The sequence below is a fragment of the Papaver somniferum genome, chromosome 8, assembly GCF_003573695.1.
Source record: "Papaver somniferum cultivar HN1 chromosome 8, ASM357369v1, whole genome shotgun sequence".
Taxonomy (NCBI): Eukaryota; Viridiplantae; Streptophyta; class Magnoliopsida; order Ranunculales; family Papaveraceae; genus Papaver; species Papaver somniferum.
Window position 1 is genome coordinate 91,264,949 of NC_039365.1, and position 72,089 is coordinate 91,337,037.

The window sequence follows — 72,089 nt, forward strand, 5'->3', positions numbered from 1 at the left end:
ATAATTGCGGTTTATATTTTGTTTTCATTGATTTGATTGAATAACGATGGTTGAACTTTGATTGCACCTAGTTTGTTTATGCTTGAGAATCTTCTCTTCTGATATAAGATTCACTCAAACGAGTTCAGAGTTTCGACGGGGATCTTTAGACTGTTGTTAGTTCTAAATACGAGCTTGTGATAATCCATTGTTAACAAACTCCGTTCTGTGCGTGATTGATCAGAAGAGATTCAAGTTATTGTGTGCAGGTTAATATTGAAGATCTAAGAAGATTTGAAGACGAAGAAGATATTGAAGATTTCTGATTTGTGGGTTCATAATCTTTGGTGTGCATAATACTTGTTTCGGTAAAAGAGGATCAAATTAATAATCGTTTATCCTTGTGATAGATTGGATTGATTAATTGAGTAGATCGGCATCAACACAATTCTTTGGGTTAATAGTGTTGTTGGCTTAATCTTAAACGATTACTTCGGTAATTTAACATAAGATAGATCTAAGGACCTGACGAAGGAGCTTATGTTAAGATAAACAGAAGAGCCTTTGTCCGACTCATATCACTTGGTTGAATAGAGTTGATACCAAACAGATTTGTTGTTCCTTTACTGTTTGGAATACGAACCAAAGGAATTTTTCCAAGTACGTGACTTATTTATAAGTTGGAGGCGTGGGAATACATACGTAACTAGGTGAACTATAGGTTTAGTTGCTTGGTCTCAACTATACGAAGTTAGATGTAATTTTGTGTAGCGGCTTAATCCTGAGAGTATTCAATTCTGGACAAGGTCCCAGGGTTTTTTGCATTTGCGGTTTCCTCGTTAACAAAATCTTGCTGTGTCATTTACTTTTATTTTCCGCATTATAATTGTTTTATTATAATTAAAGTAAATTACACAAACGTTAATTCCTATTTACTTTATAAGTGAATCCTATTGTGTTTGGTTAAGTCCGAACCTTTTTATCAAGTAACATACTTCGTTGTTGTATTGTGTCGATCTCGTATCCATAGACGATCACATGAAGTGTGAACCGATTTTTTGTATTGTCTCGACTCGATCCATAGACAATCACTTTCGGAGAAAGGACTTATAGGTAGGAAAAGTTTTATATTGAGGTATATTTGGGTACCCTCACCTTTTCAGATATCCTATTACATTACACACATTGATAATTCGAGCCGAGTTTATCTCGCTTATCTATTTCTCGAAATATGTGTTTGAAGATTTTTGCTTTAGCTATGTTCATCAATTCTTGACGAGTTTAGTTAGAAATAATTTATTTGTTGGAAACTAAATATAATGTCAAAAGATGATCATGTGAAAATTACATTGAACATCTTATATGATTTGTGTGAGACAGTCATTTGATGTTAAATTGGAAAGTTTCGTATTGATCATTCGATCACTTGAAAATTACTTGAAGCTAATGGTATGTATGAGACAAACATTGTTGTCTTCCAAGGATGTTTCAATGATTGAAATGAGAGTTTAGAATGATTATCCATTGTCGTCTTCCAAAGAAATCCTTCTTTTTCTTGTAAAAGTAAGGTCGCTCATGATGTTCCTTGGAAATGACATCAAATGGGGGAGAGTTATTAATTGAACTTGTGATTAATCGTCATATTTTTGTAAGGAGTGTGGCTGTGGAATATTGTAGGATTTATATTGTATATTTATAAAATCCTTGATTAATACACTAAGTTTCGATTATGTGAAATCATCGAAACAAGGTTGATATGTTCTCTTTTAGTCATGAGGTATCTTTTTGAAAATTTCATTATGATCCCTTATTTTTCGTACCTTTGCCAATTTATATTGACAAAAAGGGGAGAATTATTTGGTAGGTCACACTACATGCATATGGTTTACGGATCATTATGTAAGGGGGAGTGGTTTTCATTGTAGGATGAAGTATTGACTAAGCGGGAGTGATACATATCACCATAGTATTATTTAAAATTTGTGATACAATTGAACTTTGATTATATATAATAATATTATGACACTGTATAACAATTACTGAGAACATATGTTTTCATATTGTTATGGCTACGGATCTTCAACAACAATGATGCTGATTTGAACACGTTCAGAATCGCTGAAGTACTTGGAGTAGCGAAGAATTCAAGGAATGTTGAAGAGCCAAGGAAATCAAGCATGATGGATGAGAAGCTACAATGTTTATTTAATTTTTAATCCATATGTATTGATAGTTTTGTCAATAAAATTGACAGAGATTGTTAGAGCACTGCTCGGTCAAACTCACAAGTGTTGGTATCTCAAGCTTGTTTGTCAAGTTTAGTTGATCAAAACTATATACTTGATTTCTAGTCTACTTATATCTATGTCTCGGATTAGGCTAGAATGTGTAGTTGAGCTTTAGACTTCACGGCGTTCACCAATTGAAGACGAAGATCTACTGAGGAGCTTGGAGGAACTTCATCTACAAAAGGTATGTGGAGGCTAAAGCTTACTGAGGAGCTTGGAGTAATATCATCAACAAAAGGTATGTGGAGACTAAAACTTATCTATCACTCAGAAGTTTATTTTATTCTATCTTCTAATGAGACTAAGTCGTATAGCTAGATATCCTATTACATTACACACATTTGATATTTTCAGCCGAGTTTATCTCGCTTATCTATTTCTCGAAATATGTGTTTGAAGCTTTTTGCTTTAGCTATGTTCATCAATTTTTGACGAGTTTAGTTAGAAAAAATTTATTTGTTGGAAACTAAATATAATGTCAAAAGATGATCATGTGAAAATTACATTGAACATCTTATATGATTTGTGTGAGACAGTCATTTGATTTAAATTGGGAAGTTTCATGTTGATCATTCGATCACTTGAAAATTACTCGAAGCTAATGGTATGTGTGAGACAACCATTGTCGTCTTCCAAGGATGTTGCAATGATTTAAATGAGAGTTTAGAACGATTACCCATTGTCGTCTTCCAAATAAATCCTTCTTTTCTTGTAAAAGTAAGGTCTCTCGTGTTGTTCTCTTGGGAATGACATAAAATGGGGGGGAGTTCTTAATTGAACTAGTGCTTAATTGCCATATCTTTGTGGGGAGTGCGGATGTGGAATATTGTAGGAGTTATCTTGTATATTTATAAACTCCTTGATGAATACACTAAGTTTCGACTATGTGAAATCATCGAAACTGATCGCTGTCGTATGCGTCAAAAATAATTTTACTTTCTCACTCAACTAAATTTAAATGAAGTATGTGGTAAGAAAGAGTTCGTTCCCACAGAGAGGCTTTCGTTGTTATAAAATTTCAGTTTCTTAGTAACCAATGGGGGGATTTTGAATTTTATCTAAGCAATAAAATAAATCAAAGAAAATAAAATAGTTGGAATAATCAATAAGGAGAAGATATTGATCAAGGGATAGTATCATTCACAAACATGTATTTTCATCAATGACTAGAATTAATATTTTAATCTCTCATTTATTAAAAGTCCTAGGATACCTTGGTCGCAAGAATATCCCGCTAATTCCCTGATTTCATCACAACCACATTAAAAGATGCATATGTGAATTCTTCCTAGAAAGCAACTTAAAGTGTAAAAGCACAATTAAGTTTAACTCCCTAAAAGCACTAAGTTCTATGGAATAAGACTAATCAATGCAAACGAACGTGTAAAAGCACTAATCCATTTTAACGAAGGTTATGATTCATATGCAATTATAAAGATGTATCCCTACAAGTAATAACCACACTATGCTACTTGCAATCAGGAATTTGCAACTTTTTCGTATTGAAAATCCTAATCTAGCAATAAAGATGAATGCAAATCCAATTGATTCTGGACTCAATCAAACAAGCAATCAAATCATATGACAATATTAATAATGAATCATAAACAATAAAGTTGAGACAAAACTAATGCATTGAATCAAATATCATGTTGAGAAATCAACTTTATCCCATAACCAATAATATGTGTTTAGCTACTCATAGCTTTTGAGTTCATCATAATCATAATCAATAATGAAATGAAGAAGATGAAAAATAAATGAAAGCAAACCCTAGTAGCCGCTCTCCCAAAATTCCAAGTAGAAAATCGAATACGTCCCAAAAGAGAAGAACTTTTCCTTTTTGTAGGTTTTCTCCAACTTCTAAGATTAGGTCCAATCTCAAAAGTTCAATAACAAGATGTCCATTAAGCCCATATGTGAGGAGTACCCAAGTGAAAATATGTCCCAAAAGAGGTCACCGGAAAACTGGTAAAGTTGCCGGAACTTGGACGGAAATGTCACCGGGAAACATAAGTCACCGGTCAATAGTCAAACGACCGAGTCAATCAAGCTCACTGAGTCAAGGCGAGTCATCTGGGTTAAGACAGAGTCATACTCAGCTGGGCTTAGTGGTCTTGGCCTAGGCCATTGCAATGGCTATGACCAGTGTTGCGCCATCTTGGCACTTCATGAGCATAGTGTCGCACTCCTCTGCAATCCTCGGCATGCATCTAACTTCTCAATACTCATTCAACACCATAATCTTTGCATTTCATTCACACATTCATACTCCAGCCTTCTTTGTAGCTATCAACATCTGTTCATTCTTCCATGTATAGCAGCAGTACAAACTTTCAATTATCACAACTGCCATGCTAGCTCACCCCATTAACAGCTTCATCTCCTTGTACCTTCTGCATTGCCCACCAACTTCAGCTTCCATTGCTAAGCATACATTTAAAGCCATTCAAACCATCAGTGCCTTCTTATCCTCCACTGCAAGCAGCACAAGCTCTGAGTAGCAGCACCAGAATCCTTGCAATCTCCATCTCAGTCACAGATTCAACAACTCCAGCTGCATCTACATTCCAACTGCAACATCACCTATGCAATATCACGTCCACCAGGAAGATTACCACCAATTCCATCTGAACTGCAATCTCGATTCTAGATTCAGCTCAGCCACGGCTTTAACAACATACAAACTTCCATTCAAGTTCATTCTGCAGTCACACAAACTCCTCTTCCAGTTGTTACACTAGCATCTCCATCTCAGCTGCTCCATTGCACCAACTGCAATCAACACAAGCCATCAGTAACAACATCGCTGCCATTCTCTGCCTGCATATGCTCTTGTAAGTTCCTCCTCAGGCCCATGTTTTCTCTACCATCATAGCTTCCCCATCTGATGAGAAACACACAGCACCTGCAGCTCACTCAACACCATAAGATCAGTGAACATCAAACCCATTTCTTCTCCTGCATCTTTTCATGACTTCAACTGAGTCATACCCATTCATTCATTACCACGAACACCAGTATCGCACCTAATAGTTCCCTGCCAACATCAACAGCTGACTCCATTACAACAGCTGCACCTTAGTCCCTGCAACTGCTTCAGTTCTCAGCTGCAACCAACCACAAATTTTAACCATTCTCAGCTTTAGCCATACACCAGAACTGATTCATTCCATTGTCTGCAATGCACAAATTCAACACGTACACCAAACCAAACACTGATTCATTCTCATCTCACAGATTCATCATTGCATTCTCAGCACCATCATCTGCCATTCAACAAGTGTCTGAAACTGCAACCCATCATACCCATGACAATCACCAAACTCGAGCTATCACAGCAATTCATCACCTGCAGTTCAAGATCAACCTTAGTTTCTGTCTCAAACATTATTCCTTCGATTTTATTCCCAACAGCAGCAACTGTTTCAACTTCTCATCTTCAATTACCAACCAAAATCAATCCAAACTCAAATATGAGTTTAACCCATCTGTAATTTAGCCGCAACCCGTCTTTTAAACTCTGAATCAGCTTCGAAATCTTCATCTCCATTAAACCCTAGATATCACCAGCAGCAACTTGTTCTTGCCTGACTTCTCTTCCATTTAAACTGAACATCAACAGATCTATCTTCTCGATTTCTCCGTCGACCCATTAATCATCTCCTCCAACAAATTCATGGCTTGATTTCTTGTTTCAACTCAAAACCCTGTAATCTTTCTTCTCATATTTCAACCAACAACTGCACCTCCTAACTGCTTCAGAATCAAATTCCACCTCAAACCCCATCTGCAGAATCATTAATCAATCATCATATGAACATTCCCTCTCTGATCTTCTCAAGTTCTCTCTTCTTCTCTGCAATGGAGCCTCCACACTTTACAGGAAAAGAAAACGAAATAGAGGCTAATGATGAGAGAAATGATTATTCTCTGAAATTTAGGCCTCCTATAGGAAATAGAATTTGATACATCCACCCTGGTGAAATATATAAGGGTTGTTCAGATTTCATTTGGCCTCTTATTCGCTTTCTTGCTTAACTGCGACCCGAAGTTCCTCCTTTGCGGCATAACTTTAGCTGGCTCCCTTGTGAATCGACCTTTTCGTCTTTTACGCTCTAAATGGACGATTTCTCGTTCTTTTACTCCAAATGACTCCAAAGTATCTAAACACTCAAAAGTAAACATAAGATACATATTTTATAAAAGAAATAGCAAAGAAAGCAGAAACAATATATATAAAATCGAGGTTTTTACAACACCTATCAAAAGTTGATATGTTCTCTTTTAGTCATGAGGTATCTTTTTCAAAATTTCATTATGATCCCGTAGTTTTGGTACCTTTGCCAATTTATATTGACAAAAAGGGGGAGAATTATTTGGTAGTTCACACTAAATACATATGGTTTATGGATCATTATGTAAGAGGGAGTGGTTTTCAGTATAAGATGAAGTATTGACTAAGGGGGAGTGATACATATCACCATAGTATTCTTTCAAAGTTGTGATACAATTGAACTTTGATTATCTATGATAATACTATGACAATGTATAACAATGATTAAGAACATCTGTTTTTTATTGTTATGGCCACGGATCTTATTGTTATGGCCACGGATCTTCAACAACAATGATGCTGAGTTGAACATGTTTAGAATCGCTAAAGTACTTGGAGTAGCGAAGATTTCAAGGAATGTTGAAGAGCCAAGAAACTCAAGCATGATAAGAATCTACAAAGTTTATTTATTTTGTAGTCCATATGTATTGATAGTTTTGTTAAAATTGACAAAGGGGGGGATTGTTATAGCACTGCTCGGTCGAACTCGCAACCGTTGCTATCTCAAGCTTGTTTGTCAAGTTTAGTTGATCAAAACTAGCTATATACTTGATTTCTAGTATACTTATAGCTATGTCTCGGATTAGGATAGAACCAATTGAAGACGAAGATTTACTGAGGAGCTTGGAGTAATATCATCAACAAAAGGTATGTGAAGACTAAAACTTATCTATCACTCAGAAGTTTATTTTATTTTATCTTCTAATGAGACTAAGTCGTATAGCTAGATATCCTATTACATTACACACATTTGATATTTTCAGCCGAGTTTATCTCGCTTATCTATTTCTCGAAATATGTGTTTGAAGCTTTTTGCTTTAGCTATGTTCATCAATTTTTGACGAGTTTAGTTAGAAAAAATTTATTTGTTGGAAACTAAATATAATGTCAAAAGATGATCATGTGAAAATTACATTGAACATCTTATATGATTTGTGTGAGACAGTCATTTGATTTAAATTGGGAAGTTTCATGTTGATCATTCGATCACTTGAAAATTACTCGAAGCTAATGGTATGTGTGAGACAACCATTGTCATCTTCCAAGGATGTTGCAATGATTTAAATGAGAGTTTAGAACGATTGCCCATTGTCGTCTTCCAAATAAATCCTTATTTTCTTGTAAAAGTAAGGTCTCTCGTGTTGTTCTCTTGGGAATTACATAAAATGGAGGAGAGTTCTTAATTGAACTAGTGCTTAATTTCCATATCTTTGTGGGGAGTGCGGCTGTGGAATATTGTAGGAGTTATCTTGTATATATTTATAAACTCCTTGATGAATACACTAAGTTTCGACTATGTGAAATCATCGAAACTGATCACTGTCGTATGCATCAAAAATAATTTCACTTTCTAACTCAACTAAATTTAAATGAAGTATGTGGTAAGAAAGAGTTCGTTCCCATAGAGAGACTTTCGTTGTTATAAAATTTCAGTTTCTTAGTAACCAAGGGGGGATTTTGAATTTTATCTAAGCAATAAAATAAAGCAAAGAAAATAAAATAGTTGGAATAATCAATAAGGAGAAGATACTGATCAAGGGACAGTATCATTCACAAACATGTATTTTCATCAATGACTAGAATCGATATTTTAATCTCTCATTTATTAAAATTCCTAGGATACCTTGGTCGCAAGAATATCCCGCTAATTCCCTGATTTCATCACAACCACATTAAAAGATGCATATGTGAATTCTTCCTAGAAATCAACCTAAAGTGTAAAAGCACAATTAAGTTTAACTCCCTAAAAGCACTAAGTTTTATGGAATAAGACTAATCAATGTGAACGAACGTGTAAAAGCACTAATCCGTTTTAACAAAGGTTATGATTCATATGCAATTATAAAGATGTATCACTACAAGTAATAACCACACTATGCTACTTGTAATCAGGAATTGACAACTTTTTCGTATTGAAAATCCTAATCTAGCAATAGAGATGAATGCAAATCCAATTGATTCCGGTCTCAATCAAACAAGCAATCAAATCATATGACAATATTAATAATGAATAATAAACAATAAAGTTGAGACAAAACTAATGCATTGAATCAAATATCACGTTGAGAAATCAACTTTATCCCATAACCAATAATATGTATTTAGCTACTCATAGCTTTTGAGTTCATCATAATCATAATCAATAATGAAATGAAGAAGATGAAAAATAAATGAAAGCAAACCCTAGTCGCCGCTCTCCCAAAACTCCAAGTATAAAATCGAATACGTCCCAAAAGAGAAGAGCTTTTCCTTTTTGTAGGTTTTCTCCAACTTCTATGATTAGGTCCAATTTCCATAGTCCAATAACAAGATGTCCATTAAGCACATATGTGAGGAGTACCCAAGTGAAAATATGTCCCAAAAGAGGTCACCGGAAAACTGGTAAAGTTTCCAGAACTTGGACGGAAATGTAACCGGGAAACATACCAGGTGACCTGAACTGTCACCGGTCAATAGTCAAACGACCGAGTCAATACGGTCAAGCTCACTGAGTCAAGGCGAGTCATATGGGTTAAGACAGAGTCATACTCAGCTGGGCTTAGTGGTCTTGGCCTAGGCCATTGCAGTGGCTATGACCAGTGTTGCGCTATCTTGGCACTTCATGAGCATAGTGTCGCACTCCTCTTCTGCAATCCTGGGCATGCATCTAACTTCTCAATACTCATTCAACACCACAATCTTTGCATTTCATTCACACATTCATACTCCAGCCTTCTTTGTAGCTATCAACATCTGTTCATTCTTCCATGTATAGCAGCAGTACAAACTTCCAATTATCACAACTGCCAAGCTAGCTCACCCCATTAACAGCTTCATCTCCTTGTACCTTCTGCATTGCCCACCAACTTCAGCTTCCATTGCTAAGCATACATTTAAAGCCATTCAAACCATCAGTGCCTTCTTATCCTCCACTACAACCAGCACAAGCTCTGAGTAGCAGCACCAGAATCCTTGAAATCTCCATCTCAGTCACATATTCAACAACTCCAGCTGCATATGCATTTCCAACTGCAACATCACCTATGTAATATCACGTCTACCAGTAAGAATACCACCAATTCCATCTGAACTGCAATCTCGATTCTAGCTTCAGCTCAGCCGCGGTTTTAACAACATACAAACTTCCATTCAAGTTCATTCTACAGTCACACAAACTCCTCTTCCAGTTGTTACACTAGCATCTCCATCTCAGCTGCTCCATTGCACCAACTGCAATCAACACAAGCCATCAGTAACAACATCAGTACCATTCTCTGCCTGCATATGCTCTTGTAAGTTCCTCCTAGTCCCATGTTTTCTCTACCATCATAGCTTCCCCATCTGTTGAGCAACACATAGCACCTGTAGCTCACTCAACACCATAAGATCAGTGAACATCAAACACATTTCTTCTCCTGCATCTGTTCATGACTTCAACTGAGTCATACCCATTCATTCATTACCACGAACACCAGTATCGCACCTAACAGTTCCCTGCAAACATCAACAGCTGACTCCATTACAACAGCTGCATCTTAGTCCCTGCAACTGCTTCAGTTCTCAGCTGCAACCAACCATAAATTTTAACCATTCTCAGCTTCAGCTATACACCAGAACTGATTCATTCCATTGTCTGCAATGCACAAATTCAACACGTACACCAAACCAAACCCTGATTCATTCTCATCTGACAGATTCATCATTGCATTCTCAGCACCATCATCTGCCATTCAACAAGTGTCTGCAACTGCAACCCATCATACCCATGACAATCACCAAACTCGAGCTATCACAGCAATTCATCACCTGCAGTTCGAGATCAACCCTAGTTTCTGTCTCAACCATTATTCCTTCGATTTTATTCCCAACAGCAGCAACTGTTTCAACTTCCCATCTTCAATTACTAACCAAAATCAATCCAGACTCAGGCCCATATGTAATTTAGCCGCAACTCGTCTTTTAAAGTCTGAATCAGCTTCCAAATCTCCATCTCCATTAAACCCTAGATATCACCAGCAACAACTTGTTCCTGCCTCACTTCTCTTCGATTTAAACTGAACATCAACAGATTTATCTTCTCGATTTCTCCATCGACCCATTAATCATCTCCTCCTACAAATTCATGGCTTGATTTCTTGTTTCAACTCAAAACCCTGTAATCTTTCTTCTCAAATTTCAACCAACAACTACACATCCTAACTGCTTCAGAATCAAATTCCACCTCAAACCCTATCTGCAGAATCATTAATCAATCATCATATGAACATTCCCTCTCTGATCTTATCAAGTCTTCTCTTCTTCTCTGCAATGGAGCCTCCACACTTTACAGGAAAAGAAAACGAAATAGAGGCTAATGATGAGAGAAATGATTATTCTCTGAAATTTAGGCCTCCTGTAGGAAATAGAATTTGATACATCCACCCTGGTGAAATATATAAGGGTTGTTCAGATTTCATTTGGCCTCGTATTCGCTTTCTTGCTCAACTGCCGGTTATGGAGACCCGAAAGTTCATTCTTCACCTCCTTTGTTGCATAACTTTAACTGGCTCCATTGTGAATCGACCTTTTTGCCTTTTACGTTTTAAATGGACGATTTCTCGTTCTTTTGTTCCGAATGACTCCAAAGTACCTAAACACTCAAAAGTAAACATAAGATATATATTTTATAAAAGAAATAGCAAAGAACGCAGAAACAATAGATATAAAATCAAGGTTTTTACAACACCTATCAGAAACAAAGTTGATATGTTCTCTTTTAGTCATGAGGTATCTTTTTGAAAATTTCATTATGATCCCGTAGTTTTGGTACCTTTGCCAATTTATATTGACAAAAAGGGGGAGAATTATTTGGTAGTTCACACTAAATACATATGGTTTATGGATCATTATGTAAGGGGGAGTGGTTTTCAGTGTAAGATGAAGTATTGACTAAGGGGGAGTGATACATATCACCATAGTATTATTTCAAAGTTGTGATACAATTGAACTTTGATTATCTATAATAATACTATGACAATGTATAACAATGATTAAGAATATCTGTTTTCTTATTGTTATGGCCACGGATCTTATTGTTATGGCCACGAATCTTCAACAACAATGATGCTGAGTTGAACACGTTTAGAATCGCTAAAGTACTTGGAGTAGCGAAGATTTCAAGGAATGTTGAAGAGCCAAGAAAGTCAAGCATGATAAGAATCTACAAAGTTTATTTATTTTGTAATCCATATGTATTGATAGTTTTGTCACTAAAATTGACAAAGGAGGAGATTGTTATAGCACTGCTCGGTCGAACTCGCAATCGTTGCTATCTCAAGCTTGTTTGTCCAGTTTAGTTGATCAAAACTAGCTATATACTTGATTTCTAGTCTACTTATAGCTATGTCTCGGATTATGATAGAACCAATTGAAGACGAAGATTTACTGAGGAGCTTGGAGTAATATCATCAACAAAAGGTATGTGGAGACTAAAACTTATCTATCACTCAGAAGTTTATTCTATTCTATCTTCTAATGAGACTAAGTCGTATAGCTAGATATCCTATTACATTACACACATTTGATATTTCGAGCCGAGTTTATCTCGCTTATCTATTTCTCGAAATATGTGTTTGAAGCTTTTTGCTTTAGCTATGTTCATCAATTTTTGACGAGTTTAGTTGGAAAAAAATTATTTGTTGGAAACTAAATATAATGTCAAAAGATGGTCATGTGAAAATTACATTGAACATCTTATATGATTTGTGTGAGACAGTCATTTGATGTTAAATTGGGAAGTTTCGTATTGATCATTCAATCACTTGAAAATTACTTGAAGTTAATGGTATGTGTGAGACAACCATTGTCGTCTTCCAAGGATGTTTCAATGATTTAAATGAGATTTTAGTATGATTACCCATGTTTGGATAAAACATGGTATAATACCTAGTATGTGAACTGTATTGTGATGATTCAGGTTCGGAACTCTTGTTTGCGTACCTAGTATACGGACGGATTTACCTGAGAAGGTTCAGAACTCTTGTTTGTGTACGTAGTATGCCAATGGGTTTACCAGAGTTGGTTCTGGAACGGTTATTCGCGAACCGCTTGACTGGGCCAAGGTCCGGATCTGTTGTTCGCGTAATTGGTTGGCGAACACAGTGGTGAAGTTCTATAATCGGTCATGTATGATTATCATACTCATGAACTAAAACATTTATGATCTAAGGAATAAAATCTTTGCAAAACTAATGTTCATGAATTGATTCTTGTATAAGTACTTTGTACGATTACGAGTCGAACCGATTTCGATTCAATTTGTTCATATATATTTCTGTGAGATAGTGAACAATTGAACAACTCTATTTGAAACATAATTTGATTCTTTTGATTATCTTTCATCATTGATTGATCTTCATATTTGATCTATAAGTGTTAGATGAATATGGTTAAGACAAAAGTGTTCATATGGATAACTTCGGTTGATTGTTATTGAGACAACTCAATTTACATGTCTAAATGAAAGTATATTTCATTTGTGTATAACAAGCTAATAACATCTAACAGTGGAGATTGATTGCTTTATTTTTAAGCAGACTTAGCGTGAATCTTAAATCAGGTTTTCATCTAACGATGGATACTGAATGCTTTATTACTAAGCTATCTTAGCTTTGATTGAAAGCAATCTTGATTTGAAAGACTATCTAAGGGAGAACTCAAGCAACTTGAAAACTTAATCCTCACACTTTTGTGTGTTCCTAGTTGCGTACTAGAGTCGATCTCCTTTAACCTAGGTTTTTCCAAAACCATTATAGGTTAACGACTTGAAGACTTCATTAGGATTCGTGAAGCCAGATCCAACTATTTCTCTGTAATTACGTATTTTGATCTTACTTGTTCTATCATATTGAGTTTTATATTCTCTAAGATTTACTCGAGATTTATCTCCAATAGGTAAGATATAAAGTAATCACAACAGTTCTTCGTCTCAGACTCTTGTGATTCCACAATAACTTTTCCTGTTAATCAGTTGGGTTATTGTGAGGTGAATAATATTTCTAGGATGCTCTTCAGAAGTATAAGACCGGATTATTAGCTGGTTCCTGTTCACCTTGATTTATCAAAAGACGGAACAAAAACCGAATAGAGAAAGACATATTTGTGCGAGACAGATTTGTTTATAAGTCTTCGACTTTGGTTCGTAGAAACTCTTAGTTGTGGGTGAGATCATCTAAGGGAATCAAGTGCACAGAATCCTACGTGGTTCTAGAGGCGTAAGGAACGCGACTGTACCTTAATCGGTGTGATACTTGGTTAGGGCTTAACTACATTCCAGTCCGAAGTTAACTTGTAATAGGCTAGAGTCTGTAGCGGCTTAATACAATATGGTGTTCAAATATGGACTAAGTCCATGGGTTTTTCTGCATTTACGGTTTCCTCGTTAACAAAACTTCTGGTGTATGTGTTATTTCATTTTCACATTATATTTTTACATAATTGAAATATCACAGGTTGTGCATAGTTCAATCAGTTGATAAATCCGACCTTATTTGTTGGATAGAACTTGATTGACACTTGGGCATTGGTATTTGGTACCTTCCAAGTTATTTTTCATATCAATCAAGCTCGAAAATTTCTATCTGTTTGATTTACTGATTGTAGTATTGAGAAAGAGATAAATGACTCTTTGATATAATTCTTGATTGAGTCTCGCTTTTAAGTTGGTGCTCTCGGAATTACGTTGGAGTTTAGTCCATATATATTTCCGAACGAATTATTGGGTGTGGTTGTTATACCCTTTCAAATTTAATATGTAAGGATGGCATAAAGATAAGTCAAGAAAAAGGATAATTCAACTAATTTGAGCACTGATCGGTCGAACTCGTAAGCGTTGCTATCTCAATCTTGTTTGTCAAGTTTAGTTTCCAAAACTATAAGTCTTGATTTCTAGTCTACTAATAGCTAAGTCTCGGACTAGGATAGAAAGTGTAGTTGATCTCTAGACTCCACGGTGTTCATCATGCAAAGACTAAGAACTACTCAAGGAACTGGTGGAACTTCATCGACAAAAAGGTATGTGGACACTTGAACTTATCTATCACTCAAAAGTCTACTTTATCTCCTATCTTGAGACAAAAGTCGTATTGCTATATAGACTATGATTATACACATGTACTATTTCGAGCTGAGTTCATCTCTCTTATCTATTTCTCGAAATATGTGTTGGTAAGCTTTCGCTTTGGCCAACTTCATCTTTACTAGTGACGAAAGTCATATTAGTTTCAATCACTTGAAAATCGCTTTGACGAAAAATAGTTTGTGAACACCAACTATATAACGTTCTCTAAGAATGTTTAAATGATTGAAATGAGAGTTTAGAATACATAACTATGGTTAGATATAAACATTATGAGAAAAATCATATGTGTGTATGTCCAATATCCTTGAACCAAAGTATGCGTAGTTTGCTGCTCAGGATAACCTGAACTAAAGTCCGCGTACCAGTACGCATACTATCGGAAGTTCACATCCCGTGAATTTCTGCTGGAGTTTGTGAACTGAAAACAAACTTATTTCGGGTACTTAAGTTCGTGTACCAGTATGCGTACTTAAGTAGGTTATTTTCTAAAAAAAGTTTAATTCGTGAACTAAAACATTTATTTTTTAAGGAATGCAATCTTTGCAAACCGTGGCTATAATGTTCATGAATCGATTCGAGTGAATCAAAACTGTTTTTTGTTTCGATTGTGTCTTGTATACTTCTATAATATCTAAGCAATCGAATAAATCTCTAACTAGTTAATTTGAACTAGTTGTGGTAAAGAAGAATAAGGTTGATATGAAAGTGCTCATATGGCTAACCTATGGTTAACTACCGCTGAACCAACGACTTGTACACGTTTAGGTAAGGTTACTCAAACCTAAATGAAGTTACATTTCATGTGTGTATAACAAGCTAAGATTCGATCTAATGGTTGAAAGATATTAGTTGAATCTAATCAGGTTTTCATCTAACGGTGAGTATTGAATGCTTTGTTACCAAGGTAGCATTGATTGCAAACCCTAATTTGAAGAATATATAAAGGAAAACTTTAGCAACTGGGAAACCTAATCCCCACACCTCCTGTGTGATACTAGTTGCATAAGCTAGAGTCGATTCTACTTTAACCTTAGGTTTCTATCGAGACCCTGTAGGTTAACGACTTGAAGACTTCATTGGGATTGTGAAGCCAGACCCAACTATTTTCTTTGTAGTTGTGTGATCTGATCTTGGTGTTTCTATCGTAGTTGAGTACAATCATAAGATAGACTTGAGATTAATTTCTCCAATAGGAAAGACATAAAAGTAGTCACAAACATCTTCGTCTCATCGTTTGTGATTCCACAATATCTAGTTTTCCATCATACGATTAAGATTATTGTGAGGTGATTGATAATTCTAGGATGTTCTTCGGGAATATAAGTCCGGGTTATCGATTGGTTCATGTTCACCTTCATTTATCAAAATACGGAACAAAACTCGTAGGTATTTCTGTGGGAGACAGATTCATCTATTCTTGTAGACTTTTATGTATTACATATTTTTTTATTAAAGTCTTCGACTTTAGGTCGTAGCAACTCTTAGTTGCGGGTGAGATCAGCTAAAGGAATCAAGTGCGTAGTATCCTGCTGGGATCAAAGACGTAAGGAGCGCAAATGTACCTTGGATCAGTGTGAGATTGATTGGGGTTCAACTACAGTCCAGACCGAAGTTAGTTTGTAGTAGGCTAGTGTCCGTAGAGGCTTAATACAATGTGTGTTCAATCTGGACTGGGTCTCGGGGTTTTTCTGCATTTGCAGTTTCCTCGTTAACAAAACTTCTGGTGTCTGTGTTATTTCTTTTCCGCATTATATTTTTTTATATAATTGAAATATCACAGGTTGTGGGTTGAATCGATCAATTTGTAAATCCAACCTTCGGTTGTTGATTGAAATTGATTGATACTTGAACATTGGTCTTTGGTACTGTTCAAGTGATTTCTCTTGTATTCAATTTGACTCGCAGATTTCTATTTGCTTGAGTAAGTATTGAATCGAGAAATTGAGATATAACTCCTTGATATACTTTTTATTAAGATTGAGTCTGACTGTCTAGTTGATTCTCTTAAAAGTATATTGGAGTTAGTCCATACAAATTGTTAAGCGAAATATTGGGTGTGGTTGTTAGACCCCCGCTTTTTCAGTAAGCAAACCTTATGTACCTAGATACTGCTTGACATAGACACCAGCTATAACGGGATGAGTCACCCATAGTGTAACCTTAAGTTTCATACCAATGTTTTCAGGTGAAACATGTAACTGGTGAGGTAGGCACCACCATCAAAGACTAACATAAATTCATAGCACATGATTTAACTTAATGTATCTCGAACCTACCTTATATTTTCAAGTGTTAGTTCGCGCATGAAAGATGAACTTTGCTTAAGCTGCTGCAAGTTTGTTTGGATGGTTAACACACCTACTACATCTGCACACAACAATAAGAAAATATTAGTTGATTCATTTACGTTGTTGGAAGCAACATATGTAATATTCACGATAGTCACCAGCAAGGTAGGTATTGGGGTAGCAGCTGCAAGTTCTTCAAGCCCTGTGAAATAGAAATTGTAGCAATGAATAGACGCAGTGGTGATGCGTGTGTTAATCATTCTGGGTTGGTTGGAACATTTTTTTATCTGGGGAAAATTTCAAAATGTTAAGACCCAACACATCCCCTCTTTTAGTAGTGATTCAAATTTCCTGATGAATTTTTTCTGAACAATTGCGTGCAGTAGGTCACCCTGAGGTACCATAAGGTAATAATATAATTAGTTACAAAACACACCAAAAAGATAAAAGGACTTGACTGTTGAGGTTGTAGAAATTTACAATCATGTTTAATCCACACATGGTAATTTTATAACTAACTATAACTTCATACATAATTACAAGCATTTTTAGGTATAAAACATTTAAAATTGCAAGACTTAATTATGCTGTTTATATCCTATATAGTGCTCATGCATTGGAGCCTGATCTGGAATCATATCGACTTTATACCTTCATACTTAATTGCAGGCATTTTTAGGTATACAACATCTAAAATAGCAAGACTTAATTATGTTGTTCATGTTATAATATCCTATGTAGTGCTCATATCTAAGAACCTGATACGGAATCATAGTTACTTTGTTACTTACGGGGTCATCCAGCAGGAGCAAATCTAGGCTGGTAACATCGTTAGTTCTCATGAAGTCCCACTCATGCCAAATTCGGGCGATGCGAATTTGAGTCATCCATGGTCCATTACTATTTTTTTGCTGAAAGTCTTTCAGTGTGACTATTGTTGGAGTCTGTACAGCCTCGCGGGGGTTTGCAGTACTGTATAAGCTATTCTGACAATCTACATGATTTTCAAAAGGTACAAAGAAGGTTAAAAACTAAATAAAAATGTGATAATATGAAGAATTCATATGGAATTTTGGTTTCTTAGGCACTGCAAACTTTACACACCTGAAATTACTGCGGCGGAGAAGTTCAATAGAAGGAAGATGGGTACTGCCTGGGAAATGTGGTGGTCGAGTGGGATTTGTCTTTGAAAATCAAGTGACTTTTATATAGGCTACACCTTTTCATTCTTTTGATGCCAGGACAATTAATGGATGGAAAATAAGACAGTTGTTATTAATCGTATAAAACATGAATGGGGATTGAAAACAATAAATTTATAACACAAAGGAAGACGTAAGGCTAAAAGAACCCCATCGTTCATTTGGTTAAAATTAAGAAGATTGTAACTATATATTTGAAAAGGAAATTAAATATATATTTTTTAATAGGAAAAGATATTTATTCACTTTATCAAGAATCTATGTATAATTTCTCTCTGACGAGAGTTTTCAACCAGAGAAGAGAATCCTGTCCCCAATAAATAGAACTACTTCTTAGCTTAGCTTTTTTTAACCGAACAATGGGCTACCTCATTCATATCCCTTGGTACATAGATACAGACCCAACTTCTAAAATTACTTATTTAAGTCCTTACAGCCCATAATGATGGAATTATTGGTCATCTAATAGACAGTCTCCTTCAAAATGCAACTTTTGGAATTTATGCTATGTTGCACGACACGATACGGTTACGGGGACACGTCAAATCTCAAAAAACCTGGTTACGGGGACACGTCATATGTATTACATACACTATTAAAATGAGATTCTACAACAATCTACTCAACGTAATAATTAATTTTATTTTTAAAACTCTTGATTACTAATAAAATAAAATTAATAATGATGAAATTATGATCAAGTTTTTCATAAATCATGTTTGAATTTGACTCAAAGGTGAATAAATTAGCTTCACATTTAGTTTAGTTTGACTTTTCAAACCAAAATTAATCATTTATGGCGTGTCCAAAATTGTCCAATTAGTGTCCGCAAAGTGTCAGATGTCTATTTTTACGGGACACGTGAGATGGTGTGTCTGTCGCGTGTCCGATCGTGTGTCCGACACGATTATGGCATCTTTCTAGGCGCATCCGTGCAACTTAGCTTTTATGTCTTATATCCCATTGGATTGCCTCCCAGGCTGCTATCGCCTCAGCCTGCTCCTCATCATCATCTACTCCCGGAATATACCATGCTCCCCCAAAATTTCCTTCATGCATACTGATGCGTCTCATGATGATGATCCTAATCCCAAGACAATTAAATATAAAGAACCTGAAACATCTCATGATGAAACATTGATGCGTGAGGAAGTAATAAGGTTTAAATTTAGGAGCACCATCGCATAAACTCAAAAACCAATTCTTAGCTCGAAAACGGACCTTCTTTAAATTTGTACATACAAAATTAATCAAAATTTCATCGAAATTCTGATCTTTAGGGAATTATTGAAGTAAATAAGACTGACAGTCCTTTTCATAATCTGAACATCTGGATGCACCGACCTTTTCTAAATAAAAATTATTCAAAATTTGGTACAAATAACGAACCAATATTTGATTCTTATGGAATCATTGAACTAAGACTCACAAAATCATACCTGTAATTTAATTTTTGTTCCTAGAAATTTGTGATTGATCTTCCTCGGGAACCAAAGCAAATTTCAAAATCATGGAAAACATCCCAAAATTAACATGATGAACAAAATAATCCTCAACTTTTAACGATGAAAGGCAAGAAGACTAAGTGAGAACATCGGGTTTTAGCAGTGGCGGTAGATTTTGGATCTGATACACCGAAAGAGATAGACGGGGCGTATTCTCGATTTCTCATTCCTCAACCTAGAAGCTACGCCACACGTGCGATATAAGGGTTTGATTTGGACAACCACATCCATGGATTTATCATTGCCAATGATAAATCTGAACCGCCATTTACTTTGCCTTCGTTCGTATTCCTGAAAATTTTGTTACAAAATTATTCATATAGAGAACAACAATCCCAAACAGAGCTTAGATCGCCCTAAAAGCCTGAGGAAGCCGTTTCTAGTCCGGAAAAAAGAAACGAAAAGAACCCCGCGAGTCCATGACGAAACCACCATTTCCTCTTTTCCCTCCCGCCCCTTCCTTGGCTCCAATTCTCTCTTCCACACATTCTTTCTCTCCTCTCTCTCTGTTATCTCTTTCAAATCCCATTTCAACAAAACAGATTCTCTGCTAAGAAAGCCTCAGTTTTGCAACAAAACCCAAAAAAAAAACCAAATCTTTTTTCATCTGGTAAGTATTCTTTATTACACTTCCTTTTTCTCATGTTTATTTGTTTTTTGAATCATTTTTCTGATGTTTGTATTGCTAAACAATAATTATAATGGTCATATTATACTAATTTCTTAACAAAAATAGTTCATTTTGATCCATTTTCCACGTATACATTGTCTTCTTTGCAATATACATGCAATCTTCAATTTACCTAGATCCTTATAAAGACCATTGAATCCTTGTTGTTTTAAACCATGACTTGAATTTGTTGCGTTGAATTTAAGAATTCAGCGGAAACTGTGATGTCGTTCACCAACTGCACGCCATTTCTAAAGGGGGCGAGGAAAACCACAAATAAGTGTAGAATGTGATGATAAATGATCAAGCGTCACTATCCTAAATCTAACACCTTTATATTTACAACAAGATCAGAAATTGAGATGAGAATGGTCTTTGCAGTACGCGATTGAGAAACTTATTTCCCTCTTATTGATTTGATAAGCATACATTTTCCCATAGAAAGCATATCCATGCCATGTTTGGACCTGCGTTGACAAGTATACCTTAGCTTGGTAAAGTGCTATTTGAAGAGCTGATCCAATCGGGCACAAATAGAATTGTTGAAAATAGTTAGACCCTTTACTGCATTTGCATAACTTTCAAGGTCAGAACTTTGATAGTTGGGAATTGGTTAGTGATAGTTGCGATCTTGAAACCAGTAGGTGCGTGTGATATGTTAGACTTGACTGGCTTAATTGCTTATTTACTTACTTTTTATTGAACGTATTCATATTTGTGATTAATATTTTTTCGTGGGTAATTAGTAATATTGGTAAATCAGTTACTTGAAACATTTTTCAATTGTTCTTGATCCTTGCTTGTATCTTCCTTTGCAATCACACTTCTTGCATTCATGTTTCGAGTTTAGCATTGAGTTTTTATTTGTGTCCGTAAGTTGTTCTGAAACGTTTATACCAACAACAATTTCTTTACAGAACCGATTCAAAATATCAGAGAAAGTCTGTTGTACATAGTGGATTGATTACGTTATGGGGTAAGTAAGAAGTGTTGTCTAGTGTACAAGTTCAATACACCAATGTGTAACATCATTCACGTCGCATGCAATGTGTCCAACTGTTTTCTAGTAATTAGCTATGCTCGTATGACCTTAGGGCTAAGAGTGATTACCAATAAGCAGTTAGGAAGTTTTAAAAAGCCATCTTGCTAGAGGTGGCCATGATAATCCTTTTGAATGTTTGTCACTGAAATCATCTGGGCATCATCAAGCTCTCTAGCAATTTCATTTTTCCAAGAGCACAAGATTTATCATAAAACAAAAAAGATCTTTTTATTTCTTGTTGTTATTTCAGGATAATCCATGTATTAGCTACTCATGGTAATGAGTGAAAACTACAGATCCGTCGTAACGTTTAGAAATGATGATATGGTTACACAATAATGGCGAAAAGATGTGATAGAAGTTTTATCAATACAGAAGTACACCGTCTTAAGAATAGAGTGAGACAACAAAGGTACAGAGCTCGTAAGCGTGAAGAAAAAGCTAAAAGAGAGGGACAGACTGTATTGCCCTCATGTTTGTTCATCACAGATTCCGCTGGTGCGAATAATGGGTTGGATGTGATTCACTCAAATGCCGAATGTGTAGGAGCCAGAAGTGTGACTAGTGTTGAACATAGATTTACTTCTGAAACCAGTGAAGGTAAATCTGCTTACTTATTGAAATTGTCACTGTATAATAAAAAGTTTTCTGATACAATGCTGCTTGGTTTCTATGGAGACTGGCGTATCTCAAATTAGACCTGCAGTGAAATCGCATTATGAACAGCCCTGCACCGTTGAACTTGCTGCGACTGTTGCAGAGGAAAATTTAAATACTTCTTCAGAGCCTTGTCAGGCATTTCATGCACACATGGTAACCAAAATTATCCTTATTTCATTTTCAGAACCAAATTGGTGTGAAATTTTATTACTAAATTGTCTACTTTCATTTTAATTACCTGCCGGGTTTCGGGTTCTGGTTATTGTTTCCCTATTATTGTTAGTAATGGAAACTATATAGTAACAAATTTCTGGTTTCTGGTTATTGTTTCCCTATTATTGTTAGTATTGGAAACTATATAGTTCTGGTTTTGAACCCAAATAGCTGTAGTCAGAAATGGGTAGTGAGACCAAGTGGTCCAAGTCTATGTTTCTAGTTCTTTGATACTTAACTTTCACATCCAAAAACGTTTATTGGGGGGGGAAATGTCGCTATTTCGACCTCCATGTGCAAGGGTAACAGAGTACAAATAACTGAACATAATAATAAGAGTACATTTATGTGTATTATTAATATAAGTCGTAGCAAAAATTGGGAGGGTTGTCTGATTCTACAAATGATCGTTGTCTCTATTTATGCAGATTCAAGATTTGCCTCAAACGGAAACTGTTCATGGTATTAATATTCTAAAAGCGCAAGATAATTCTTCAATGAAGCTTCCTTATCAGAGAGAGGTTAGGAGAAGCCATGAAGACATTTTAGCTCGTCGTGCTAAAAACAGAGAACGGCAGCGCAGATATAGAGCTCGAAAGCGTCTTGAAACAGACATGAAAAAAGTTTTTTCTACCAACCAACCAAATCTATTGTCACTACAGATTCCAAACCAGAGTGGGTCCATAAATCACGTTCTTTGTCACCGGGATTGGAAAGAAGAAGCAAGACAGGTTCATGTTTCTGAGGAGCCCAAAATATCACAAGCTGAACCACCACTAGCTTCTCTCAACTCTCCAGATAACGAAAATCTCAGCACTTTACCATCAGAAAACAAGGAACACCTCGAGGAGGAGAAGGAACTAAAGCCTGAGCATCAAGTAGTAGATGGTAGTGTCACGGGAGCTACACATAATCGAAGAGATTGGAAAATGGCTGCAAGAAACAAAGTTCATTGACGACTAACTCAAGATTATTGTAAATGGAAATATTGAAGTAAAAAAATGTCAATCACCTATGACTGTTTGCCAATAGACGTTCAAACAACAATTCTAACTATACAGAAATCTGAACTTTGTGAGTTCAACGTGATATTATAACTTACTTGCTGCCTCCTCATGAACTCTAGTCTCTAGCTAGCTTGTGCATTACTCTTTACCTTTCATAAATGCATATATATATACCACTTGTGTTAGAATAAGTCTTATATGGTGGAATCAAGTCTAATGGCTTACCCACTATTGGAAGCCATTAGACTTGAAACTCCACACTTTTTCCGTGATATTGAAAGTATTGATACATCTGGACTCTCTAGCTCATCTAAATTTAGTAATCCAATCTACCCACTGGGTTTTGAGCCGATACTAGAAGATTTAACAGATGATGCATGCTCAACCTTATGTGATGACACCTGACATGTCACACCCTTTTTTTTTCTTTCTTTTTTTGTAAGTTAAGTGCATTTCAAAAGAACTAACTTGGGAGCTAGTAACCCTTACAATTCCGAGAGTAGAGCCATCTAATGTTGAGTTATTGGAAATCACTCTAACATTTGATTTATCTACTTCTAAAGCTAATTTAATACAAGGAGGAGGAACATTCTCCCAGTTAAGAGCATTGCTAAAGGATATTGCTTCCTTTGCTAGAGTATCTGCCACATTGTTTATTGTTCTTGGTGCAAAATGAAAACCCAAATTTTTTTGACATGAATTAAAAATGTTTTTTACTTCTTCCAGGATAGATTGATTCTGCCATTCCAATTGAGATTCTCTTCCATTCAAGTAATCGAAGAGGTTTTTGCAGTCGCCTTCTACAGAAAAGTTTGATAGCCCTGCCCCAGCTGCCCATTGTGCTCCTTGCAGTAATCCTAAGGCTTCCGCTTCTTCAGGGGTAGAAGCTGAGAAAGGTCCTGCTCTGCCAGACTTGAAATCCCCGGCATCATTCCTAAGGATTAAAGAGAAATCTGCAGGCAAATTTAAAGAGTCCAAGCTGCATCTATATTGAGTTTAAGTTGATCTTTCCTTGGGGGTATCCACCCAAGATTCTTAGATTTAGTACTAGTTGAGGGATTTAATTGGATATCATCCTTATACCATTAGTCAAGGTATCTCTGTATTTCCAGACCTAATTGGGTACTAGTTTGTTGTTTTTGTTCAAAAACTCTATTACATCTTTCTTTCCAAATAAACCAAGCTTTAGTCAAAATGATTTCTACAGGTACATTAGGGTCTTTGTTTCCTATCCAAGCCTTACAAACATCTAAGAAGGATAAAGAACTATGTATATCGTGAGCTACTGGGGATGGTTCAACAGCCCATACAGACTTAGCATAAGGACAAGATATGAGCATGTGTTCTACAGATTCTACCATATTACAATCAAAAGAGAAATTAAGTTGAATGTCTTCCATAAAGGAAGAAAGCTTTAGATTAGTTGAGAGAGCATCCTGCAGACATTTCCAAATAAAGATTTTGATTCTTTGGGAAACTTTAAGGTCCCATAAACTTTTCCAGAAGGAATCTGGTTGACCTAAGTTGTAGTGATTTACTGTCTTTTCAGTGAGATTTTTGTACATGGATTTCACTGTATAAACCCCAGATTTTGTGAGCATCCATCTAAGGGTATCAGTCTTATCCTTTGCTATTCTAATACTGCAAATTTTCCTAGCAATAGGTTCAGGAAACATTTCAAAGATTAAGTTTGAGTTCCACTTCTTAGTGAGAGGATCAATCAGGTCCTTCACAAGTGTTAAGTGAGAGTTACTAGTAGTTCTAAAAATGCTGAGATTATATTCCAACTTCAATATCCATCTATCAGTCCATATATTGGTACTAATTCCATCTCCAATTTCTCAAATGTTGTTTTGATCAATAATATGTATGCCTTTGCTGATACATTTCCAAATCCAAGAGCTAGTAGTGGGGTGTTTGGCTTTGAAGACTGAGGTATTTCCGAAATATCTAGGATTTAATTGGGTTACCCATAAAGCATTTGGTTTTGTCAGCATTCTCCAAGCTATCTTAATTATCAAAGCTAAGTTAAAAATATGAGCATTTCTAAAACCTAGACCTCCTTTATTTTTGGGTTTAAAGAGACAAGAATAAGACTTGGGATAGTAACCCTTGTAATCTGTTTCCTTGCCCCACCAAAAATATTTTTGATGAGAATCAATTTTGTTGGTGATTTCTTTGGTAAGATGAAACAACTCATTTGATAGCTGGCCATACTTGCCAGAGAAGACTTATTAAGAATTAGTGTACTAGTTTGTGGTAAAATCTTACCCATCCAAACTTGGATTTTGTGCTCTATTTTCTCTACCAAACTCTGAAAGAGTTTGATTTTAGCTTTACTTATAAAAAGAGGAGTTCCTAAATAAGAATCCTTAGGATTAATTTTCTTAATTTTTAAGATTTTACTAATCATTCTCTGATGCTTAGGTTGTACTTTTTTACTAAAGAAAACCCCAGATTTTTCAAATTTTATTAACTGCCCAGAGGCTTTACCAAAAGAATCAAGCAGAGATAAAATATTGCGACATTCTCTAAAGCCAGCTCTTATGAAGAGGAGACAATCATCAACAAAAAATAAATGTGATATGTGGCTATTCTTAGGAGTAATTTTAACACCATTTATGAGATTTTCTTCCTCACTCGCCAGAAGTAATCTAGAAAATATTTCCATACAAATGATAAATAAGTAAGGATACAAAGGGTCTACTTGTCTAAGACCCCTAGAAGGCTTGAAAGACTCTCCAGGACTACCATTAAGTAAGACTGCAATGGAAGAGGTAGAAACACATTGATAAATAAGATTACAAAAGTTGGTATTAAAGCCGAATGCTTGCATGGCTGAAATTAAGAAGTTCCAGTCCACTCTGTCAAAAGCCTTTGACATATCAATCTTAATTCCCATCCCAGCATGTTTCACTTTCTTTTTCTTAAAAGATTGAATTATCTCTTGAGAAATTATGATATTGTCAGAGATTTGTCTTTTAGAGAGGAAAGCTGCTTGGAATGGAGATATGATAGAGTTAAGAAGGGGCTTAATCCTATTAGTTAAAAAAATTTCTATAATTTTGTGAGTTGTATTACAAAGGCCAATAGGTCTAAAGCCACTAGGGTCAATCGGATGCCTACTCTTAGGAATGAGAAAGAGGAAAGTTCTGTTGAATTCAGGATGCAAAACACCTGATTCAAAAAAGTGTTGTATAGAAGACACTAATTGTTCACCCACTGTCTCCCAGTTTAATTTAAAAAAACTAGCAGGGAACCCATCTGGTCCAGGGGATTTGTTAGGCTTCAATTTCTTGATGACTAGCCAAATTTCATCAACAGTAGGAATGGAGTTTAATAACAGGTTATCTTCTATGGAGACACAAGGAGATATGTTATTAAATAAACTAGGATTAGGGGCAGGGAGAGGAGATGGAGCAAAAGAGAGATTTTGGATTAAATCTAAAAGAGATTTTTGCATTTCATCTTTCTTAAAGTAATTTCATTGTCAATTCTTCTACGGCATTCAATGTTGTTCCATTTTCTTCTCTTCATTGTCTTTGTATGGAAGTATTTGGTACTTTTCTTTCCTAGGTGAACCATATTATCTCTGGATTGTTGTTTGGTTATGGATTCTTGGGTAGCATAGAGCTTCTCTAACAAAGAAAGTTTATCTCTAAGTTTTTCTTCCTTCTTATAAACAGAAGAGGAGTTATTCAAGTTACTAATTTGAGCTAGAGTTTGTTTAATTTGTTTAGAAGGAAGTCCAAAAATATTTTTTTTCCAAAAATATAAATTGAGATGTAGAGTTTGAAGGTTTTGAATTAAAGACTGAGTAGGGTTTTATCTAATGATATGATCCCAGGTTCCTTAATGGTTTGAACACATGAGCTTTCTTTCTGCCGTGTGTCATAAAACTTAAAGGTATAAGAAGATTTAATACCAGCAGTGTTAAGGTTTAGAGAAATTGGACAGTGATCAGATCCAGCTGCCACTAGATGAGTGAGCTCAACATTACTGAAATTTGAACTCCATTCTACATTAGCTACAACTCTGTCTAGTCTTTCTTGAATATTAGCATTGTCTTCCCTCTGGTTATTCCAGGTAAAATCATAACCTTTGAATCCTAAATCTAGGAGACCAGCATTGGACAAAACATTATGAAAAAAAGTACTATCAGAGTTCTTAAAGGGTAAGCCTCCTAATTTGTCTTCATGACTAAAAATTACATTCAGGTCTCATAAAAGCATCCATGGCATGGAATTGTTATCAATTTGTTTAGATATATCAGAGAAAAATTCCATGCCTCTTTATTATTATGAGGGTATGGACTTCTATAGAAGCAAGTAAGAAGCCATTTTTTTGACTCCGGATTGGTTTGAGATAGAATGTTAATCATATTTAAGTTCCAATGAACAATTCAAAAGAAAATCCATCTACCCAAGATAGTGCTAAACCTCCAGATGAACCTATTGGGTCTACAATGTGAATATTAGGATAATCTTTAAGCAAGGTCTTGACTAGATGTTTCTTACATTTAGTTTCAGAGAGGAATAAAATTTCCGGTTTATCCCCACTAATCAGTTGATTGAGATGATTTTGTGTAAAAGGGTTTCCACATCCCTGAGTGTTCCAAGCAATAGTTTTCATGATGAGTTTAGAAACAAAGCTAAAGGACAATTAAGAGGATTACCGGGCTATCTAGAAGCAAGCAAAATTGAAGCAAATACTAGATTCAGTTTGAGATTAAAGCAATTAAGAAATTAAAGCAAAGTTAGGGATTTAGGGTTACCTGGATTTCGCCATTTTGCTCAGATGGAGAATTAAGGAAAAAAGGAATCGGTGAGAACCCATTTGTTGCTTGATTCTGTTCTTTAAGATAAGAGCCATATTGATTAATTTTAAGTTTATCATCAGAATCAGATACCAGGATTTGAATCCCTTCAGAAGAGGAAGAGGATGTAAAATTCGGTACTGAGAGTTTAAAAGCCGATTTATACAATGATTTAGGAAGAGCAGGACAATTACGTGGAGTTTGCTGACTTGAGATATCTTCAATATCATGAGATGCAAATGATGAAGATGCAAAAGACTCAGAATAAATTGGTGAGACAAGATTCTCATGAGCATCTTCAAAGGATGAAGATGAGAAAGAGAGTCTCCTATTGACTAACTCTAGTTTTGGTTCTACTTCTAGACTTGGAAAAACTAACTCATGTTCCGGTTCTATTTCTAATCTTGGATCGGCAGGGACAGGATAAGAAGGTTCTAGTTCGGTACCGGAAATAGGTTCCTCAATTGCCTGAGCCATAGTAGCTAGAACTCGTCGAGCCTCCAAGTTACCCGAGTTGCCGGTGTCCACCGATTACGATTCATCACCATGAATAGGGATAAAATTTTACGGTAAGTTAAAGGGATAAGTTCTCTTTCCTAGGATGGAGTTGGAGGCTTCCGGCATGTCTTCATCATAGAAAACAGGACCCAGAACCTCATAGCTACGATCCACTTGACCCGGTAAAGCACTTGTTAACTCACCTAAAGGGTGCACTTCCCCGAAAATATTAGAAAGAGTCTCTCTATTCCTGGAATATTGACATGTCACACCTGTCAAGCTGAGAAACGAGGGTAAACGTCTTGGTATTAACTCATCAGCTTCCAAGACAAAAAGAACGGCTTCTATCAGGGGAATCATGTTTCTAAATGACTCTCAAAGTTCTCACTTAGAGTGGAAGCCATTAAATCATCAACTTCCAAGACAAAAAGAGCGGCTACTATCAGGCGAAATTATACATGTTTCTAATTGACTCTCAAAGTTCTCACTTGGAATGTAAGGGAAATTCCTATGGCAAACGCCAAATGAAATTTTTTGTTGAGCCAGGTGGATGGCCAAACTGGTTTTTCTACTATGGTAAAGCACTCAGCGGTTGATAATCAAGCGCCCGAATTTCAGACACACGCTAGGGTTGGCAGAATGACGCTGGCGACGCGGGCGTTAGACACAACACGCCAACGGTCGGTTCTCTAACGCCCATATTTTCAACGGTATTATTTTCAAAACTATAAATTGCTTCAACTGAATTCATTTTCAGTCACACCACTACTATTTCCTTCTTCTAAATCAAATTTTTTTGATATAATATGAGCGGCATTTTAAGAAAAACGGTCAATAGTGTAAAAAAGAGAAAATGTCGAAGAAATGAACCGGTACTATGGTTTGCCACAAAGGTAGATTTTTCTCAAAATCGGGAAGCAGAGTTTGCTTTGTCGAGTGTCGTTGTTTCTCCATCATTAGTCCAAGGTCATGTGTCGGGGCATCAAGATCGGTCTGAGGATTATTTTAGAATGATAGGTGGATTTTCAGACTTAAAGGCGTGTTTATGAACTTTTACCCCCTCAAGTCCGAGAAAGGGTTGACAGATATCCCTGGCGTGCACTTTATAGTGTGAAGCCTAGAAGACACAACAACAGATTCCGAAAACAGTGGTAGAAAGGTGGTGGGCGACAACGCACGCATTCCATTTTTTGGATTTTGAAATTGGTAAGCTTGTTTAACTAACTTAACTTATATTTTTTAAATAATTATTAAATAATCAAAAAAATTAATCATAGTTGATATTATACTTGTAATAGGAATTACGCCCCTTGATTTGTATTTAATTTGTGGGATCCCAAGTGGAATGGGAGAGCCGCCACCATTCAACCAAGATGAATGGATATCAAATAGTAAATGGGAGACGTTTTTTCCCTCGTTTATAGATTCATAAATACGTGAAAATTATAAACAATTGAAAGGAGGTGGGATTAAATGTTCAGCGTTGAAGTATTTCCTTACCCAACCCATAACATGTAGATGACTATCCTGAACTCGAAAGGATGTTTATCTTATGGGTACTGGGTCAGACATTCTTTCCAAACTCAATTTTTTTTGCTCGTGTTGGTTGGCTTCAAGGGTTAGAAGATCTTGACAAAGCACCAAATTATGACCGGGGATCTGCAATTTTAGCAGAATTGTACTGCGGGCTGGATCAAGCGTCCATGGGCGGAGATAACTTCACTGGTTTCTGGGGCATCATAGAGGTAAATATCAAAATTATTATTTTAAAATTTAAATATTTTTTATGAGCAAATGTAGATTAAGTCAAAATACTAAAATTATGGAGTAATTTGCAGTATTGGTGGTATACCTACTTCCATGTTAGTAAACCAATCCTTAAAGACGATACCCAAAGATTTCCAAGTTGGATATGTACATCTCGACCAACTTAGCGAAGGACACTGGCAGCGACATCTCGAGTTCCAGTTTTGTTCAGAGGTTTCATCAGATGACTTGGAGCCACGACAACATCGTTGTTCACCCTTACATTGATTTTTCTCAGTATGGTGCTATTGTTGGACAATGTATTCTTGATTATTCTCTGCGTAGAGTTGTTTTTTACACTCCAGAATTAGAAAGAGGGGTTTGGTACCTGGGAGAAAGACTGCAGTACAAAATGCAAGGTATATATGCAATTGAAATTAACCCACCAAAACAGATGCAAACCTCTGGATTATATTTTGATCGGCTGAGAAGAACCAATTGGGAGAGGTATGAACTAAATACACAGAGGGATATTAGTGAAGCGAAGTATGTCACCTAGTACAAGTCGATTGCGAAGCCTGTAATTGGGACAAACAACATGCACATCTATGGGTTTGATTTCCCAGGGTTATCACGCCTATCTCATGATGAAAATATCGTTCCTAGCCAGCCACCTCCAAAAGATCCATGCTTTATGACTTACCCCACCACGGGTTCAAGTTCTTCATCATCTTCGTCAAATATGCCCGAAATTCATTGGGAGATGACAAGTATTACTTCACAAGGTGAGAAAACCACGATCCCCATCGTTTCCCAATCTATGGAACGTGAATATCCTTACTATAATGTTACTGCCAGTAAGGAAGAGTTGTGGAACCAACTGAACGATTTGTGTTGGATGAATCGGCAAATGGAGGCTATACACTTGAATGTGTGTCGGAAATGGCATGAGAGCACAATGTTTGGACTGAGTCCAACTGTAAATGATGATGGGCTGCAGTCATAGTCTTCCGATTCCACCAGGAGCAACAGATCATGGAACGATATTGATGAAACAGTGGTGGGAGAAACACAAGTACGACATAGTTCTTCTTCACCACACATACGACACAATACTTCACCACAAATTGTGCCTCTATCTCAACCTCAAGTATTTCGGATAGATCCTAGGCACATTTCATCATCATTCTCACCCTACAACCCAAATGATTGCTACAATGTTACACCACCACAACAACAACAACAAACATCTTATATGCTTGGAGGACCGAGTGCACCGAGTGCTTTCCAACAATCGCCAAGTGCTTTCCAATCTCCTAATGTTGTTCAACCACCTTTATCTCCTTATGGAAATTTACTTAATATGTTGGCAATTGGGGATATCCCAGGTCTATCCCCAGGTCTTGGAGAATTCTTGACTCCAGAAGATAACAATGGGAGAGCTAGCAATGAGCGATGGTAGAGAGATTCTTTGTAATTTTTAATTCTGCTGTATTTGTAATTTTAATTTTAAAAGTACGACGGTCTGAATTAAATGAAACTACATATGTTTAAAATTAAGCATTTTACATTATCTTCACTAAATTACAGCGGACTACATTAGCTTCAAAGAAGGGGTTGAAACTGTTCAACACCTTTAGGATTTCAAAACATTTTTCGAAAGGAAAAACCACATTTTTGCATCTTCGCCATTCATCCAAAGATCTTGTTACCATCTCAGCATCAGTTTCACCTCTCAGTCTATATCGATTGGCTTGTATGGTTAAGTCAACAAACTCACTTACTTCTTTCTTAATTGTACGAAAACGATTTTCTATGTCGTATATAGCACGGTGACTCGGATTACGGGTGTCACTGCAGAACCCGTCGTGAATAACCACCCAGAAATTCACTCATGGATAGTTTGCTGAAGCGAGCCGAGTAAATTAAAAAAACATAGTTTCTGCAAATAGATTCATCTTATTCTTTAGTATACGAAGTGCATCGAACTAACAAGCGCCGAGACATGTTCAAGAATTGAAAAATTTGTTGAAGTTGAAGAATTTTTTTAAGCTCATAGAAGAGTAAAGAAGACTAGATGTGTGAATGTGAATTTGGAGTTGAAATGGAGAGTATTTATAGAACTCAAAAATTATAGCCGTTAGATCACAAGAGTTGTAAGTCGTCCAGATTCAACAGTTAGCGCTTCTATGAAAAGCTCGGCGCTTTCAGGAACGACGTTAGCGTGTGGAGTAACAGCGGGCGTTAGTAATACAAGCGCCATCGTTGGTGCCAACTCGCCCGGCCTTCCATCATGCCCGCGCTACATTTTCCATCTCACTTCATTTCTCATGTTTGTTGAGTCCATAGTGGGAGAAAAATCAACAAACTTGAAGTTTGTTGAGTCCATAGGAACTGCTCTTAGAGGCCTAAATTCCAGCTTGAGAATAACGGTAGTACACGAAATGATACAACTGATTAGATCCCCGTCATAATTTTACAAGAAACTAAAATTATGCATTGTATTTCATGGGATATCATGAAGATTTTTGGGTACAAAAATGTTGGGTGGGCATCACAACAGTCGGTTGGGAGATCATGTGGCATGTTAATCTCTGAGATAAAGATTTTATCGATGTAAGTGTTTCTCTTGTTGACGAATATACCCTCTCCATACTCTGCCACAAACAAGATTGATAATTTTCAGTGGGTTCTTACAAATGTTTGTGATCCAATTAGATCAATGGAGAGAACTGAGTTTGGATTGAGCTTGATAATATTTGTAGATAATGGATGAATATATTGTGGTGTTTTGGTGGTGACTTCAATACAATTACCAAGTGTTACAAGAAAAATAATGAATTGTAGGAAGATCACAAGAAGTATGTAAAATTTTAATAAGTTCATTATGAAGCATGATATTATTGATTCACCTCTTTAGAGTGCTAGATACACTTGGTCAAATGGTCAAGCAAACCCTGTCATGTGCAGATTAGACAACTTTCTCATATCACCAGCTTTTGAACAACATTTCCATTTTGTATCCCAATAAGCCAAATCCAGAGCTACCACTTATCATATCCCCCTCCTTTTATATATTTTTGACCCTACATGGGGACCTAGTCCTTTTAGGTTTGAAGTTCTGTGGTTATGGAGCAAGGTTTCTTACAATTATTGAAAAATTGTTGGATTTCTTTTTGTTAGAGCACTGCTCGGTCGAACTCGCAAGCGTCACTATCTCAAGCTTGTTTGTCAAGTTTAGTTGCCAAAACTATAAGTCTCGATTTCTAGTCTACTTATAGCTAAGTCTCGGATTAGGATAGTAAGTGTAGTTGAGCTCTAGACTTCACGGCGTTCATCGAATGAAGACGAAGAATTACTCAAGGGAACTTGTGGAACTTCATCAACAAAAGGTATGTGGAGACTTGAACTCATCTATCACTCAAAAGTTTATATACTCTATTTCCTATTTGATACAAAAATTCGTATTGTTATATAGACTTCAAGTATACACATTTGGTATTTCGAGTCGAGTTTATCTCGCTTATTTATTTCTCGAAATGTGCATCCGTAAGCTTTCACTTTAACCAAGTTCAGCTTTTAATCTTGACGAAAGTCAAAAGATGATAATGTGAAAATCACCTTGTAACATCTTACATGATTTGTGTGAGACAGTCATTTTATGTAGACGCAGAATATTTCGTATTGGTCATTCGATCACTTGAAAATTGCTTTGAAGTTAATAGTTTGTGCGAGACAGCTATTGTCGTCTTCCAAGAATGTTTCAATGATTGAAATAAGGGTTTAGAACACATAACCATGATTGGATATAAACATAGTGTGTATATTCACATTTGTGTAAAGTCCAAAATCCGTGAACCTCGGTATACGTACCTGTATGCGTACTGGATGGTTATGGAAGTCCGAGAACCAAGTATGCATACCCGTACGCATACTGGCGGAAGTTCATGTTCCGTGAATATCTGCTGGATTTTGGAAAAATAAATAGTTTGCGTACCTGTACGTGTACTGGCGTAACCAAACTCAGTCCGGCTACTTAGGTATGCGTACCTGTTTGCATACTTAAGTAGGTTATGTTCTAAAATCGATTTTTTTCATGAAATAATACATTTATATAATAATGAATGCAATCTTTTGCAAACCGTGGCTATAATTTTCATGAAACGATTCGAGTGAATCAAAATCAATTTTGCTTCAATTGTGTCTTGTATACTTCTATGAGAATATAAAAAATTAAACAACTCTCTAACTAGTTTCATTTGAGTCATTTGAAATAGTTATGATAAAGATGAATAGGGTTGATATGAAAGTGCTCATATGGCTAACCATTGGTTAACTATTGTTGAACAAACTAATTAAGTGTACATGTTTAGGTACGGTTACGCTTATCTAAATGACGGTACATTTCATTTGTGTATAACAAGCTAAGTTTGATCTAACGGTTGAAAGATATTAGCTTGAATCTAATCAGGTTTTTATCTAACAGTGAATATTGAATGCTTTGTTACCAAGGTAACATTGATTGCAAACTCTGATTTGGAGACTATATAAAGGAGAACTCTAGCAACATGGAAACCTAATCCTCACACCTCCTGTGTGATACTAGTTGCGATTAGAGTCGATTCTCCTTTAACCTTAGGTTTTTCACGAAACCCTGTAGGTTAACGACTTGAAGACTTCATCGGGATTGTGAAGCCATACCCAACTATTTTCTATGTAGTTGCGTGTTCTGATCTTGTTGTTTTCTATCGTGATTGAGTACTATCTTCTTTAATATTTGCTCGAGATTTATTCTCCTATATGCAAGATTGAAAAGTAGTCACAAACATCTTCGTCTCATCGTTTGTGATTCCAAAATATCTTGTTTTGTTAATAGATTAAGATTATTGTGAGGTGATTGATAATACTAGGTTGTTGTTCGGGAATATAAGTCCGGATTATCAATTGGTTCCTGTTCACCTTGATTTATCAAAAGACGGAACAAAACTCATAGGTATATCTGTGGGAGACAGATTTATCTATACAATAGACTTTTCTGTGTGATACAGATTTGTTTATCAAGTCTTCGACTTTGGGTCGTAGCAAATCCTAGTTGTGGGTGAGATCAGCTAAGGGAATCAAGTGCTTAGAGTCCTGCTGGGATTCATAGACGTAAGGAAGGCAACTGTACCTTGATCAGTGTGAGATTGATTAGGGCTTAACTACATTCCAGTCCGAAGTTAACTTGGAGTAGGCTAATGTCTGTAGCGTCTTAATACAATGTGGTGTTCAAATCTGGACTAGGTCCCGGGGTTTTTCTGCATTTGAAGTTTCCTCGTTAACAAAACTTCTGGTGTCTGTGTATTTCTTTTCCGCATTATATTTTGTTATATAATAGAAATATCACAGGTTGTGCGTTGAATCGATCAATTGGTAAATCCAACTTTTGGTTGTTGATTGAAATTGATTGATCCTTAAACATTGGTCTTTGGTACCGTTCAAGTTATTTCTCTTATATTCAATCGGGCTCGCAAATTCCTATTTGTTTGATAGTGGATTTAATTGAGAATTTGAGATACAAATGTTGGATATATTTTTCTTGAGATTGAGTCTGACTGTCTAGTTGATTCTCTCGAAAGTATATTGGAGTTTTTTCATACAGATTGCTAAGAGAAATATTGGGTGTGGTTATTAGACCCCCGTTTTTTCACTTTTTATTTTGCAGGTTCCCCTAGCACTATGTTATGGATGAAATTGAATACGCTCAAAGAAAAGTTGAAAGTCTGGAACAGGGAAGTATTTGGCCAAACAAATGCACAACTGAATTATATTCTCTCTGAAATACGCAGACTTGATGTATTATGTGAAGACAACATCCCTACCTGAAGAGGAGTTGCAAGCACAACTTCAAAACAAAGCTGATTTTGAGAAGATTTCAAATATGAAAGAAATTGTATGGATAATCAGATCAAACACTAAGCGGCTACAATAAGGGATAAGAATACATCTTTTTTACATCAGTAGTGCTTCTGCAAGGAGAAGATATCAAAGAATTAGACAACTTTATATTGGGGGTGAGTTGGTGTCAGACGGATAAAAATTACAGGAGCATATAGTGGATTATTCCAAGACATTATTTACTGAATAAGAGATTATAAGACCTAGTTTATAGGGTATTTTATTCAACGACATTATTTCTATGGAGTCTCAAATTTTGGATGCTGACTTTCCATAAAAAGAAGTATTAGTGGCCATAAGAGGTTTAGGCAACAATAAAGTACCAGGATCAGATGGTTTTCCGATCATGTTCTTTCAGAAATGGTTGTATTTCATCGAGGAAGATATCATGAGTACCGTGAATGAATTCTGCACCTCATGTACAATTGGTTCTAAACCCAACTCAACTCTCATCATTCTTGTACCTAAAAGGATCATATTGAGATTCTGAAGGATTGTAGACCTATTTGTCTTCTAACTAGAGTCTATAAAATAATGGCAATATTTTTTTCATCACGGCTTAAACTTGTTATGGACAAGCTGATTTCACCTATACAATGTACATATATTGAGGTAGACAGATTATTGATAGTACCTTAATTGCCAACGAACTGGTAGATTCGAGACTAAGGTATGGGGACGGTAGCACTGTGTGTAAAATTGATCTCGAGAAGGCTTTTGACAGGATTAATTGGAAATACCTGGAATTTCTCATCAACTAAATTCTTTTCAGATATTAGTGGAGAAAATAAGTTTCCAAAATGAATATAATTAATTATGGCTATATATATATATAAATTCTTACTGATGTTTTCTTTTTTTTTACATAAGAAAAGAAAATTCGGATACAAAAAAATTCTCATTTAAATTTTAGTGTCTAGGTTTTGGTTTTCATGTAGGCTTTGTTTTATAGAATTTATGATTATCAATTTAATAGATAAGTGATTTTAACAAAATCAGTTGTGTTATTAATTTTTACACCATTTTTAATAACTAATTATTTTAGAAAATCGCTCGCAAAGAGGAGTGAGAAAAACGAGGACCTAGAATAATCCGCTTTTTTTTTCTTTCTATTGATAGTTTAGAAAAAATAAGAAGGAAAACTCAAGTTAATTTGGTTGAAAAAAATAATTGATAATAATAATTAAAAACAATTTTTTTCTATTTATGATTATAATGGGTTTTTTTCAATTATGATTAAAATAACTAATTATTATTAATTTTAACAAACATTCTTATAATGGATTATGGACCGTTAATTGATTATATGCTCATAACAAATTATTGGGCCGACCGACCGAAGGACCTGAAGGGAGGAAGTCCCTTTTATGGTCACTTTTTTATAAAATGGAATCTAACACAAATGTGCAATTTGATAAAAAGATTGGAAATGTTTTGGTAGTATGCACTTGACCCTTTTAGTCCTATTACTATTATAGCAAGCAAACTAGAATATAACATATCTAAAAATCCGTGCATTGGAATTTTACAAATTTATCTCGTCGGAAAGATTTTAAACAGATCTACGCAATGATTACAAACATCAATATCAAATTTAAAGTTTTTACGAAAAATTCGGAGTTGCTTATCGTTTTAGGCACAAACGAAAAATTTGGAGTTGTTTATCATTTTCAGCATAATTTTCGGAAATTGAATGCATAGTCATTACGCAAACCACCACAAAAGATACACATAACACGTTATGTAGCCATATTTTGGTTTATCCATCAACTGATTTTCCATTGCAACTAATAAAGATGTACTCCCTCCGTTTCAGGAAAAGTGATACTTTCACTTAAGGCCTAATTTTCGAAAATTGGGCAAACCACCACAAAGGATGCATAACACATTATGCAGTCATATTTTGGTTTATGCATACGACTAATTTTTCGTTTCAGGAAAAGTGACACTTTCACTCCGTTTCAGGAAAAGTGATAATTTCACCTTTTCAATTTGGCCTATTTTTAGGCAAAAATGAAACTGTGAAAGTATCTTTTTTTCTGAAACGGAGGTAGTACATGCCTAAGAATATCATTCCAAAAAAAAGAAAGATGCATAACGAATTATGGAGTCACCACAAAGGATGCATAACAATTTATACAGTCATATTTTGGTTCGTGTATCCATCAATTTCGTTTCGCAACCACTAAAACGATATATATACCTCAAAAATTGTTTTCCAACAAAAAGAAAAGGATAGGGTACATAACACGTTATGAAATCAGCGTTGTTTCGATTTTCTTCGATCGGCCCTCCCTGTCATGACAGCGGTGTTCTAGTAATAATGATTACCAAACCCCCGGCATTACGTTAAGTCAATATTCAGTTAAGTTTTATACCAAACAGTTCATTTTTGTAAACACACCTTTAAAGAGTGTTAATTTGACATTTAATTGGTTATTAAGTTAACAAACAATCAATTACCACGCATGCTAAAATCTCGTCCTCTTGTTACATAACTACTAAAATCGAATCAAGAGAAACCGATGGAAATGCATCTCAACCACCATATGAACAACAGTCAATTTGTAATTTAGATGATAATAGGAGGTTAAACGAATGCAGAGTATAAACTAATGAACATAAAGCCACTGTTGTCATTTCACCAGTGAAAGAAAAAAATTAAGACATGTTACTTTATTAATTCGAAACCCCAGTTACCCTAAGCTAGATCTTGTCACCTCATATGCCAAGAAGCAAGCTGCGTTGGCAGGAATACTTCGACCCATGGCAGGTCCGAAACCTTTGTAAAGTCCTCCAACTCCCTCAACTTTCATTATCTTCTTCAATGCATCAATTGAACCTTTGTATTTCGGGTTCTTGTAGTCGTCTACCTGAAGTGCGCTTTTAACGACATCCGTGGGGTACACTGAAGCCCAAAATGCAGCTCCAGCTAAGCCTCCTGCCATCATCAATGAACCCCTCCCCAATTTTGAAGTATCTTGGCCACCAGCAAGGAACCGCTTAAAAATCTCATATACGCCAAACATTGCAGCATTTCCAGGGACTTCACGTGCTAAAGTGGGAACCAAACCTTTGAAGAGACCTCTCGCACCACCTTCTGATCTTAGGACTTGCTTAGCAACATCCATCGGTCCACCATACTTCGGAGCTCCACCAGTCAAACTCGAATCAGCTAACGCACTCTGCGCTTGCAGCCTGTAAATTTTTGCTCCCATGAGTGTGGAAAAGTTGTAAATTGTGTGTGTGTGTGTGTGTGTGTGTGTGCAAGCATGCAAAAGCAGCAAAACCAAATAAATTCTGGTTGCATTAAAACACATCATGCATTTTCAGATATAGGCTTCATAATGAAAAACTGGAAGGAAATGCCAGCAACTGCCAACAAATAGACTAAGCTCTATGATAGACTGTACCACGATAAATGATAAATACAAATAATTGCTGACCTGCATTTAACCAACTCTGTTGGGCAAGCAAGAAAAGAAACTGCAAGTCCAGCTCCGGCACCACAGAAGAACTGTTGATTGATTGTAAGTGGAACGCCAGGTTCTGACCTAACCAATGACTCCATCTGCCCTCTCACGGTAAAGAGGACAGCATTAAAAGCTGCAACAGTTGCAAGTGGGGCCCCCATGCCTTTGTATAGCCCACCCACACCTTCAGCCTTTATAGTTTTCTTGACAGCATCTATTGCTCCAGAATACTTGGCTACTTGGCCAGGGAGGGGAACCGGCTGGCTTTGGAGTTTTACCTTTATGGTGTCAAAGGGATGTCCAACTACTAACTGTGCAGCCCCACCAACAGTCCCTGCAGCTAAATCCTTGGCAACATCCCCCATCTGCTATATTAAAACATCAATGGAAATAAAATAAGAAAAGAATCATTTTTTGCCAAAGCAATTCACATCACACAAATAATTATTAATTCAACAAGATATACCTCAATCGTATTAAATTAAACAAGATACATCTCAATTAAGTTAAAACATAAGTCTAAAACAGTCTCTTACGAAAGGTGTTTGATTTCAGTAGAATATTTATAGGTGGAAAAGTAAGTACCGACCACGTTCATGTAATTTAGAGTACCTAGTTACAGTAGTGCTGAAAGATTAGGTAAGAATAAGAAACCAAATGACTAAGGTTCAACGAGTAAACTATAGACCATTAAAATGTATCATTGAAGACCCTAATAGATGAAGAAAAAAAATCATTGAAATCTTAATTTAGAAGGAGACAAAAAACACTGCATAAATTTAACCACGGTGATACAATAATATACAAATGGGCATCCTGCTCATTGACATGCCATCAACATGATTACCCCAAAAAGCATTGCTGAATATCGAGTGTTTGTTTGTCTAAATTACTGATTGTATCAGCGAAATTGTTAACAAGCACTAAAACGTAAGATACAAGCATTCATTGAACCACAATATTTCTCTTTAAGATCCCCATCCAATACCAAATTTATAAACTCAAACCACCTGGTGGGATATTAGCAAATTATCTATGATTATCTGAAGACCTAATTAGCATCCAATTATAGCATTGAAGGTAAACTACTTAAAGCTCATCCGCTCTATTTGCTAATATTTTCAGAGATCAGCCAGCCCCACTCTCACAGATATTTCTCCCAGAGTATGTCCACTAAACAGACGCCACAAAGAACAAGGTTTATCATTATAACTTGTACTGTTATACAAACTCTACTAGTGCTCAAGTGTAATCAAATCCATAAGAAAGATGACATGTTTCAAGCTTGTTCCAGAAAAGATTGGAATTATAGGATCTAACATCCTTCCATGGACTGAACGGAGACAACTGATAAGAGGAGCTAAGACTTGTCTACCTGGCCTTAGTTGTTACATTCAAGCTTTAGAAACTTTTGGTTTCAGAATAAACTTCCATGGTTCTACCTTGGCCACCCGGCATTTAGGTTGCGTGCAGATTCCATGGAGATGCAGGTACTTCTGCTGAGTACAGCTATATGAGGTGAGATGAGCAAAAAAGGCACTCTTCACAGTTTAACAAAAAGATTTATTTCGTTTGGATATATTCAGCAAAAGACTAACACCCCTTAAATGCCATACGGACATAACTCCATAGACAAAACACATATGTGAACAGTTATACTCCATAGGTAGGAAGATCCAACTTACTATGACAACCCATAATCCCTTATTAAGAACTGAAAATGGCGCTACTCACAGTTTTGACTTCATTGAGATGTAGGCGACAAAAGAACGAACACTCCTTCAATATCAGGCACACATAACTCCGGACACGGAATAGGTAAAGGTGGACGGTTAGGTTCCATAGGTAGGAAGGTCGGGGACTCGGGCTACGGTATTTCGTACTAAGGACTGAAAATGGCAAATTTACAGTTTTGAATTCGTTCAGATGTACACCTCTTGATATACTTTCCCAGTTAGACCCCTAGGTAATTGAAATTACTACGGCATCCCATACCAAGGGCTGAAAATTGAGCAATTTACAGTATTAAAATCATTCAGATGCATTCAGCAAAGGAACAAATACCCCATATATGTCTAGTACACTCAACTGATAACTTCACAACAGAAATACATATACATACATGTACAGGTTTATGTTCCATAGCCACGCAGAGTGAACTTATTACTAAGGAGTGAATAGGTAAATCAAACAAAAAGATATGGACATGGCATACATAAGTATGAGTTAATTCTTTATTGATCAAAAAAAAAAGTATGAGCTAATATCAAAAGTGAAATTATACTGCGGGCATTGATCAATGACTTCATGTTAATAGGGAAAATCCTTCTGAAACCAGTATCACATAGTATTGACCCCATCTAAGAAGAGAACATAATGTAAGTGTAGAAAAACTTAGCAAAACTGAAGCATACAAATCTAATTTAACTTCGGAATTGTTCTTTTTGGGAAAAGTCCTACACTTGGATGAATCTAGATTTTAGAATGCGATGGACCCAAAATCCTGTATACAGATAGATAACCAATCCGATACAAAATGAACAATATGATATGACAATTTCACTACCCTCCTCCCAATGAGTTGGAATATACTACCATTATGGATAACAGTTTTATGGTTTTCCCGTGAGCATTCATATCATATGAATCGCGAACAAGATTATTGTCCTTTAGGGATGTAAAATGAAAAGGCTTAGTTTTAGTCTTGATGGATATCCATATCAAACCAAAACCTTCAGGAAAACTTCCATTTCATAGCTTACATCTACCGATCTACATCAACCCTAGATTGTTGAATACAACAAATTCCTCAAAAATCAAATACCATCTACTACACAAAAGAAAAAGGCAATGTAACTAAAAAAGACTATAACAGGATCAGAAAAACCTTGCCTCTCTAGATGAATTAGATCACCAAAAGGCTCCAAAGGCAGCAAGCACAAATCCTTAGTAATCTGAAATGAACAATGAGATGTCAAACAAAGTATGAAATATGAGTTAAATACAGAGTAACCTGTGATCAAATAGTTTCCAATTAGGTACCCTTATATTCTGGGCATAACGGTAATCCGTAGAGAGAGAAAGCGAAAGGAAACTTACCAAAATCAACCACTCTCCGCACTAGTAGTAGCAGTGGAGATGGAAAAGAATGAATCAGATTAAAGACAAAAGATTTTATAAAAATTAATCTAAATCTCTCTCCATAATTATCAGTGGAAAAATAAATTTGAGAGACAGTGAAGGGCAGCCATTTTCAGTAGATTCTGTTGGTGGCTGAGGATGATGATAAGGAGATTCTGGTTGTTAAAAAGTTGATACATCGTACAACTAAAAGAACGCCACGTTTTACTTATAATTATCTACAAGATCTACTTTAAATTTAGATCCCTTGTATATCGTGGGAAGATCTGAACTGTTATAACTATCAGCTCATGAGAAGCATGATGGACACGGAGTCCGATTTTGTGCGTGTGCACGTATCATTTTAGTCTCATCTCCACAGTGATTTAGTTTGGGAGTCATGCAGCGAGGTGATTGAGATTAAGGGTGCACACGGTACGGTTTGGTTCGGTTCTCACCGAGGCCGAATACCTGTACCTCCCTAGGGTCGGTTCCAAGATTTTGGACCGGTACCGTGTATCTCGGTTTCGGTACCATTCGTTACACGTACGGTTTCGGTACGGTTCCGGTACCGGTCGGTTCCCTTTAGGATTTTCATTCTCTCGAGGTTTCGTTATATTTTTGGTGCTTGTTAGCCTCAAAGCACCGTCTCACTGCTTCCTATGTCTAACTATTTTGTCATTGCTATTGTTTTTTAACCTGTAAATGACATGACTACGAGTATCTTAAGCTGTGTACAATTGTATGCTTTGTATTTCAATCAAATTGTCGACAGTTACTAGAAAACATCATACTAAAATTGCCGTTACCCGTTTTACCTGAACATCACTTACAGCTGTGCAATCTTGCTTGTAAAAGCTCACCGTTTGTGATGGTGGACTCATGGGAGGCGAAACAAACTAGTTATCAACGAACTTTAACGGTTTTGGGTAGAATCCAGAGGTGTTTGTGAGAAAGTGGATTGATAAGAAGAGAGTCACTCAAGGTGATGCTTGTTTGTGGTTCTGATTTACTTGAACCATTTACGATTCTCGGAGTGTGGATCCCTGAGCAGATCGAGGCTTTATGTAGCGATTAAGGAGTTGTCTGCATTCACAGAGATGGCACAGACATGGAGAAGATTATTTTGGGGATGAAATTTTGAAAGCATATAAAAGCAACATCAGAGTTGTCGATGAAATGATACCAAACCATATTAGCTCTACAAGAATAAGGGAATGTGTTTCGAAAGGATTATCGATAAAGTATCTGACTGTTGATGAAGTGATTGATTATATCATACAAAAACACCTGTACTTAGATTCAAATCCACATGAAAAAAAAAATCCTTGAAATAGGGGATGGGTGAACGGACCATATATGATGCCAAAAGGGTAACAAATATCAGCTGCAAGTTCTAGCTCGTTTGTGTCGAATTCATCATCACTTTGATGAAAATCCTTGTATGCGAGATGAGCATTGGAAGTTCCTGTTCGGTATTTTCGGTCCGGACGGTACTGTACCTGTATTGGACTGTGTACCTGTACCTCCCAGACCTCGGTTCCTATTTTTGGGACCGGTACCTGTACCTTGTACCTCGGTTCGGTCCAAAATCAGGTACGGTTCCGCCGATTCCGGGACGGTACCTCGGTCCGGCTCGGTTCCTGTGCACCCTTAATTGAGATTCAAAACATGGATGATAATGGGTCATCTGTTAACTTAATCAACCAACTAAATTGACATATCGGCTTTACACTATTTAGAGGAGTGAACATATAAATGGGTTCATGGACACGCCAGTTGGTGAGCTTGGAATCTGCATCCAAGTTGACTGAACATATGAATTTTAGGTGCTTTCATCGGCGGGAACATCATAGATACTCACCCGTTTTGAATTTGAGAAACTCCACATTTTCATTTTGATTTTTTATTAATGGGAGAGCAAAAAACATATTTGAGGAGTGCGAAAAAATCGTTGTCGATTCGCTAACTGGGATCTAATCGACGTAATTTCTTAACTCAAACCAAATCATCTCAAACATCTTAATTTAGCTTTACTCGCTAAAATTGCTTGGAAACTAATATACTCTCAGCATGATCTTTGTTTTAAGATTTTGAAATGTAAATACTTCAAAAACTACTCTCATTTTCATTACACATTAAATAGTGACTGTTTTTGGGCATGGAAAAGCATTTGCAAAGGCTTGGATTTTATCCTGCAATATGTTGTTTGGGATCTCAGGGATGGTGATGTGATTTTTAATTGTTGTTGTAGTAATATAAGATTCGAACTCTAAGATTTGTGAAGACTAAATTTAAAAGTTTAACGAAAATAATAAAAGAGAGCTACTGGGACTAGGATCCACCGAATTCATATCATAAGGCTCAATTATTCATTCTCAACAATTATCGCTCAATAAAAATAACATCGATTCTTATTTTGCCAAAGTAGATTCTCAAAATATTAGTTATAAATCATAAGCATGGGACATCAAACATTTAAGCAAGCATGACCCATCAAATAAAATAATAACTAATTAATTCAAATCATAATTCTATTTTAATTAGTGCAAAAGTCATATAGAGAATAAAATAAATTTACCCATGTATGAAATTCGGCTTCCTCCGTCGTCCTAGTGTTGAGGTTTAGCTCATTAGGTTGGAAACACGCTCAAAAATATAATTCATAGCTCAAAAGGTGTTTTTATTGATGAAGAGTAATAATATAATGAATCTGCAACGCTGTATTGGCGTTACAGAGGTCGCCGTTACAAGAAACTGTGGCAAATTCAAAACAAGTGTGCCAAACTGACTGTTACGAGTACTGTTAATAAACGACAGTTCTCTGCGACAGTCTGTAGGCGTCAAATGTTCTTCTTCTTCTCTGCAGCAGCAGAGAAATCTGCTCTGCAACCCTCTGTTCTTCTCCCCAACTCTCGATACCTATCTATGACTCCAGTAAACTCATTATATAGTCTCAGCAGCACCCAATATCTCTTGTTCAATGCGCAAATATTCTCTCTTTACTCCATTATTCTCCACGAGAATATTTTCCATTATTATCACGCTATTCTAAGTTGTTTGATTCATCCCAAAACCCCTCATTAGACATCCGCAAATATTAAAAGAATATCCTACGTAACTTCCTACTATAACTCAGAGAATCAAATCACTTAAACCCGAAAATATATTCTTTTGACTTCTCTGCCAAATCATGGAGACTTTATTCTCCTTCTCTTTTCTGTTACGTGTATATGAGCTGTTGAACTATCTTCAGGATAATAACAAATCAAAACAGATGCATAATATACTCCCACGACAAATCTTCCTCAAATCAGCATGTAATAACACAAACAATATCTTCACCTCTATTTTCTTCAAACCGAGAATATATCCTTCCTTTTAAAAATCAAAGGAAATCACCGCTCCTCCCCTTATCCAATCTGGGAGTGTGAATAGCAATTAGGATGCCCCTTAGTAATTGGGTACCCCTTATCCAAAACTGATAGTCCGAATAACATGTGTCCTCCGGGGTACAAAAACCACTTTTCGAGCAACTTTCTCCATAAGAGCTTATTTCATAAAAACACATACAAACAAGTTTATTAGTGATAAAATGAGTTCCATCTAATGTATTTATGGGTGAAAATGCTTCGCACTTTGGTGCTCATCAGATGGCAATAGCATTTAGGCTTTTAGAGACAATTGGATACCCAATGGTGTTCAACTTCTATCTATTTCCTACCCAAACCCTAACTTTTTAGTCTCAGATTTGATTGATAAAGATACAAATAGCTGGAACTTTGATTCAGTAATACTTTTTCTACTATTCAAAATGCACAACTCATCCAGAGTACCAGAATTCCCCTTTCAGGCCATGACAACTAATCTGGCCATTCTCCAAAAATGGTCAATTTTCTGTTAAAACTACGTATAAAGTTTTGTTTGGTCAATTCGAGTACATTCATAATCCTCAAAATGCTAACCCTTTCTATAAGTCTATTTGTAAGTTGCCAATGATTCCTAAAGTTCAGATATTTATTTGAAATGTTATGAGAATATCTTGCTTGTGAAATCAATTATTTGTAGATTTAACTAACACCTCTCATGATGTGAATTGCAATTTGTTTGGGACTTTGATACCGGAAACTCCTGAGCATCTAATTTTATATTATCATTTTGCTCAGAAAGTTGGGTCTTTGACACCTTATTGAGTCTCACAGGTTAGAGACTTAACTTTGAACTTAAAAGAATGGGTTGTGAAAAAGCGGGGGTCTGACAACCACACCCAATATTTCACTTAGCAATATGTATGGAAAAACTCCAATATACTTTTAAGAGAATCAACTAGACAGTCAGACTCAATCTTAGTAAAAGTATATCAAAGAGTTATATCTCACTTTCTCGATTCAAAACTTACTCAAGCAAATAGAAATCTGTGAGTCTAATTGAATACAAGAGAAATCACTTGAACGGTACCAAAGATCAATGTTCAAGGATCAATCAATTCCAATCAACAACCAAAGGTTGGATTTCCCAATTGATCGATTCTACGCATAGCCTGTGATATTTCAATTATATAACAAAATATAATGCAGAAAAGAAATAAAACAGACACCAGAAGTTTTGTTAACGAGGAAATCGCAAATACAAAAAAACCCCGGGACCTAGTCCAGATTGAACACACACTGTATTAAGCCGCTACAGACACTAGCCTACTACACACTAACTTCGGTCTGGACTGTAGTTGAACCCCAATCAATCTCACACTGATCCAAAGTATAGTTGCGCTCCTTACATCTCTGATCCCAGCAGAATACTATGCACTTGATTCCCTTAGATGATTTCACCCACAACTAAGAGTTGCTACGACCCAAAGTCGAAGACTTTAATAAAAAAATATGTATCACACATAAAAGTATACGGTAATACATAAATCTGTCTCCCACAGAAATACCTACGAGTTTTTGTTCAGTCTTTTGATAAATCAAGGTGAACATGAACCAATTGATAACCCGGATTTATATTCCCGAAGAACAGCCTAGAATTATCAATCACCTCACAATATTCTTAATCGACTAGCGAAAGAAGATATTGCGGAATCACAAACGATAAGACGAAGCTGTTTGTGACTTCTTTTATATCTTTTCTATCGGAGAAATCAATCTCAAGCCAATCTTACGATTGTACTCAAACACGATAGAAAAAGGAAGATCAGATCACGCAACTACAGAGAAAATAGTTGGGTCTGGCTTCACAATCCCAATGAAGTCTTCAAGTCGTTAACCTACAGGGTCTCGATAGAAACCTAAGGTTAAAGGAGAATCGACTCTAGCTAATACAGCTAGTATCACATAGAAGGTGTGGGGATTAGGTTTCCCAGTTGCTAGAGTTCTCCTTTATATAGTCTTTCAGATCAGGGTTTGCAATCTAAGTTACCTTGGTAACAAAGCATTCAATATTCACCGTTAGATGGAAAACCTGATTGGATTCAAGCTAATATCTTTCAACCGTTAGATCGAACTTAGCTTGTTACACACAAATGAAATGCACGTTTATTTAGGTTTGTGTAATCGTACCTAAACATGTACACTTAGTTGGTTCAACAGTAGTTAACCAAATGGTTAGCCATATGAGCACTTTCATATCAACCATATTCATCTTAACCATAACTAGTTCAAATGACTCAAGAGAACTAGTTAGAGAGTCGTTCAATTGCTTAGATCTCATAGAAGTATATAAGACACAATCGAACCAAAAACGATTTGATTCACTCGAATCAATTCATGAACGTTATAGCCACGGTTTGCAAGTATGCATTCCTTAGTTTATATAAGTTTAAGTTCACGAATAATCGTTTTTAGAAACTAACCCACTTACGTATGCATAATGGTACGCGGACTTATGTACCCGGAATAAGTTTGTTTTCAGTTCACAAACTCCAGCAGAAATTCACGGGATGTGAACTTCCGACAGTGCGTGTACTGGTACGCGGACTTCAGTTCCAGTTTTCCTGAGCAGGAAAGTACGCATACTTTGGTTCAAGGAATAAGGACTTACACAAGTATGTGTTATCACACAATGTTTATATCCTTTCAAGTTATATTCTAAACTCTCATTTCAATCATTCAAACATTCTTAGAGGACGTTATATAGTTGTTGTTCACAAGCTATTTTTCGTCAAAGCGATTTTCAAGTAATTAAAACTAATATGACTTTCGTCACTAATAAATATGAACTTGGCCAAAGCGAAATCTTACCAACACATATTTTGAGAAATAGATAGGCGAGATAAACTCGGTTTGAAATACCAAATGTGTATAATCATAGTCTATATACCAATACGACTTTTGTCTCAAGATAGGAGATAGAGTAGATAGACTTTTGAGTGATAGATAAGTTCAAGTCTCCACATACCTTTTAGTCGGTGAAGTTCCACCAGTTCCTTGAGTAGTTCTTCGTCTTTGTATGATGATCGTCATGGAGTCTAGAGCTCAACTACACTTTCTATCCTAGTCCGAGACTTAGCTATGAGTATACTAAAAATCAAGACTTATAGTTTTGGCAACTAAACTTGACAACAAGCTTGAGATAGCAACGCTTGCGAGTTCGACCAAGCAGTGCTCTAACAGATTAGGCAGTGTCTATCTTCTAATACCCTAAAAGATAAAGTTGTTGTTGTTTTCTCCATAGCTTGAAGCATTTGGAAGGATAGGTGCTTCTTCATTTTTTAGGGAAAAAAAATTAAATCATAACACTACTGCGAGATTAGCTCTTAAGCTTGTGAATAATATTGATGCTTACCTTAAATCTGATCCTACTATAAATATTCCTGCCAACCTATCCAAAGATGAAAATGATTTAAATTATATAGTATCTTCACTGCCAGAAGACTGTAATATTGTTTACAGTGACACATATTTTAATATTAATACTAATCTGTCGGGAATTAGTTTGATTATGAATGATACATCATGTAACTATATTTGCTGCAAAGTCATTCCAGGAGTAGCGAGGAACACCAAAGAATCTGAATGCTCGGCCTTGTTGGAAGCTCACATTTGGACGAAAAAAGGAGCAAAACCAACGTTTGATTCATTGGCGATGCTCAATTAGTAGTAGGATGTTTCAATTCTAATAATAACCAGTTGTTATGGTATAACAATTCTTTAGTGGATAATTGCAAGTTGATTCAATTTTTTTTTTTTTACATTTTCGAGAGTATTGTTTTTAAGAAGAAATTGCAATACCCTTGCTGACATTGTGCTAAGCATTGTAACAATTTGGGGAACGGGGATTTATAGTTTCCTTGGTTTAATGGTAATCATTTTTTGACCACACCCACTTAACAAACAATTTTTTTTCGCCACCACCGATACCGGTCACAATCTAAATAATATCATGAGACGTGGAAGACGCGAGTTATAAATCAAGAAGAGTGTTAGAGCATTGCTCGGTCGAACTCGCATGCGTTGCTATCTCAAGCATGTTTTTCAAGTTTAGTTGCAAAAACTATATGTCTTGATATCTAGACTACTTATAGCTAAGTCTCGGTTTAAGACAATTTAGTGTAGTTGAGCTCCAGACTCCATGGCGATTATCTTACGAAGACGAAGAACTACTCAAGGAACCAGTGGAACTTCATCCGACTAAAAGGTATGTGGAAACTTGAACTTATTTATCACTCAAAAGTCTATCTACTCTATCTCCTACTCTTGACAAAGTCGTATAAGTATGATAGTTTTCATACATACACATTTGCTATTTCGAGCCGAGTTTACTCGCCTATCTTTTTCTCGAAATATGTGTTGGTAAACTTTTGCTTTAACCACTTTTCATCTTAACTCGTGACGGAAGTCATGATGACGTTTCAATCTTGAAAATAACTTTGATGACAATAGTTCTGAATAACGACTGTTATAACATTATAGAAGAATGTTTCAATGATTGGAATGTAGAGTTGAGATTACGTAACCAACTACGGATATAAGCATATATAGTGTGTTCGCACATTAGTGTATAAATCCATGTGTCGGAAACCAAGTGTATGCATATGTATGCATACGGTATTGGTGAAGGAGACAGGTTGGGTACGCGTACCAGCGGAAGTTTTCGAACCGAAAATTTCTGCTGAGTTTGTAAGTTTGCAAACTGTTAAATCAGTCACCTTAGGTACGCATACCCGGACGCGTACCCATGGAATTTTTCGTCCGAAATTTTTTGCTGAGTTTCTAAACTCAAATACGGTAGCTATGGTACACGTACCCGTACGCGTGCCCAAGCTGGCACTACACCAAATTCCCGGATTCGTAACAGGAATTCGTAAAGGTTTTGTGGACGTTACAAAATTCCCGTTACAAAAATTTCGTAACGACCTATATTCGTTACTAATTTTTTTTAAAATTCGTAACAGGGTTAAGCCTTTACGATTGTTTTTATAGGCGTACCAGTCGCACGCTTGGTCACACTTGGGTCGTAATACCTTTAGAATGTGCGTGTGCCATTCACATGCGTGGAATTATGTTTCCACCCAAGATGAGTTATACCAGAGGATATTTCCTCCCATGCGTGTGCGATTCACATGGGTTCTTTTGAGGATATCTCAGCAGTTCGACAGATCGAGATTCATTTTCAGTTCTTTCTTTTCTCTCTTCTGCTGCTGCTCTTCTCTCCTCTCCACTCAGGCGATGAAACCCTAGTTTCATCACAGAAATCGTTGATTGGTTATTGTTGATGAATGAATCTGTATAGATGATGAGGGTGATGGTGTAATTGTTGATGTACGAAGGAGAAACAGTATGAGTTTTAGGTTATTTGTGTGAGGTGATGAATCAGGGAGAGAGTTAGGGTTTATTCTTGAGGTGAAGAAATCATGGGAAGATGATGGATCTGTTGAGAACCCAGGTGATTCATGGTGGTGCTGTTAAATCAAGTGTTGATTCAACTCAGCAGAAATGGTAGGTTGGTTTAGGGTTTCTCAAATGAAAAGTTTATTTAGGATGATTTAGAATTTAATTTTTCTAGGTATTCTTATTCTTATCTATTTTTTTGTATTTCGATTCTCAAATTCGTATTTTAAAGATCTGATGAATATAATCGTGTTTTATTTTTCATTTTTCAGTATATAATCGTAGTCCTATCAAGTTGAATTTGGGTGTTGGTGCTTATAGAACTGGGGTTTGTCTAGGGTTTTGATTCCTTGTCATTTTTTTTTCTGATGAAAACTGCTCTTGTTGGGTTGTTCTTGTTTTTATCATTATAGGAAAGGAAACCCCTTGTTCTGAATGTAGTGAGGAAAGCAGAATAACTGCTTGTAATTGTACTATCTCCTGTGAAATTTACTTTATGAAGGAGTAAGAAGGAAGGATGATTTTACAGCTTTGTAGGATAAATTGAATTGTGCACATCAAGTTTCTCTTGAATGTCCTGTTATTGGTAAACTGTTTGCAGCTGAAGAAATGTCTGTTCAGGTTTGTCCGTTTAACCCTTCTCTTTTAGGGATTTTTGTTTTGCTTACATATGTATTGAATTTGCCAACTAATAAGCTAAATTCACTGGGATCATATTGGTCTTAAGAAGTATGACCCTTAAAAGGACAAGCGTTTCAGTGGTTCAGTGAAGTTGTCACATATTCCCCGCCTGAAGATGAAATTTTGCAGGCTTGGGATGCTCAGCAAGTTAAGGAGGTGAGCTTTGATCCTTATAGCAGTACTTGTCCATCGATGTAACTAGTTTGTGATAGAGATTTGGGAGAATGAATTGTGTAAGTTTATTTAACAATTTAACATATTGTGATTGTTGAAGAGGGACTGTGCTCTATGGGTTGTGTACTTGGTTATGGTTGTTGGAAGAACACGTTGCAGTCGGTATTCTATTGCATGATATTTAGGAAACCCCAAATTGTAAAACTCAAGTGTCTTGTTTGAACTGAGGGGCTCAGACCAAAAAGTAGCTTAATTCATAGTGGATATTCATGCTGTTATTTCTTGTATGATTTTCAATAGTATATAAATTGTTCTGTTGTACTTATCCTGATTGTGAGTCTGTGACTGATTCGAATTAAAAAAGGTTTCCCTGAATGAAGTTTATGATAGTTAGCTGGTATGAATTTTGCAGAATTGTTGTCGGTTATGTGGTTGAAAAAGGTTCCCCTGAATGAAGTTCATGTAAAAGTTTTGGGAGAATGAATTATGTAATTTAACATATTGTAGAGTGCTCTTTTGGTCGTGTACTTTCTTTTTGAATTCGTAAAATTTGTTCTGAGTTTGTGGAGTTTGGATTGTTTGATTTGTATAGACTATGCTCAAGAACAAGAGATGGAGTTTGAATCTTTACAAGCTATCCTCATGGATGAATTTGAAGGTTTGTTTGTGAATCTCAATCATATCTTGATTTATCTTTTCCTCCTGCTTACTTGATGACCTTAATCAAACCGCTATAGAAATTTGTTTACAGAATTTAATGTTTTTGCTTTCAGAAATTGATGCTAGTGATAGTGGATTAAACACATCAAATAGGTGCTTCCAGATTACAATCTCTCCACAAGTAAGATTTTTCTTACTTTCTTATTTAATTTTTATTTTTATGTCTGGGCATATAGAAGTGAACCCTAAAGCTTGGGTTTTCTGGTAATCAGGAAGAAGACGATGAGGAGACATCTAAAGGTATGGCAGTATTGCTGATAGAAAAGGACAGGATAGTAGAAAGACACATTAAACAGTTTTAATTTAGTGCATTACGCGAAGTTTTATTACTTTAATCGTGTTACTTAACATTTTGATGTTCTTTTATGCTGCAGTTCTGCTGGCTTTAGTTTTTGCTCACACTGAAAAGTACCCAGATGAGCCACCACATCTGCACGTGAAAAGGTTGGTAAACATACATATAAAGACGACCCTGTAATATATTGTCTCTTGTTCGTGTTTCAAAGTCAAAACACCCTATTGTTGCTGATTATGGTCTATTGAAATACCATTCACTATTTACATCAGCCATGTATATTTGGTCAAGATACCTTTAGGATCTCGGGCACGTCGTTGTGGTTATTCTTGCATATTGTGCTAATGCCTTGGTAAAATGACGGACAAATGGTTTTATTGGTTACTTTGCTTGATTATATTTTGTTGGCGGCTACCTTTTTGTTGGGCCAAATCCCAAATTGACATATTTTGTTGGCGGCTACCTTTTTGTTGGGACAAATCCCAAATTGACCTGATGTCCACATAATTATCCACCCCTTACTGAAAATATCATACTCACTCCCCTACTAGCAAACTATAGGAGATTTTTTTCATGCAAGTTATGGATTCTTTTCCTTTCTTTTTTTAAGTTCTGTAAGTATTATCTGAACATCCAGTTAGTCATCAATTGTATATCTCTACCCAATTGCTCAACTTGTATGGTAAATTATACGGTCTACCCGATATACCCATGTTCAACATACTAAATATTCTCAAGTACTTCTCAGTCGTGACCCCCATCTTGGCTATCCTTGTTGTATTTACTTTTTTGGATTCTTATTATCCCCCCTACCTAGATTGGTTCAAGCAACTAAGCTATTCTGGGTTTATTTTGTGCAGTTTAAAAGGAATATCGTTAGAGCATCTCCATGCGTTTAAACAAAAGCTTGAGGAGGAGGTAAATCCGTGTATTTTCTAAAGCTAATCCTTACTAAAATTATACTGTAAAGAAACAGATGTTCTCAATGCCCTTAATTGTTTCTCATTGAACTTCTGACCTTCATGGTTTACTTGATGAACCTGAAGCCTAGAACCATTTTAGTCATCAATTGTATATCTCTACCCAATTGTTTCATGTGCTTCTTAGTAAAACTATAGTTGACATGAATGTTCCAACTATTTAAAATACTTCAACCGAAATAAATATATTTGCATCATTAGTCTTTTGCTGTGTTCATATTCTATCAAAAACAACTGTTGTTAAAAATGTTTGACCCACTTTTGTGTTATTTAGGCATCCGAAAATCTTGGCATGGCCATGAATCTGAACTGTTGTGTGTCACATACCAAATAGTAGCTCTATATAGGGTGTGGATATTCTTGCTATTTCATTTCTGGATGATCTACAATGTTGAGAGCCTGTGACCTCTCTGTATGTTCAGTTTTTATGCTTGTAAATTTCATAAATTTTGTAGCCTTTCTTATAGATTTTCTGGTTTGTTTCATGTAGTATGGGTTGGGTACTATGAACTAAAAGCGAGGGATTATGAAGATCGTGATGAAGAATTCGTGCCAATTAGTGTTTGGAAAGTATCTGCAAGCTTTGAGTAGGTTACTATGTAGTGTATGAGCTGAACTTATAAGGTAAAAATGATTGGGACTTAATGTATTCCTTTAGAGTCTGATACTTCACAAAATATAATTTGGTACTTAGAGAATTTGAGTTCCTTTTTGATATGAATTGATTGAACTTGATGTTATGAATGTATTGATGGAAGAAACTATTGTTGAGTGTGGACGATGGATAATGTAAAGTGTATGCAGTTGGAATTCCGGCGTTCTTTCAGGATGACAATGAATCAATATTGACCTGGTCAAAATTGGTTGTTATTGACTGGTTTTGACTAGGTCAAGGTTGACTGGCAGTATTTTTTTTGTTGTTACGAAAAAGTTCATAACGGCTCTTGGCAGTTTCAACTTTCCACGTAGTAACGGCTGAGAGACGTTACTAATTTACCACGTAGTAACGGCTCATGCCTGTTACGACCGTGCTGTTACAAAGAAAAGTCGTACGGCGCTCAGGTGTCACTACGTGGCATTTCGTAAAGGTCCTCAGCTGTTACTAACGCCGTTACAACCAAAATTCGTAACGGCTATATTGCCATTACGAAAAAAATGTAACACCCACTTTTGAAACAGGCGAAGGCCGTCCAACCCCGATTCGTAACGGCTTAAACCTGTTACGAATCCCAGAATTTGGTGTAGTGTGGTTATATTTCTCAAATCGGAAGTTCGTGAACTTAAACAATAAATCAACAAGGAATGCAATCTTTTCAAACCGTGGCTATATTGTTTATGAATTGATTCAAGTGAATCAAACCGATTTTGTTTCAATTATTTCTATTCATAAAGACCTAAGCAATTGAACAACTCTTCAACTAGTTCTTATGAGTCATTTGAACTAGTTATGTGAAGAAGATGAATATGGTTAATATGGAAGTACTCATATGGCTAACCATTGGTTAACTATTTGTGAACCAACTAAGTGTACACGTTTAGGTACGGTTACTCAAACCTAAATGAAATACATTTCATTTGTGTGTGACAAGCTAAGTTTCGATCTAACGGTTGAAAGATATTAGCTCGGCTAAATCAGTTTTTCATCTAACGGTGAATATTGAATTCTTTGTTACCAAGATAACTTGGATTGGAACCCTGATTTGAAAACTATATAAAAGAGACATCTAGCAATTGGAAAAAATAATCCCCACACCTCCTGTTTGATACTAGTTGGTTTTGCTAGAATCGATTCTCCTTTAACCTTAGGTTTCTTCTCGAGACCCTGTAGGTTAACGACTGAAAGACTTCATTGGGATTGTGAAGCCAGACGAAACTACTTCTCTTGTAGTTAAGCGATCTGATCTTGCCATTTTCTATCTTACGAGTTCACTTGAATAATGGACTTGAGATTATATCTCCGATAGGGAAAGATAAAAAGAAATCACAAAATCTTCGTCTCATCGTTTGTGATTCCGTAATATCTAGTTTCGCTACCATACGATTTAGATTATTGTGAGGTGATTGATAATTCTAGGCCGTTCTTCGGGAATATAAGTCCGGGTTATCAATTGGTTTCTGTTCACCTTGATTTTATTAAAAGATGGAATAAAACTCTTAGGTTTATCTGTGAGAGACAGATTTATCTATCATCATAGACTTTTATGTGTGATACAGATTTTTTTATTAAAATCTTCGACTTTGGGTCGTAGCAACTCTTGGTTGTGGGTGAGATCAGCTAAGGGAATCAAGTGCGTAGTATCCTGCTGGGATCAGAGACATAAAGAGCGCAACTGTACCTTGAATCAGTGTAATATTGATTAGGATTCAACTACAGTCCAGACCAAAGTTAGTTTGTAGTAGGCTAGTGTCTGTAGCGGCTTAATACACTGTGGTGTTCAATCTGGATTAGGTCCCGGGGATTTTATGCATTTGCGGTTTCCTCGTTAACAAAATTTCGGGTGTCTGTGTTATTTCTATTCCATATTATATTTTGTTATATAATTGAAATATCACAAGTTGTGCGTTAAGATCAATCAATTAGAATATCCAACCCTTAGTTGTTGTTTAAATTGATTGACACTTGGATATTGGTCTTTGGTACCATCCAAGTTTATCTCTCTAGTATTTGATAAAGACTCGCAGATTTCCGTTTGCTTGAGTAAAGATCAAATCGAGAGATTGAGATATTAACTTGATATACTTTTTATCTAGACTGAGTCTGTCTGTCTAGTTGATTCTCTAGAAAATATATTGGAGTTAGTCCATACAGATTGCTAATCGAAATATTGGATGAGGTTGTTAGACCCCCGCTTTTTCAAAGAGAAAATAAGACCAAGGTTGTCAGGTTCAAGATTTGGGGATCGAGAGATATTGAAGATCGCAGGTTCAGAGATTAACTTACTAACAAAGTAGAGTCTGAAAGGATCATGACGTCACCGCCGGCTAGGCAGAAGTAGACCCTCTGTAGAAACGTGTTTATAAGCCAATGAATGCTCTATGACATATGATTCAGCGTAACTTAATCAATAAGAGTTATCTTTTCTTTGTTCTCTCTTCTACTCAAATGTGATCATCGATCTAAATATAACTCGATAATCACCAATTGAACCTATAACTAAGTAGCCTACGGATGAAGATCGGTAATCAGATCAAGTCATGAGATAAAATTAGACAAACAATCGATATCTTGTGTATCTTTAATGATCAAATAACTAACTTAAGCTTGATTAATCTTTGGCCAGTGTTGATTGAAATCTGCAATTCAGCCGAGCTTGCTTAACAAATCTGGTATCCATTGACATTTGACCACACCCATTCCACAAACATGTGTTTGCGACATCATTGGCTCCACCACCGACACCGATCACGACCAAAAAAAAACGTTCATTATTTTTTGTTCATTAAACTTTGCAAACTAAGAGAGAAAAAAAATTAATAACAAAACCATCATCATCAAAAAAATTATCCAATTCAGATATTTATAAGGGGTAATTAATGTTTGGTACTCAGGTTTTGTCTTTGTCCTAATATTTGTCCAATGTTAGGGCTTGGTACCTGGACTGGACGTTGATTATGATTGACTGTTTATGACCTGACTTTAATTAATTTCGTAAAATAAAAAACTAACATTGAAAACAACAAACTTGAGATAAAAAAAAATTACGAGTTCATCCGAGCAGTGCTCTAACATATAGCTAGACTCATGCTAATCTGATTGGCAACAAAATTAATAAGAGTTTTAGCTAGCTCTTCTGCTAAACTATTACATTTCCTATAAATATAAGCAAGCAAAACATGATTAAATAACTGATTTTAAGCTTGATAGAGCTTTGGAAAATGTTGATTGGAAATTGGAAATCCAGTTAGGCTTGTTTAATATATGTGGTGGCCATTGGGTCTGAGCATGGCCCAATCTCATCAATTTGGAATTTGGTTGATATTTCTATTGCACCTACTTTTAAATTGTATGATACTTGGTTAAAAGAATAAATGTGTATGAAAGTAATTAAAAATTCTTGGAATCACATTGTTGTTTTGCATGCTGTTTTTTTATAGAGAATTTGTCGATTTTGGAAAAAGTATGATAAAATGGAACAGATGCATCTTTGGGAAACCGACAGAGAAAATAGAAATGATTTAAAAACTATTGAAAGATTGAAGGATACAGACACTACAACAAATAATTTTGATCTCTTAAATTCCAAAATGTTTGAGCTCGAATCTCTCTATGAAACATAAGAGGATACAACAATATAGGGATACACCATTGCTTTAGAAGAGATAAACACACAAAAGATAATCAATTAACTGATCTAAAAAAAATCATTTAGAATGCTTGCAGGATAAGAATGGGAATTGTGGTAAATACAACAAATCCGATATCAGAGGTCTTTACTTCGTATTTGTCTAATATGTTTACTGCCACTATAATTGAAATGAACGGGGAGATTTATCTACTATATGGTTCCTTGTATTATTGAGGAAGATGATAGCTTAAGGACACACATCTAGGGACTCCCCTTTTCAATGACAGATCGGAATTGGAAAATTTTGATTCTTTCACTGGAAAGATAGAGCATAGAGTTAAGGGTTGGACGGGGAAGATTTTGTCTCAACCAAGTGAGTTAGTGCTAAATAAATCAGAAAATGGGCTATATAGCCAAAAGTGCACTTCTTCTGGGTCAAATGGCGGTAGACATTCCGCCTGGGTCAAATGGACAGAGGAGTCTTTTAATTGAAAATGTCGGAACTACCCTTTTGTAACTGCCACGTTCTCCCTCTCTCTTCAACAAAACCACGTTCTCCCTCTCTCTTCAAGTGAAAACCACCGTCCTTCTTCATTTTCTCACAAACCAGAAGAGAAAAAAAATCCTCCACCGTCTCCCCACACCATCTCCTTACCATAAACAGTAGCAGAAAACAGTTTCATCCACCGTCTCCTAACAATCATCACTACAATAAATCAGTTTCGTCAATATTACTACAAGAAATCAGTTTCATCCACAGTATTTGCTCAACATCAACACCGTATTCTGCAAACACCATCAATAATACACTACAGAATGAGAAGTTTCTAGGGTTTCAATCGATCGATCAGTTCAGTGTATTTGAAGAATCAGGGTTTCAATCTATCCACAGAATGTCTCCTAGAACTCGTAAGATTTGAAACCCTAACTCTGATTTGTTCTTATTTTCAGAATTGCATGATTAATTTGTTGAATTGGTTGTTCTTATTTTCATTTCAGTAGGTTAATTTGTTGAATTGGTTGTTTTATTTTCATTTCAATGGATTTGTATTTTATTCAATAAAATTGGTTTGCATATGGTTATTTGAGTTTTTTCCATTAAATGAATGAAATTAGTTGTGGTGTATGAGTCTGATTATTTGATTTTTTCCAATGTTATGAATGAAATTGAATGAATTTGGTTTACATGTGATGGAACTGGTTTCATCAGGTTTAAACCTTGGATGAAATTGTTTCAACAGGTTTTTACCTAGATGAAACTGGTTTCATCCAGTAGTTTTGATATGTAGTGTATTTTGTTTTAGCAGTTTAAACCTTGGATGAAATTTTTTCAACAGGTTTTTACCTAGATGGAACTGGTTTCATCCAGTTTTAATATGCAGTGTATATTGTTTTAGTAGTTTAGAAATATATGAAAACAGTTTCATCCAGGTTTAAAGATATGTCATGTGATGAATATTAGTAACACTGGATGTAACCAGTTACGTCCTATGTCGAATAGTAGTATGCGGTGTATTTTACTTAACCGAATAGTAGTATGCAGTTACGTCCTATGTCGAATAATAGTTACATCCAGGTTTTTACCTAGATGAAACTGGTTTCACCCAGCAGTTTTAGTATGCAGTTACGTCATATGTCGAATAATAGTTACATCCAGGTTTTTACCTAGATGAAACTGGTTTCATCCAGCAATTTAAACCTTGGATGAAATTGTTTCAACAGGTTTTTACCTGGATGGAACTGGTTTCATCCAGTTTTAATATGCAGTGTATATTGTTTTAGTAGTTTAAAAATAGATGAAAACAGTTTCATCCACGTTTAAAGATATGTCTTGTGACGAATATTAGTAACACTGGATATAACCAGTTATGTCCTATGTCCTACCTGTTATGTCTTGTGACGAATATTAGTAACACTGGATGTAACCAGTTACGTCCTATGTCGAATAGTAGTAACACTGGATGTAACCAGTTACGTCATATGTTGAATGGTAGTAAATCATGATGTAACCATTTGCATCCATCCTATTCGAATACTTACATCATATCTTATTGTAATATCCACTCTAATATATACTTGATTTTTCTTTGGTTGCAGTTTTTGTTGCAAGGGAAAGCAAAAGGCTATTCAGAAGTGCTTGAGCAATTCCAAGAAAAGACTGATTATTTCATTTAAGCATGCTATAAAATCGCAAAATGATGGAATACTTTATGGTTCGTTACAAGTCCTACTTTCTTAACGACAGTCTATGCTGATTATATTACTACCACTAGGAAAAGTGTTCATTGTCCTGACGGTACTGCCGCTACAAATGAGATTCACAATTTCAGTCTTTGTTGCATTCACTTGCTGTAAAATAACACTTACCGTTTGCATGTATATTTGTTAGTATATAATTTTGGTTTAGAGTTTAGACATACATATGTTACTGCTCTTAGCTTATGTTTTTTGGTTCAGAACGATGAAAACTAGGAAATGCGGTGCTAGTTTTTGGGTGACTGGAGAAGAATGGCAAGAAGAGTTGCAGCCGTAATTGAATTTCTGTTGAGTTTATGAGGAAGGGTTTTGATCGGTTGCATTTGCTCCAACCGGAACAAATTAAAAGAAACTAAAGGAAGGGTTTTTATGTCTTTCATAGGATTCAATAAGCACAAGAAAGTAGTGTTCATTTTTTGGATGTGAAGAAAATGGCAATAACCGAGAGGTCCTCATATTTTCTTGTCGCTGGTTCTTATCTTGTTTTATTACTCATTTCCCTATCTTCTTGCTCAGGTACAGTAATCTATTTTTGTTTTATTATTCCAGTTTGAAGCGATTGTATTTGTACAGATAGTTCTTCTTGTTTTTCCATTAACCTTTTTATTTCTTGATGTTATTACTTGATCAATATTACTGAATCATTCTTTGTTTTACTTTTTTTGAATTTGTTATTGCATAACAACCTGTATTTGGTGTTTCAGAGGTGGCAGCCATTTCATCATTTAGCCTTGGTGAAGCTTATGTAGTCACTAGCGTAACTACTTCTGATTCGAACTACAACTTTTGCCCAAAGGAAATTAAACGCAAATGTAAGTTGCAGGACAGAGTAGTGTCTACCATAGAGCGCAACTGGTGGGATCGTCCTGGAGTTAATAGGGAGTCGGTATGTGAGGGATATTGCGGGAAATTTCTCCCAACTCCACCACCAACCATTACACAGGAATGTCAAGCTGGGGACACAGATTTCTCTTTTCCTACACCAGCTATCCGCCCATGGAATTGTAGTCGTTGTCAAGATGGTTGTAAAGAAATATGTGGGTGGTGGATTCTTACGGTTGCAAGGGAGATGTTCAAATTCATGAGTTATGATGGTGAAACTATTTATGTGTGCACTTGGTGTTGTAGTGAACGTACTCTATCAACTCCTGCTCTTGGTTCTTCGTTATTCACAGTAGGCCAGTGAATAATATTTCATTAGGTGAAAAGCTAGCTGCAGCTAACGTGACGTGATATCAAGTGATCTTTGCATTTAATTAAAATAAGCAGCATGTACTTTTTTTATTTTTCTGTTTAAGCATATTATGTCATCATTCATGTATTTCTCATCTTCGGGTGATGTGTTTGTATTTGTCGTAAAATGTTGTTGTTGATCTACAAGGGTAGACACACTAACTAGTCAATTCACGCTTCCCGTTCAGAGTACGTCCGTATATGTTAGTAGTAGTATGATTAATAACAGTATTTTTCAAGAACAAGGGCATAATGGACTGTTCCAGTTAATAAATAAACAAAATCCTGGGTGAAATATCCAAATTGGCTAATTGAACAGTATATTTCTGATTTTTGTCCATATAAACAGTATCAAAATCTAGAAATCTATTTCACCCAGGAATTGTTTGTTTTGGTCTTTTTGACCAATTTTGTGTAAATAAATTTGTTATGTCTATCATGCCAATTTTTAACATGTTCTATTTTGGATTACCAACAAAGACAAATGCAATCCATGGGGATCTTTTAGTGGGGAAAAAACTAACTCTAAGGACATTTACATTAAATTCTGGAGTTTCCTTCGTAACCCTGTCAGTGTGGGGGTTTGGGTTTTAAAGAGAATCAGACATTGATCATTGAGATAGCTTAGTGTTTGGTTAGTAATCAGTTTGGTCTATGGATAACAATTTTAAAAGAAAAATACTTTAAGACTTTAGTGGCATTATAAGCTAAGAAAAACGAGAAAGCATCATGGATTTGGAAGTTTATACTTCATGGAGTATCACATATCAACAATATATTATATAAGAGGTAGCGGATAGTGATTCAATCACTTTTTGGAACGATAATTGGAAACCAGAATCAGTAGAGTTGTCAAGGAGCTTGGTGTATCCATGCAATAGCACACGATAACGAGGAGGCAAGCGCAATTTCGGCTGTGGGGGCTAAAAAATGGCCAATGGAACTGCAAATGTGAAATCTTCAATTGGAATGAGACTGTCTCAATGTGGTCAACGCCATTAAAGGAAATGCAGGGGCAGTTAAATAGACAACAAACAGTGTCAAATATGATTAATTGTCATGAATTTCTTAGATTCTTCGATAAATGGGTCTATAAGCATGTCCTGGGAAAAATTAATGGAGTAGATGATAAGCTAGCTTACATAGGCATAACCCTATGTTCTTGAGTACTAGTGTCCAGTGATTTGTATTTATGGTTAAGAACTGTCGTTGGAGAGAAAATCCTAATATTGGTTCATAGTTTCAATTAATATATTTCTTTACTTATTAAAAGAAAATTATATGTAATATGAAATTATATATAATAGATACAAGGCAGTAATGTAATTTGTAATTAAGTTATTAGTATGCAAGATAGTAATTTGTGGTCTTTTACCGGTTTGAATGGATAATCATATAACTCTTAACTCTTCTTTTTTTCATATATTTCCTCCGACCTAGGAAAGGTGATACTTTAGCTTTAAATTTTTATCCAAAAAAAAGAGATGTTTACCCTATTATACGATGATATAACATTCCAAAATAATTCTTTGTAATGGTTTATGTTTTGAAGTTTAATGATGGATAGGTTGGTAGTTATGTTTATACTCGTTGTGTAGATCTTTTAAAATTTGTTCCAACAATAAAAATTTAAAACTTTGCAGACTCTAATTTGGAATATACCTCGGGGTCATTTTTTTATCTGGGAAATACTGACTAGATTCAAGGAATGAGAGAATTAAGTATAGCTACCAGAAAGACTAATCCAATCCATAATGATGTACCGGGAAATACAACATTTTTATTACTTGACCAACCATCTGAAAAAGCAAATACAACAGGTACACTAATCAGTAAGATTGAGGAAGTAGCAATTTATGTAAAAACCGCCAATTGGAAAGAAAAAGTCATGCTTATAATCCTCCAAGCTATCAACAGAACTATACCATTTGATCCCTCTATAAGCCAAAAAGTTGTAATAAATTCTATCAAATCTCTTAGAACTTGTTACCACTTTATTCAGATAGTCGAGAATTTTTTTTATTTACTTTACAAACGGGCATGCTGGATCATCGATTTATTATAGATTAACGATTGGTATGTTCTACAGATAGTGATGGTATCAACTCAGGTGACCATGTTCTATTCAGCGGAATACAAATAAAATAAAGATTGTCTTTCAGAGAGATGGCCGAGTGGTTGATAGCTCTGGTCTTGAAAACCGTTATAGTTCTTTATTCAAAACTATTGAGGGTTCGAATCCCTCTTTCTCCTTTTTCTCATTGAATAGATTTATTTATTTATTTTTTTGGCTTAACCTGGTATCATAAGGTGAAACGGTCGGCTAGGTGGGATAGCCGAGCCATAAAAAAGAAAGTAAAAAGGAACACTTTTTAAGTATGACATAATCCAAATGATGGAATCAAATTGATTCCTACTTCAGGAATTTGATCTCCTGTTTCATTTAAGAGGGGTCATGAAAAGAACAGGTTCCAAATCACAATCAATTACTTTTTCAAATTCTGCTGCAGCTGCACGAGCTCTTTCCGCATGCCATAAATGACCCACAAATAAGAAGAATCCTAGAACAAAATGAGAGGTAGCTAACCAACTTCGAGGAGAAACATAATTGACTGCATTGATTTCAGTACCTACGCCACCCACGAAATTTAAGGAACCTAAAGGAGCATGGGACATATATTCCGCAGAACGTCGTTCTTGCCAAGGTTGGATGTCTTTTTTCAGCCTGCTCAAGTCCAAGCCATTTGGACCCCTTAGAGGTTTCAACCAGGGAGCGCGGAGGTCCCAAAAACACATAGTTTCTCCTCCAAAAATGACCTCCCCTGTTAGGGAACGCATTAGATATTTACCTAAGCCGGTAGGTCATTGAGCGGATCCCACGTTAGCCCCAAGACATTGGTCTCGAACTAGAATGGTGAATGCTTGCGCTTGAGAAGCTGTTGGCCCAGTGAGCCCGTAAAATTCACTAGGATAAGCAGTATTATTGAACCAGAAAAAACAACAAACTATGAAACCAAAGACAGATAAAGCAGCTAAACTATAAGACAAGTAAGCCTCCCAGACCATACAAGGGCGCGACGGGACCATGCAAAGGGTTTGGTTAAGATATGCCAGATTCTACCAAATATACAAATGGAACCTAACCATACATGCTCTCTAATTATATCTTCTAAGTCGTTTACACTAACAATCCATCGAGATTTTGGTAAATAACTAAATATAACACTTGGGCTAAGGGTCAGGTTACCACCACCCACACACACCAGGAGCCCAAGTATCATATACACCGCCAAAATAAAGAGCCTTGAGTACTAGAAGAAAAACACTTATACCTAATAAGATTAAGTGAATACCCAAAATTGTGGTCATTTTATTTCTATCTTTCCGTACATAACAGAAGAATGAAAATGAAAGTCTCGGGTCCGAGAAGTGATGATAAATACCGTCAAAACCCGATATTGCAGAGGAAATTAAGTGAAGTACTTCAAATACAAAGTATGGAAAGGTGTCTATAACTTCCCAACCAGGACCTACCCCAACCTAGAGTAGCAATGGGTGAGCAAAAAGTCTGAAACCGCGGATTTCATTCATAAACTTCTTATCTTCTTATCTACCTGCGGACACACGAATGTCTCAACCAAAACTTAAACACTTTGTCATTTGTTCAAGCAATTTAGTTATCTTACTTACTGAAAAACAAAAATTTGTTCCAAGTGTGTTTTAAAGCAGAAAATGGAAGAACAAAACACAACACATTCTGCAAAATAAAAGGCAGTGTTCATTTCCTCCCTATGTTAGTATTGAGATCTATTTGAAGTATACATGAATGTAAGATTACCTTCTCTTGTTCACATATACATCACCCTTCAGTTCTGCATCACCGACCCTGGACTTGGCAGACTGAGTACCCTGTTTCGGTCTGATCACAAACTTGCTGGAGCTGATGGTTGATCATGAACCTTGAGCGCCTTGAACAATTTTTCTTTTGAAAGGCAGATGTGGGTGCCACCATTCAGAGAAGAATCTCACATTCAAGTTTGGAACAAACTAATAAGACACCACTAGTTAACCTACAGACAAGTATTTCGTTGGCTTAGTTTTGTTTATGAAAAGAAGAAAACAAAACAATGCGTGTTACCATGAAAACATATTCACACATAACTAAAGATATACTCGACAGAGAAATAGTAAGCTTGAAACCGAAAAACAAACTAACGAACAATTCAAATTTGCTTCATTAATCACCGCTGCAGCCATTTTCTCCCTTTCCCACTATTGAAAATCATTGACTAAATCCGCGGTCATCGGCATGTATCACCCGTTGATCCGCAGATGTTAAATTCGCGGGTGATTGGGCCAGACACAGATAGATTGTCCAAATCCGTAACTTTGATGGATTGGATGCGGGTGACCCCTAATCCGCATTCGTCTGTCCATTGCACACCCCTGCAAGATGGGGAAGTAAAATCAATCCTTGTTGATACATGGGTTTTTTTGGTACGAAATGAGTTTATTCCTCCATCTGCCACTTCAAATAAGTTTATTCCTCCATCCCAGAATATAATTAGCCTGGCGTGAGCTACGTGAGCCCCGAGTAGTTTACCGGACAAATTTATAAGTCGGGCATTCCCGGCCCACCAAGCGAAACCAATAATGTCTTGGTCACGAACAACTAAAGCTAAAGTTCCATTAAGGAGCGTTTCCACGGGGTAAAGCCTCCTCCGATAATATAAGATTTTCATGAGGCTGATCCTGAGTCGCCATCCAAGCAATGGTTAAACCTCGTCATCTACAAATCTTAATTTCTTAATTTCAATGGTTGGTTTTCATGGCTAATCTTCAAAATATTAGGTTGTGACAGTATATTTATCGGAATGCACTCATTTTTAGTAGATAAGTAGAGCTTTGTAAGAGGAACATATCCTCAAAATATTAACTTCAAGTCCGATATCATTTGGTTTTCAAGTCCGATATCATTTGGCGAGGAACCCTTTATCTGACAGCTGTAAGTACATTAGAAGCTCTTTAGGCAACAGTTCCATTGTAACGCCCAAATCAAGGAAAGCTTGCCCCATCTTATGATCACCAGGACACACAACAGCTGTCAGATAAAGGGTTAGTGACCCCTAGATACTACCGGCGATTACAGGGTCCAGGATCAAACCCTTACCGATGGGGTGGGGCAAAATGCGGGAGAATAGAACTTGCCTTTAGAGGGAGGTTCCTTGTGCACATTCAAGCTGCGTTTTATAGTGCACTAGGTCCTTCAAAATATTTGCATAAAAAGGGATCTGTTGGAATGTTAATCATAACTTGGAATGTTAATCATTATAGTTCGATCAAAATATTATCAGACGATTCTGTAAATATTAACTGACAATATAGTTACTAATATTACCATAAATGGGGACTGAAAAACAATCTGTACTCGCACAGGCATCATCCATACAGCAAGAGCTGACTTTCGAACCGTGAACTGCGATGACTCTACACCCACTGTAATTTTCCTTGATATTCCACACTTTGATGGATTTTTCCGTCAATCGTAATCACCTGCTTTCTCACTTTAGCTGGCTTTGTGCTGTACTTCAACTCAAACTTCTTCAGCAGTTGTTTCCTATCATCAGCTGCAGATGCTACTTGTCTCCTATCATCGGCTGCAGATGATACTTCTACTGGTTGCACGACCTCGTCAAGGAACTCATCTGCAACATCACCATCTTCGTCTATCCGAAGGCGCTTAGCATACCATTTCAAACCCTGTGCCCAAAGAGGAAACATCGTTTCTTAGAAGAAGATTAAGCAAATGATAGAGGACACTAAGAAGTATATGCAAGTGGCAATCAAATTGTTTATTGGCTTTGACTGATGGTAGCGATAAAGTAGGTCGCATGTCCACATTTATAAAAATGGTTGTGTCTAAAGAAATTTGCAGAATTTGCGACAAACACATGCCACGAAAATGATAACAAGGATCAAAAAGCTGTCACTTTTTCACTTGGCTTGAGTGACAAATAGTGATAAGCAGGTTGCCTGCCCACATTCAAAAAATGGTTATATCTTGAGAAAATTGCAGAATTTGCAACAACACTTGCCACTGAAAATGATACAAAGATCTGAAAGCTGTCACTTCTTCACTTGTTAAAGAAACTAACTCGTGAGAAACTAAGACCAATCCCCATCTTTCTTCAGCTGCATTTATTATCTTTCCAAACAGAAGACACGGCTGTAAGATCCAATGCATATGCATCACAACTCTCATCATTTATATGGGAAAAAATTTACTCACTTGATATACTCGGTGTTGTGATCTTTTTCGGTTTACCAGACAAGACATCATGCCAAAAGGATGCATCAGAACTATTAAGTAGGAGTTTACTCTCCGTGAGTGTTCAATAACATTCTCATCTATATGTAGGAGTTACTTGTTTTAATCTATAAGTAATTCTATAGCATTGTCAGCCACATGAGTACGGAGAATATCTTTTGCGAATCAGGAAACACATGCACATTTACTAAGAGATGCAAACTCGAATGCGTACATCAAACTCCTACAAACAAATATTATCAACTAAACGAGTTTTACTTTCATCCCAACATGTGCATTTTCCCCAGCCATCGAAACACTCGAACCAAACCAGCATCCCAATGATGATATCTACATGTTGTTTTACACCACAACATACCCAAGATATACAATCTTACCAAACTAGAAATTCGACTAAAGTTTCTATCAATGTCGAGAACATGATGACGCAGATGTAAGTCAGCTTAAACATATACATCAACTGAATTATTTAAATGAATCTATATACCCATATATCCACTTTACATACTATCTAAATATCAAACCATCATCTTGGCCATCGAATTTATGACTTGTTATATTTCCTACTAACATAATTTGTCTCAACCACATCCAAAGAAACATAATCCAAAGAAACCTATAAACTTCAGTAACATTACTACCATATTGAAGGAAATGTTCACATGTAAAATTCAAGCTATATTCCCCAAAATAATCAAGAAAAAAAATCCTCTAAACTCTTATAAGAAAAAAACCCTAGATACCTTTTGCTTCTTACTCATTCACATGGCTTATGAGATACTTTACTCTATGTTAATTCAGACGACCCAGTAGTTTTAAATCGCTATAAGCTAATACCATTAACAACACCAACAGATATTCATCAAGTACAAACTTTCCATCATACCATCAAATTAAGCTAAACGGAAGTATGAAACTAAAGCAATTAAATAACATTACAGATCGTAATGTTATTGAGCAGGAATTGATTTAAGCAATGATCCTAAAAATTCAGTAGATAACTAGATAGAGGAAGGGGGCATACTTGAACGCCGCCATCGCCGAGATGAGTAGGAACGAGTAAAGGACCAGGATTAACTCGATCGACAACAACAGGAACTTTAACTCCAAACCCTTTTGAACTTCTACGTGTTTCTTCTTTACTACTATTATTGTTATTACTATCACGATTTTGTTGATTCTGATGATGATGATTATGTTGTTGTTGATGATGATGATGTTGGTTTTGATTTAAATTTTGGTGATTATCAGCAATTTCATCTTCATCTGAATGATGTTGTTCATCTTTTCCAAACCCAAGTATACCCGCGATTCTTCTGAAAAATCTCATTAGGGTTTCCAATATCTAAGAAGAAAATCAGTAGAGTGGGGATGAGAAATAGTTTCAAGTCTTCGAAGAAGTAGAGAATTTTGTAAAGGAGGGAGGAGACGAGAAGGAGAGATTCATAGGTTAAAGGGAAGATTGGAAGAAGAAGATGTTTGTATATTCTTTTATTTCTCTCTTCTTCCTGGTTTTTTAGTGCGACCAGTAATAATAATAATGGAAATGAGAGAGGATACTGTACTTCGAAGTCTTTAATTACTACCAGAGTTAGCCATTCTCTGTGTACCACGTGTTTCTTTTTTTTAGTTCGCGCGGCCTCATATAACTGTGGATAAACTACCACCACCGACGCTACTTTGTTTTTTTACCCAAGAGGGCTAAGTTTATATGAGATTTTGGCTTTTTTTTTTTTTTTTTTTTTTTTTTTCTTTGAAGGAAAAAAGAGGATGAACTTCTTTAGATTATATTAATTGGAAGCCACGAACAGGCTAATTCAAGTACATCGAATAGATACAACAAAGAAGTACAAAAGCAAAATACTACAACAACATATGAATTATAATATAATAAACGTACATAATTGTTGATCACAGAAGTAATCGATGTAATCTGAGGGATGGTGTTTTGATTCTGCATCCACCATTTGGAAAATTCTTCTTCTTCATTAAGAGAAAATCCTTTGTAAAAAGGATAATTTGCACTAAACATCATTATCATAACCAATTCCAGTAGCCGTTGATCTTGTTTGATTGAATCTTGATCATCGTCACACCGAAATTGATTGCCTTCGAAGATATACTTAAATATATCATCAGGTTCCAATTGAAATGCCCGAAGGCTATAGAAAATCGCACTAATGGCGAATACTGCATGACATAGAGCAGCCATGAGATATCAACAGTAAAACTAAAAAATAAAACAAACCATAAAACCTAAATCACAAATAATGTGATTTTTTTATTGAAAATATAAAAGACTAATTATACAAACCCAAATCTACTCGGAATATCTGATATCTCAGATAAATCCGGGCAAATCTAGGTTCAAAGATGGAGAAGATGGAAGAACAAAAGTTAAAATTATTTGGAAAATACGGTTATTCAGAGAAGAGAGAGGATTTAGGATTGGTGGACCAATACAATGCTAATTATCAAGATTTTAGTAAATATTCAGGACAGTCTATTAGGCCTATCCCTATGCACATGCCAAACTCATATATTTGGCATATATGCACGCATTACAGATATGCCTATATGTCAGGAATAACATATAGGCATACACGACAGATTTTCCAGCGAGCGATAGAGTGTCCATCACTCGCTGGTCAATCTAGCGCTCGCTTGTCATTCCAGCGCCAGCGCTGGTCAATCTGTCGCTCGCTGGTCTGATCAACGCTTATTAGATCCTCATTCAACGGCTACTATTTTTTCCCTCTATATATACGGAATTTCAACTCATTTTAACTCACACCAGAATTTCGAAAACTCTCTAGATTTTCTCAATCTCCAATTCTTTTCATCACTCTTCCAATTCCTCAGAGATCATGACTGATAATATGAACATGGTTGAGTTCGCTGAGTTTGTAGAAACCAACGTGTAGCCGAAAATCAAAGAGTTATTGATCGTGCCAATGTGGAAAGTGAAATTAGGAGACGTCAATTTATGAGGCGAAAACCAAAATTCACTACTGTGGAAGATTAATGTATTTGCAGGAATTATATTTATTTTACTGAGGATGCTTTTCATCCACAAACATTGTGGCAAAGTATTTTTGGGAAATTTCAAGAACAAACAATGAACATCTACAATCGTGATGTTTCAGAGTTGATTCAGCGCTTCACTACAATTAAGCAGGAAGTTACTAGGTACATTGCTTTTTTCTTTTCTTTTTTTTTTTACCAGAAACTAAAACTTTATTGAAAAAAAAAAGTTAAGAATTACAAGCCCAGCAAAAGCCAGGAGAAATAAAAAAGAAACTGAAAGAACAGTAATTAAACACAAAACTAAAACAGAAAAGCTAAACAAATCCATAGTATGGTTGATCAGGGAATCCAAGGCAAGGCAAGCTGCTGGGTTTTTCAGTGCAAGTTAGGCTCTGACCCTTCT

At 36.0% G+C, this 72,089-nt stretch overlaps 4 protein-coding genes and 1 pseudogene across 11 annotated transcripts; 3 read left to right on the forward strand and 2 right to left on the reverse strand.

Moving 5' to 3' along the window:
• Nucleotides 1–20,173: 20,173 nt before the first annotated feature.
• Nucleotides 20,174–23,459, forward strand: LOC113302204. Of its 3 annotated transcripts, XM_026551068.1 has the most exons (5): nt 20,174–20,306; nt 21,284–21,342; nt 21,659–22,008; nt 22,085–22,221; nt 22,710–23,459. In XM_026551068.1, the coding sequence occupies exons 3-5, from the start codon at nt 21,747–21,749 to the stop codon at nt 23,235–23,237; spliced, it is 927 nt and encodes a 308-aa protein (XP_026406853.1). In that variant the 5' UTR covers nt 20,174–20,306; nt 21,284–21,342; nt 21,659–21,746; the 3' UTR covers nt 23,238–23,459. The 3 variants fall into 3 exon arrangements, with proteins under 3 accessions (XP_026406853.1, XP_026406852.1, XP_026406854.1); XM_026551067.1 differs by lacking the exon at nt 21,284–21,342 and having other exon boundaries at nt 20,179–20,306; XM_026551069.1 differs by lacking the exon at nt 21,284–21,342 and having other exon boundaries at nt 20,194–20,306; nt 21,705–22,008.
• A 15,345-nt stretch (nt 23,460–38,804) lies between these two features.
• LOC113302026 (mitochondrial carnitine/acylcarnitine carrier-like protein) lies at nt 38,805–43,041 on the reverse strand. Its single transcript, XM_026550862.1, has 4 exons — nt 42,858–43,041; nt 42,651–42,712; nt 39,732–40,123; nt 38,805–39,483 (listed from the first exon to the last, which is right to left on the reverse strand). Exons 3-4 carry the CDS (start codon nt 40,121–40,123, stop codon nt 38,982–38,984), a joined length of 894 nt encoding a protein of 297 aa, XP_026406647.1. The 5' UTR covers nt 42,651–42,712; nt 42,858–43,041; the 3' UTR covers nt 38,805–38,981.
• Nucleotides 41,028–49,891, forward strand: LOC113305773 (annotated as a pseudogene).
• A 1,616-nt stretch (nt 49,892–51,507) lies between these two features.
• LOC113301214 (RWD domain-containing protein 1-like) lies at nt 51,508–55,367 on the forward strand. Of its 6 annotated transcripts, none has more exons than XM_026549958.1 (8): nt 51,508–52,327; nt 52,434–52,543; nt 53,154–53,219; nt 53,335–53,402; nt 53,494–53,521; nt 53,656–53,725; nt 54,437–54,494; nt 54,831–54,971. In XM_026549958.1, the coding sequence occupies exons 3-8, from the start codon at nt 53,174–53,176 to the stop codon at nt 54,888–54,890; spliced, it is 330 nt and encodes a 109-aa protein (XP_026405743.1). In that variant the 5' UTR covers nt 51,508–52,327; nt 52,434–52,543; nt 53,154–53,173; the 3' UTR covers nt 54,891–54,971. The 6 variants fall into 6 exon arrangements, with proteins under 6 accessions (XP_026405743.1, XP_026405744.1, XP_026405741.1 ...); XM_026549959.1 differs by having other exon boundaries at nt 52,437–52,543; XM_026549956.1 differs by having other exon boundaries at nt 51,508–51,814; nt 51,979–52,543.
• Nucleotides 55,368–67,621: 12,254 nt separating this feature from the next.
• LOC113302028 (putative uncharacterized protein DDB_G0288959) lies at nt 67,622–70,178 on the reverse strand. Its single transcript, XM_026550864.1, has 2 exons — nt 69,684–70,178; nt 67,622–68,091 (listed from the first exon to the last, which is right to left on the reverse strand). The coding sequence occupies exons 1-2, from the start codon at nt 69,987–69,989 to the stop codon at nt 67,819–67,821; spliced, it is 579 nt and encodes a 192-aa protein (XP_026406649.1). The 5' UTR covers nt 69,990–70,178; the 3' UTR covers nt 67,622–67,818.
• Nucleotides 70,179–72,089: the final 1,911 nt, after the last annotated feature.

Bases quoted from the DNA above. Each gene is read 5' to 3' on its own strand.
- LOC113302204 (XM_026551068.1), top strand. From the start codon at position 21,747: ATGGCGAAAAGATGTGATAGAAGTTTTATCAATACAGAAGTACACCGT. The intron at 22,009-22,084 runs GTAAATCTGCTT...TGGTTTCTATGG, and splicing joins TACTTCTGAAACCAGTGAAG to AGACTGGCGTATCTCAAATT. The intron at 22,222-22,709 runs GTAACCAAAATT...CTATTTATGCAG, and splicing joins AGGCATTTCATGCACACATG to ATTCAAGATTTGCCTCAAAC.
- LOC113302026 (XM_026550862.1), bottom strand. From the start codon at position 40,123: ATGGGGGATGTTGCCAAGGATTTAGCTGCAGGGACTGTTGGTGGGGCT. The intron at 39,484-39,731 runs GTCAGCAATTAT...AAAAATTTACAG, and splicing joins ACAGAGTTGGTTAAATGCAG to GCTGCAAGCGCAGAGTGCGT.
- LOC113301214 (XM_026549955.1), top strand. From the start codon at position 53,174: ATGGAGTTTGAATCTTTACAAGCTATCCTCATGGATGAATTTGAAG. The intron at 53,726-54,436 runs GTTGGTAAACAT...TATTTTGTGCAG, and splicing joins CCACATCTGCACGTGAAAAG to TTTAAAAGGAATATCGTTAG. The intron at 54,495-54,830 runs GTAAATCCGTGT...TGTGTTATTTAG, and splicing joins AACAAAAGCTTGAGGAGGAG to GCATCCGAAAATCTTGGCAT.
- LOC113302028 (XM_026550864.1), bottom strand. From the start codon at position 69,989: ATGAGATTTTTCAGAAGAATCGCGGGTATACTTGGGTTTGGAAAAGAT. The intron at 68,092-69,683 runs GTATGCCCCCTT...CTTTGGGCACAG, and splicing joins TCGGCGATGGCGGCGTTCAA to GGTTTGAAATGGTATGCTAA.